The sequence below is a fragment of the Triticum aestivum genome, chromosome 5D (assembly GCF_018294505.1).
Source record: "Triticum aestivum cultivar Chinese Spring chromosome 5D, IWGSC CS RefSeq v2.1, whole genome shotgun sequence".
In the NCBI taxonomy this organism is placed as follows: domain Eukaryota; kingdom Viridiplantae; phylum Streptophyta; class Magnoliopsida; order Poales; family Poaceae; genus Triticum; species Triticum aestivum.
Window position 1 is genome coordinate 49,453,033 of NC_057808.1, and position 72,089 is coordinate 49,525,121.

Genomic DNA, 72,089 nt, shown 5'->3' on the forward strand with positions numbered 1-72,089 from the left:
CAGTGCCGTGCCGTGCAGGAGACCTTCGGCTGGTACGGCGCACTATAGCCACGACTCGCCCTGGATTCGGGGGTGGCGGGCCCTGCTGTAGCCACGCCCCGCCTTATCGTCTTTATGGGGGTGCGGACTTTGAGGGCGTCTGGGGCCGCCTGCTAGGAGCCGGCGTCTCTGGAGGCCGCCTGCTAGAAGGCGGCTCGCTTCTTGGCCGTCTCTTGGGGTCCTCCGCCTTCCGGCAGCCGGACGCTTGGGCCAGCCGGCCACGAGAAGGCGGCAACCTAGCTTTGAGGCTTGAGGGGTGCAGTTGGCCTTGATGTCTTGAAATGCCATGGGGGGCAGATGAGGCCACCCATGGCCAATAACTCCGACAGTAGTCCCCGAAGCTGGTGGGTCGCTGCGGCTGAAGAGGCGGGGTGCCCCAGATGCTTCCAACTCTGTATAGTCTTGTTTGCTCGTCTTGGTCATCTTCTGATATGCCGATTGCTAGGAGTCGGACGCGGCAGACAGCCGCCTGATGAATTTTGAACTGCCAAGGCGGGATCCAGGTGGTGCGCTAGCTAGGCCCCTAGGCCTGCCGCCCGCCGCTTGTTCGCCACGCGGTGTCAACCGGCCAAGCCGGCCTGCCAGCCCACGAGCGTGACAAGACATGCCGCAGGCCGGGCCCGCCACTACCAAGCCTCGGCACGCGCGCAGATCCGCTGCGGCCGAGGCGGGGTGGTTGGGAGCCCACGCGCCATCACTATGCACTTTAACCGCACAGTAAATGCGGGATCGTGGGATGTGGGCATAGTTAATCCCACGCCCCCCACGCCCCGCCCCCTCGGCTTCGCAGCCAGGGGCTATAAATTGGGCGAGGAGGGGAGCGACAAAGGCACGTGCACTATCCTCTCCCTCGCCCCCTCGCTTCTTCTTCTTCCTCGCTGCCGCTGCCCTCGAGCTCCGTCGAAGTGCTGCCGCGGCTTGCCGTTGCTCTCGAGCCTCTTTTCTCTGCTCCGTCGCGGGTTCAGGTGCCCGTCGCTGCTTTTCGCTTCTTCCTCGATCTCGAGCCTCCATGGAGCACGCCGGCGATTGGGACGGCTCCATCATCCATGAGGACCATCTCATCTTCCTTCGCGACACGTGGCGGCTGCCCGGCGTCGGCTATGTCAAGACGCGCGTGCCGCCCACCGACGATATCTCGCCGGCGCCGGAGGAAGGCGAGCGCGTCATCTTCCGCTCACACTTCCTTCGTGGCTTCGGCCTGTCGGCGAGCGGCTTCCTTCGCTCGTTCCTGGCCTTCTACCGACTCCAGCCGCACCACCTCACACTGAACACCGTGGTGCTGATGTCGGCCTTCGTCACCCTCTGGGAGGGGTACCTCGTCATCCTCCCCACCGTCGAGCTTTGGGGAGCTTTCTTCTACACCAAGCTTGGCACCTTTGTGAGGGAGGAAGCGGCCCAGTGCGGAGCCTTCATCGCTGTGCGCCGCCCGGGTGCCTAAAACGCCTTCCCGGCCATCAAGCTAATCCAGTCGGTGAAGCTGTGGTAGAAGTTGTACTTCTATGCGAAGAACGTCAACTCGGCGATTGACTTCATCAACCTGCCTGAGTACATAGCCGGTCCGCCTGCCGAGCCCCGCACCAACTAGGGCTTCAAGCCGAAGCCGCTGTCGCCCGATGCCTCCGCCGCCATCGCCCGCCTCAAGGTTATGAAGGAGTCGGAGGGCCTCAAGGCGGCCGACTTGCTGCTCGCCTTCGTGGTGCGCCGAGTCCTCCCGTTCCAAGGCCGGCCTCACATCATCAGCCAGATGAGTGGGCACCGCGACCCATGTCGGATGTGCACCAAGGAGATGCCGACTGCTGAGGTGGCCTATCTGGTGAACGAGATTGTCAACCTCAAGCTCGAACCGGAGGGGGTGGCAGTTCGGCAAGCGTCCGTACTCCCGCGCAGATCCGCCGCCTATGGTAAGCTCTTGACTCTTTTCTTTTCCTTTTACCGAGTTCTCCCTTGCCGAGTTCTCTCTTACCGGCTTCTCTCTTGCCAGCTTCTGTCTTGCCGGCTTCTCTCCTCCCGAGTTCTCTCTTGCGGCCTCTCTCTTGCCGAGTTCTCACTTGCCGGCTTCTCTCTTGCCGGCCTCTCTCTTGCCGTCCTCTCTCTTGCCGGCCTCTCTCTTGCCGTCCTCTCTCTTGCCGGCTGACCAGCTCAACAATGATGCAGGTCCTCCTCCTCCAGCTGGAGGGCAACGTCGACTTCATGCCGGACCGGGACGCGAGTGACGTGGCGGACCCCGACTTGGGGGCGGCGGCCCTGGAAGACGACGCCACAGGCAGTGGTGGTGGAGCAGGCGGCTCCGGAGGAGGCGTGGAGGACTGGTCGGATGACGACGACGAGGAGGAGGTGCCGCGTTGTCCGCCGCCTGCCGACAGGGCAGGCACAAGCTCCTCAACCGCGCCGACCGCACCAAGCGGTGGGCCGAAACGCCGAGGCGTGCTGCTTTTTGGCAGCTACCCCAAGAAGCCGAAGCACTCAGCTGCCGCGGCCAAGAGCACGGCCGCTGCGACCAAGCAGCGCGAGGCCACCGCGAAGGCGGCCAAGTTCTAGAAGGCCCCCAAGCAGCCTCCGATGGTGTCGGCGTAAGTCCTCAGCCTTTCTTGTGTCTTCTTTTTACTCTTTATCTTGTCGATTCCTTCTGAATTTCCTTCTCATCCTTCTCTTGAGCAGGGCCCCGCTCTCTCCAGCGGTCAACCTCCGCCTCCATCGTCAGGGCGGCGGAGGGCTCCACCAACAACCGCCGCATAGACCCGGCCGCCCATCTCTGGGAGGCACAGGAGAGGAACGCACGGGAGGTGCGGGAGGAGAAAGAGGCCGCCGCCAAGAAGGCAGAGGCCGACAAGGCAGCCGCAGCCAAGGCAGCGCAAGAGGACGCGGACGCCGCGGCCAAGGCCCAAGCCGTCGTCACGTCGAAGAAGTAGGCCGAGGGCGCATCGCGTCGCGGAACCCCCGCTGCTTGTCACCCCCTATGCTCGGCGCCACCAGTGCCAGAGTTCTCGACGCCGGCTGGGGGAGCCGGCGATGAGCAGCCGATCAGGGAGAGGGAAGGCGGCGACGCCGTCCTGTCGGAGATGGAGGCGCCTCCGCAACTACCGACTGCGGACGCACAGGGCAGCCAGTCGGCTGTTCCATTGGGGCCGTCAGCCAGAGGTGAACTGGTGGTGGGGTCGGTTCCCACGACCCGCACTCTAGTGCGCCGCCGCGTGGAGAAAGCGGCGTCAGCGCCGAGGCCGGTGGAGGTTGGGAGCGCCAGCTCGTCGCCTCCAGAAGCCGAAGCCACCAGCGTTGCGCCGACGGAATGGGTGCATGGAGGCGGGATGAGCGCCTTGATCAAGGCGGCACAAGACGTTCAGGCCGGCTTCAAGGCCAAAGCCGCCGCCCTCTCGCAGTGCATGAAGGACGCGGGCCACCGTCCGGGTACGCAATTCGCCTCTTGTTTTTTATTCTTGTGATCTTCGGTGGGGGCGCCTCAGCGCACCCACTGGGTGTAGTCCCCGAGTTCTGGGCCAGCTGCTGAGCAGGCGGCCTAGAACTTCATACTGGGTTCTGAGATTCTGACTTACTTCTCTTTATGTTGCTTTGTTGTAGGATTACCACAACATCCACGCGGCTTCCTTCAACGCCAACGTCCGGGTGCTAGACTGAAGAACCGCTGACTTGACGGAAAGCCGGAGTAAGCACTCCATCTTCTTTCCTCCGCGGGGGCGCGTTTCAGCGCTCCCGCGGGCTGTAGTCCCCGAGATGCGAGCCAACTGCTGTGCAGTCGGGTCGGATCTTCCGGTAATCACTTTTCTTCTTTCCTGGTTGTTGATATCTTTTCTCTCTTGTCTTTGCAGAAGCCAACGCCGGCTTGCAGCAGCAGCTGGGCGAAGCCAACACCGCACTGTGTGCTAAGGAAATTGAGTGCAACAAGGTGGTCCAGGAGTGCGACCGCCTAAAAAAGGAGCTGAAGGACCAGGCGGAACTTCACAAGACGGCCCTGAAGCAGGCAGAAGACAACGAAGCCAAGCTCCTGGCTGAGTTTGAGACTGAGCGCTCGGGTTGGGCTAAAACAGAGGCGGCGCTGACTGCCGGCTATGGCAAGATTGAAGACATAGTCGACGGTGAGCCTTCTTCTCTTTTTCTCAGCTGCCGACTATTAAATGAGCCGGCTTCTAGCTTCTGGTTCCTGACTTAATTGTTTTGCCTGTGCAGACTTCTTCCCTGGCAACTCCGTCATCGCAAGGAACGAAGGGCGGGAGGTGCGCAGATTGCCGCCGATGCCCCTCGTACCCTTGGTGAGCAGCTCCTTAGCATCCAGGCTCGTCTCCAGCCGGCCCACCGGATGCTCCGCCGGCTGCAGCGTGCTGGGGCTCAGGCGATCTCCGCCCTCTGGCCAGACAGACAAGCCCCATGCACCCCCAGTCGGACTGCCTACTGGTTGGAAGTAGCTGCCGACCGTCTTGAGGCGTGGAAGGGCTCCGCGGCGCGAGCAGGAGCAAAGCGGGCCCTGGAGTTCGCCAAGGCGTGGTATCCTGGGCTGGATCTAGCCCAGTTGACCATGTTTCAGCAAGAAGCCGGTGCTGAGTTGGTGGCGGTGGAGCGCGACCTCCAAATTCATGCATCAGCGATCGCCGAGTACACCAACACCGGTATCTTCGTCCCTGAGCTGAACGAAAAATGGCGTCGAGGCGCCGCCTGAATGGTTCGTACTGAACCCGGACGACGGCGAAGACTCGGCAGAGGACATCGCTTCCAGCGACGAAGGGGAGGACGAGGAAGGCGAGGATGATGAAGACGGCGCGCCGGAGGTAGGAGCGGACGGCCATCCTCAACTCAACCGCGCCTCCAGCACCGAGCCGCGTGCAAGTACTCCGACTGTTACTGAGGGCGACCAAGCCGAGACTCGCTAGCCGGCCACTCCACCAGCCAGCGCCCCTGACTCCACCAACCTGCCGGACCCGCCTACTGCTCCTTTGTTCTAGGCCGCCAATTTATCATAGCTTTTCCTACTTAGTAGTTGCTTCAACAAACTTTTGTTAAATTTGCACAATTCCACCCGCGGGGTGTATTCAAACTATGTCGAATGTTGGCCGAGGGCCTTTTGTTATGTAAATTATTTCCCACACAATCTGTGCTCTTGCCGAGTTCCGACTTTTCTTGCTTTTTGTTCCTTGGCTTTTCCTTTGCCGCCCTCCCTTGGTTGGCTTCTTGCCAGCCGGGCAGCCGCTCTGCAGACTGCGGCCTGGTCAAGTACTTCACCGTTTTGGGAGGGCAAGTACTTTAGCCAACTGGAGCATTGTAAGCTTAAGTAGGAAGCCGGCCGGCTGGCTGCTCAACAGCCGGTCGGTGAGGCGAGAGGCCGGCTTGTTCTATGTCAGCGTTTTTTGGTCCTTACCATTTCTCATGTGAACACTGTTTCTTGCCCTTAACTCCTACCAGGCGAACAGCCGCTCTGCGAGCTGCAGCTTGTGGCAAGAGAAGGCTTCGGTGTTGCACATTACTTGTCCGATTGCAGGAAACACCGACATAGTACAAGGCAGCAAGCCCCTGGGCCGACTGGTCGAACCCGGTCTCAGACGGAAGAATGAAATAAAACAATTCATAGGCATAATGCTTATCATATAGATAAAAAGGGGTAGCCCTCAATTGCTCCTCGAGGGACCTGAAGTTTTCGTACTTAATACAAAAGGTAGCATGGTACACACTGCGTTAACTGTAAAATCTTCGAAGGAGATTTGCGTTCCATGGTCGCTCTGTTTCCTTGCCGGAGCCGTCCCTCTTGCGCGCCCTGGGCTTCTGGGTATCGACCAGGTAGTAGGAGTCGTTGCCCAGGGCTTTGCTGATGATGAAAGGGCCTTCCCAAGGGGTCGAGAGCTTGTGCTGGCCGGCTGTTCGCTGGATCAGCCGGAGCACAAGGTCTCCCTCTTGGAACGATCTTGGCTTGACCTTCCGACTGTGGTAGCGGGGTAGACTCTGCTGGTAGATGGCGGACCGGCTGAGTGCCAACAGCCGGCCCTCTTCCAGCAGGTCGACGCCGTCTTCTCGTGCTTCCTTTGCCTCTGCCTCAGTGTACATGGTGACGCGAGGCGAGTCGAACTCGATGTCAGTTGGGATGACAGCCTCGACACCGTATACGAGGAAGAAGGGTGTGAAGCCGGTTGACTTGTTTGGAGTGGTGTGCAGACTCTAGAGGACGGCCGGCAGCTCATCGCCCAGCAGCCGGCTGAACGCTCCAGAGGTTCGACCAGTCGGGGCTTGATTCCGGACAAAATGAGGCCGTTTGCTCGCTCAACCTGGCCGTTTGACTGTGGGTGGGCAACGGACGCTAAGTCCAGTCGGATGCCCTGTGTCGCACAAAAACGGGCCAAGGCGCCCTTGGCAAAATTTGTGCCATTGTCGGTGATGATGCTGTGAGGTACTCCGTACCGAGTGGTGATGTCTGCGATGAAAGTCACAGCGGCCAGACCGTTCAGCTTCTTGATTGGCTTTGCTTCTTTCCACTTGGTGAATTTGTCCACGGCAACGAGCAGATGAGTCATGCCGCCGCGTGCTGTCTTGAACGGTCCCACCATGTCCAATCCCTAGACGGCAAAGGGCCAGGTAAGGGGAATGGTCTTGAGTGCAGAAGCCGGCAAATGTTGCTTGGAACTGAACTTCTGGCACCCTTTGCATTTCTTGACCAAGTCTTTGGCGTCTTCTTGAGCAGTCGGCCAGAAAAAACCATGGCGAAAAGCTTTGGCCACAAGTGATCTTGAGGCCGCGTGGTGGACACACTCGCCTTGATGGATATCCTTGAGGATTGCTTGGCCCTTCTCCGGCTCTACCCAGCGCTATTACACACCAGTAACGTTGTGCCTCACGAGCTCTTTGTTGACGATGGTGTATGCTGCTGCCCGACATTGCACCTGTCAGGCCGAGATTTCATCGGCTGGCAGCTCTTTGTTCACGAGAAAGTTGAGGATAGGCTGGGCCCATACTGGTGCTGTGATTTCTTCTACTGTCCGCACTGCTACTTGTATTGGGGTGGCTAGGTTGGGAGGTGGCAGGGTGGAATCGGCCACTTCTTGCTGTGTTGTTGAAGTCCCCGAGCCGCTTGCTGAAGTCCCCGGGCCAACTGCTGAAGTCCCCGGGCCAGGCTCGACTGCAGCAGTCCCCGAGCCGCCTGCCGAAGTCCCCGGGCCGGCTGCTACGGCCTTTGAGTCAGATCCGACTGTTTCAGGAGCTGCCGGCACGAAGATAGAGTCTGACTCTGGCGAAGGCTTGATTGACGGCTTGAGGAGGCGCTGGAGGGATATGCCGGCTGGTATGGCTTGTCGGGTGGAACCGATCTGTGCCAAGGCATCTGCTTGCTCGTTGTCGTTCCTTGGCACGTGAAGGAACTCGCACCCTTCAAAGTGTCCGCTGATTTGCTGGATGAGGAAGCGGTAGCTTGCCATTTTTGCATCCTTGGCATCCCAGTCACCAAACGATTGCTGGACCACCAAGTCGGAGTCACCATAGCACAAAATCCGGCGAATGCCGAGCTCTTTGGCAAGCCGGAGTCCGTGTACTAGTGCTTCGTACTCGGCCACATTATTGGAGGCGGCGAAATGGATTTGCAATGTGTATCTGAGCTTGTCGCCTTTGGGAGAGGTGAGGACGATGCCAGCTCCCAAACCAGTGTGCATCTTTGAACCATCAAAGTGCATCCGCCAATGGGTGGAGTCCGGCGCTGGCGGCAGGTACTGGGTCTCGCCCCAGTCGACGAGGAAGTCGGCTAGCGCTTGGGACTTGATGGTGGTGCGAGGCTGGTAGAAGATGGTGTAGGGGGCCAAATCTATGGCCCATTTGGCCACTCGGCCTGAAGCATCTCGGCTGCCTATGATCTCAGCAAGCGGAGCTGTGCAAACAACTGTGATGGGGTGCTCTTGAAAATATGGCTTCAACTTCTTGGCGGTAAAATGCATGCCATAGCACATCTTCTGGTAGTGAGGGTAGTTCTGCTTGGAAGCTGATAGTACTTCGCTCAAGTAATATACAGGTCTCTGGACCGGCAAAACCTTGCCGTCTTCCTTGCGCTCTACCACCATGACCGTGCTGACCACCCGGCTAGTGGCGGCGATGTAGAGGAGCATGGGCTCCTTAGCAGTCGGCGCGGGCAAGACAGGCGGTGTGGTCAACATCTTCTTGAGCTGAAGAAAAGCCTCATTCGCCTTGTCATTCCACTCGAAATGAGTGGTTTTCTTCAAGAGTTGGTACAGGGGAAGGGCCTTCTCGCCTAGTCGGCTGATGAAGCGGCTGATGGATGCCATGCAGCCGGTGAACTTCTAGATGTCTCTTAGTCGGGTAGGCTTCTTCATTGTCTCGATGGCCTTGATCTTCACAGGGTTGCACTCAATGCCGCGCTCTGAAACCAGGAAGCCAAGGAGCAGGCCGACTGGTACTCCGAACACACACTTCTCTGGGTTGAGCTTGATCTGAAATCGGCGCAGATTTTCAAAAGTATCCTTGAGATCTTCTAGGAGGGTGCCATGCTTCTCCGTCTTCACCACAACATCATCCACATAGACATGGGCATTTCTGCCGAGTTGCTTGAGGAGCCACTTCTGCATGCAACGCTGAAACGTGGCGCCGGCATTCCTCAAGCCGAACGCCATCGTCAGGTAGCAGAAGGCTCCGAAGGGAGTGATGAAAGAGGTCTTCAACCTATCGGCCGGGTTCAACTTGATCTGGTGGTATCCTGAATATGCATCCAGAAAACTCAACAGCTCGCATCCGGCTGTGGAGTCTATCACTTGGTCAATCCTTGGCAAGGCAAATGGATCTTTGGGGCAAGCTTTGTTGAAGCTGGTATAATCAATACACATGCGCCACTTGTTGTTCTTCTACAGTACAAGGACCGGGTTGGCCAGCCAATCCGGATAGAATACTTCCATAATGAAGCCAGCTACTAGGACCCGGGCTATCTCTTCACCAACAATTCTTCTCTTCTCTTCTGACAGGCGGCGGAGGGGTTGCTTGACTGGTTTGGCCTTAGGTCGGACGTGTAGCTTGTGCTCGGCGAGATCCGTCGGAACACCCGGCATGTCCTTAGGAGACCATGCAAAGATGTCCCGATTCTCATGGAGGAAATCGACGAGCTCGCTTTCCTATTTGCTGTCAAGGTTTGCACCTATGACAGCGTACCTCTCCGGGTGCTCTGGGTCTAATGGTATCTTCTTGGTCTCCTTGGCCGGCTAGAAGGAACCTTCAGCTTCCGACTCCTTGGGATCAGGGGCAAGGCTAGCTCTCTCCTCTCTCTATATGCGCCATTAGTGGCCATTCCATCTATAGCCCTTTTCCTAGTAGTGGAAGAAGGGCAAGGCTAGCTCTCTCCTCTCTCTATATGCGTGTCGTGTGTTTAAGGATCTGAACCCTTTGCATGGGTGCCCTGGGGGGTTTATATAGGCCTACGCCCCAGGGGTACAGTGGTAAACTGGCCGGGTGTAGGTCCAGGCCGTCAGTGTCTCTTGGGGCAGGCTTCTCCGCTGGCTGCTGGGGCCCGCCGACTGGTGGGCCCCGCCGGCTGTCTTGTACTTGGCCGACAGGCCGCGCTCGCCGCTTGCGGGTCCTGCCGGCTGCTTGTTACTGTAGTCATGCCTCTAATGACGCTTGCTTTGTCAGGGAAGGTGTGGCTACAGTCCTGCCACCTGACGGGCGTTCACTGTAGCCATTCCCCATCTCTTCTGGTTAATGGTGCACAAACTCCTAGGAAGGGGGAGGGCTGCCTGCTAGAGGGTGGCCTCCCTCCGAGCCAATTGGTCGAGCTTGCCGCCTTCTGACTTCTCGCTCGCAGGTAGGGCCCGCCGCCTGCGGGCCGTACTGACAGCCCATCGTGGGGGCATGGCCCTTCTTACTTGGGTGATGTCACTGGAGGAGGGGCTACAATGCCGCGCCGTGCAGGAGACCTTCGGCTGGTATGGCGCACTATAGCCACGACTCGCCCTGGATTCGGGGGGTGGCAAGCTCTGCTGTAGCCACGCCCCGTCTCATCGTCTTTATGGGGGTGCGGACTTTGAGGGCGCCTGGGGCCACCTGCTAGGAGCTGGCCTCTCTGGAGGCCGCCTGCTAGAAGGCGGCTCGCTTCTTGGCCATCTTCTAGGGTCCTCTGCCTTCCGGCAGCCGGCCGCTTGGACCAGCCGGCCACGAGAAGGCGACAACCTAGCTTTGAGGCTTGAGGGGCGCAGTTGGCCCCGATGTCTTGAAATGCCATGGGGGGCAGATGAGGCTACCCATGGCCAATAACTCCGACAGGATGACATGCAAGTCACTTGCCTGGCCAGGAGCTTGGTTGCCTCCGGTAAAGGCGCCAACAAACTCGTGGCACATATCCGACCAGGAAGAGATGGAATCCACTAGCAGGTGCATCAACCACGACATGACGTTGGGCTTAAGCGCCAACGGAAGATAGTTGGCGAGCACCTTGTCGTCGCGAGCCCCGGTGGCTTGCATCGCGATGGTGTAGATGCTGAGGAACTCCGACGGGTGAGTCTTGTCGTTGTACTTTTCCCCAACATCAGGCTTGAACGTGCGGTGGGTGGGCCACTGGAACTGCCACAACTCTCGGGTAAAGGCCGGACAACCCACCTCGTAAGGCAGGTCACCAGAGCCCCCGGTGTTGGGTGGTCAATAGCAGGCCCCGCACACCGATCCGACTGATGGCGTGCCTCCCACCATCGCTTGATGGTAGTTCAAGCGTCTTCCTGAGCTCGCTCTCGAAGAACTCGACGTTGGTCGCAGCGGGTTCGCGGGTCGGATGACGCTATGGAAACATTGTCACAGGCGTCGGCCCGACGAGCTGGTGGCTGCTCTCGCGGCCGTGGAGGAGGAGAGTGCACCGTGGTCGCAGTATCCCCGGTCCTCCCACCGCTGGCATGCATCGGCTCGACAGAACACCGGCATGAGGGTCTTGCTAGGAGCGTCTCGTCTTTGTTGGCAAAGCTGATGAGGCTTCGGATGGTGGCCCTCCACTCGTCGAGCTTCTTCGCAGTAGGGGGAAGTCGAGGAGTAGTTGCACGCGCGCCAACGGTTCTGCTAGCATGGGCGGCAGTGAAAGCTGCGTGGACCGTGACGCGCTCCGACTTCTAACCAAGTTAGAAGGAGCTTTGTCACGGTATCGCGGTCGCACGCCGCTTCCGCCGGCGTCCAGGTGTGCACGCCGGCCTGGTGCGTCTTGAGAGTGGCGCACAGGGCTCTACCCGCGGCGGTGCCTGGGAGCTCTGACGTCGCGGTGTTGCTCGTCACGCGCGGCTTGGGAAGGCCACGACACGGGTGCCAGCTGGGGTGCCATAGAGGTTGCCGCGCCGCCCGTGGGCAGCACGGCCCCGCCCCCGGACCCAGCGATGTGTGGCTCGTTGTCTTGGACTCGAACGACGCCGCTCGCCTGGCTCCGATTGCCAGAGTGTCGTGGATGCTCACGGGCCACGTCTCCTGTACCATCCGTGGCCACCCGGTCGCCTGCTCGCACTGGCGCGGACGGGCCGGCTCCGTACGACCCGATCGCTGTGATCCCCTTTTTCTTTGGGGCCATGGTGATGATGAAGTCGATGCGCTAACTTCCAAACCGGATTTTCACAGCTTGCGCTCCCCTACCTGGCGCGCCAAAGATGTCGGGGAAAATGACACCTATGGGATCACAGGGAATCCCTTCTACGGTTGCCGGGCGCGGGGCTGTGGAAAGAGTGGGTTTAGAAGATCAACACGGGGGAATTTTATCCAGGTTCGGGCCGCAAGTGATGCGTAATACCCTACTCCTGCTGGTTTGTGTTTATCTGGTGTTCTTGGACTAGCTACAAAGCGTGCAGGGTCTAAAAAGTCTGAATCCTTCCTCGGTACGCCTCGGGCCTCCTTTTATAGTTCAAAGGGGTCGCCACAGTGGCACACAGGAGGTGGAAAGTTTGTACTATATACAAGTTTATCCCTGGCACCGTAGGAGAAAACGCATTTAATGCGCTGCTGATGTGCCCTCTTACTTTATCAGGGACGGCAAGGAAGCTCATCCCGTCCGTCGCCGCTTCGCCTCGCTCCGACGCGCGTCCAGGCTGACGAGGCGTGCAGCGCCACGCTGGCTGGCTGGCTGCTGGGTTGGTGCGGTGACAGAGTCTTCATGAAGATCTGCATGCCACCACGCAGATGCTTGCTGAGTTAGCCTGGAAGTTGCACGTCGCCACGCAGGTGCCTGCCTTGTTGGCGGCCTGACTGCTGTGTTGGAACGGGGTGGAGCCTTGGCAGGTGTGGGCCTGGCCGTGGCCCCGCAGATGTCTCCGGCAAGGGTCTTGCCGGGGCCCCGGCAAGGGCCTTGCCAAGGTCTCGCATGTGTCCCCGGCAAGGGTCTTGCCGGGGATCTTGTGAGCGTCCCTGGCAAGGATCTTGCTGGGGGTTTCCGTCTTCTGGTTCTCATCTAGTCTTGTATGTTCTTGGTCTTCACAAAGATCTGCATGCCACCATGCAGGCGCCTCCCGAGCCTTGGTCCCAATATTGTTGACGGTGTTGGAACTTTTAGTCTCAAGGGTGGCGGCCTCGCTGGTGTTGGGCAAGTTGCCCCGGCAAGGTTCTTGCCGGGGCTACGTAGGCTGCCTCGGCAAGGCTCTTGCTGGGGGAAAGACCACCTTGTCACTTTGCTCCTCGCGCCTCTGTCTTGGCGTTGCTCTAGTTGTCTTGTGTCTTCGCTTCCTCTGCCCCGCCAAGCGTGGCCACAGGCGTGCAGCTGCGACTGCCCACGCACAATTAAAGGGGTACAAAAAGGACCCCTACTTTTGTACACCGACAGTCCCATTGCGGTGGACGAGAAGGTCGTGTGAGCAGCCCCGACAAAGAGGACGACGGTGTCGATGAAGCGAGAGGACGTGATGCAAGGCTCTTGGTCCATCGCCGTGGATGAGAAACGTCCATCTCTAGCAGTTGACGACGCGGTCTTGGTAGGCGCTCCAACATGGTGGAGGACGGTGGCGATGGATGGGGTGGAGGACGGCGGCGATGGATGGGGTGGCGGACGGAGGAGGCTGGTGTGGGGATGGTGTTCTAGCGCCGACAGTGTATGAATGGGAAATGGAGGGAGAGGTACGGGGAACCATGTTTTTGGGACGCGCCTATCTGAAATATGGGAAAGTTACGAACTTAGCCCCCGTTTAAAATTTGGACGTCTCGTCGGTTGGGGATAGGACGGCTATCTCGCATCTCGCTAATATTTGCCTAAAGCGATTTCGGGCGAGGAGAGGGTGTTTTGGCGCCCACAGTTGGCGCCCACGGTGTATGAACGGGGATGATAGGTAGGGCGGTTGTGGCACGTCTGAGTGAAGTTACAAACCTGTCCCTATTGAAAATATTTGCCTACATCAATTTTGGTCGAGTCGAGTTTGTTTTGCCGCCCACCGTGTATGAATGGGGAAATGGAGGGAGAGACAGAGGTCTTTCGGATGAGCTTGAATCAAATGTGTTTTGCCGCCCATGTTTGGCGCCCACCGTGTCGGAATGGGCTCAGAGGCGGTCGTGTCACGTCTAATTGAAGTTACTAACCTACCCCTATTCAGAGCAGTGGAAATCGGGCCGATGGATTGTCCGTGTAAGGGGTAGACAGTAATTTCCATCGCCCAAACACTTGGCTTCGGGCAGCCGACGTGGTAGTGGACATTTTGCCACTTTTTCGAATTTTGGGACAATAAGCATCCACGTTTACCCTGGCAACTAAATTCGAATACATTTTGTATTCCTATACGAATCTTTATAAATCATTCTATGTGTTTTTATATATCTTCAAAAGCACGACAAAGATGTATTCCACTCTCATATATGAATATGATTTATAAATGCCGATACTCGAATTCAGAAGCTAGAATCCAGTTGAAGGTGAATTCGAATATTTGAAACCACTTTATGTCCAACTCAAGTGTCACACGCAACATAATGTGTACTCCCATTTAGATATGTACACAAGCGATGTATCAAGATTCAAATACTGAGTCAATCAACCAATAATGTACAAAACTAAGAGACATATAAACACTTATAGAGTATATGGATCAATAATATCAACTAACATACATAACCCAGGCCGCTGTACTTTTTTTTGCTAGAAGATCATCCTTTTTTAGTGAAGCTAGTACAACATCTTGGCCCTTTCCGATGCGTGCCACTTAAAGTCCATCTATACTACTATTATTGCTGAATGCACATTCAGCCCGATTGGCATATTTGTAGGTCTGGCACAACAATCAAAATGAAATGTCTCAGAGTCTTATCAATTAATAGACTTGTGCTCAAAATAAATTACAAACTAAAAAACAAAAAACAATTATTACATGAACTCTAAAACAAATGGTTTGATCGATTACATGAACAAAGAACACAAAGGTTATTCAACAATGGAAAGAACATTTCACGTATGATTTATCAAGTGGGAATTTAATTTCCTTAACAATGCGATCAGTCTCAGCTTGCTTCGTTTTGAAATCCACCAAATATTTAATGGTTGTCTTGAGTACTGCTTGTGATTGTGTTGTTTGCTTCCTCAACATGCCAACTTCATCTCTAAGTGCAGAAGCATAATCTGTTTCTACCAATAGTTTAGCCTCTAGAGCATCAACAGTTGGCAATTCATGATGCACGATTGGGCCGGTGCCACTGCTGTGGGATGATACAACGTCCATGGGGACCTCGCTCTTTGATCTTGGGCTAACCTGTTTTGCCATTAAAGTTTCGATTGGATTCCAAAAAGTTGAATTTAGAAAAACATCTAAACTGGGAGTTATAACATCAAACCAGTTAAACAAACAAGGAATTAAAGAGTTTCAATTGGATGCTGAAAAGTAGTTATTAACATCATTGTAACCGGTTGCAGCAGCAAAGCAGTTAAACAAACAAGTTTTGCAAAAGGCACCTGTTGTGGCATTGGAGTTTCTCTTGGATCCTGAAAAGTAGAGTAGCCACTGGTGCGCGTCGGTCCTAAACAAACGTTTTTTTACCCCTTTCTGCGACGGCATTTGGAACCATCACCAAGTGAGTGTGGGCGATAGGGGGGGTCCTTCCCACATCACCCAGAAACCGTCGGAGATAGGGAGCCTTGACGCATATAGTTGTCCCTATATAACCGTTTCCGATATCTCGAATATCTCGAACGCTTCATCCTTGCTACTCGTTTGTGCTCGCATTGCCATCGCAGTCGAAGTTTTGTGGTTCTGCCTAAAACCAGGCAGATTCTAGGCACGGGAGTTTTCCAGGTAGATTCTAGGCATGGGAGTTTTACGATGCCTGGCACATCACAAACAGTTCATGATTATAAACCGTGTACGATGGGTAGACAATCACACACATTTATTTTTCCCGCACCGTATGTGATAGTGTCTGACATCACACACGCTTAGCAAACGACAACTGTGTGCATGCTTGCACACGTTTCCTCTCTGTGAACCGTCTCGGATTATGGTGTATATCACAAACGTTTGTGTTTTACCAACCGTGTGTGCCATAATGACCTGCACAACGTAATTTCGCCCTAATTTAATTGCTGATATTTAAAATTGTACCTAATTTAAACTTGAAAGTAGGCTATAGCTTTATTCATATCCATCAGGTTCAAACAACCAATGCATTATTCGATTCACATGTACATATGTTTAAGAATTACATAAGCACCAAATAAAGAATGATGTACCAGGGTTCTATGCTTGTACTATTACATATGGTAAAGAAAGAGGCGACAGACATTCCAGTTGCTCAACAAGGTGAAGCGGAATGGCCCTATTGTGCTCTCCTGGATTCAGAAGGCATGCAGGACTCTAGTCCAACCCCTTGTGATGGCCGGCCGCCAATCATGTAGTTTGAGAGGTAATCTTGAGTAAACTGCTTCAGGATCCACTGCAAAAGAAAAAAAGATTCAGATATTGTCATCTAACACAACTCATTACAGGCAGTAAAAGAAGGCTACAGGGTTCTTACTTACCATCCTGGAATTCACTGTTGTCTGGCATAAAGTGTAAACAAATTGTTCGATTGACATCTTTTGACCCATTTTAATAACAATCTTTATCAGTTTCCTCACTTGATGCTGGTTCATGAATATCTCATTGCCCCATACGCAGAAAGGGTCGAAGTGTGGATCTTTGGCAATGATATATGTACCTAAAAGCACCAAGTTAATATTAGAAGCTAAACAACAATTGAAAAATGATGTAGTACAACACTCCATCCATCCCATTATATAAGATTTTATTACATGTATATCTAGACATCATCAGAACATTAAGGTAACACTCTTCCTTGTTGCTATGTAGCCTGGGATTGCATATTTAGTCATTCAGTACAATGCATGTTGCTAAACAAAAATTGAAAAACGAAAAGGCATGTTAACTGCAATATCCTTAACAGCAACCAAATATCGTAATTCATAGTGGTATTATTGAAACTGTTATTGATGAAATTGAAGTGCACGACAAATAGTTGCACATATAGAGCATCACATTGTGAAGAACTGAAATAAACAAGTCATAAGGACATCTCTAGGCGATCCTTAAAAATTTAAAGGACTAAAACCCTTAGTGGATATATATATATATACTCCAGCAATTTTTGGCCTTTTCTAGTCGATCCCCTAAACTTAAGGTTTAAACTTCAGTTTAATCAAGTTCAAAGCAGGTTCAACCAAAAGTAGCATGCATTCAAACATAAACATAGATAGTTTTGCATAACTGAACATAAAACATAAATTTAAACTAAGCTAAACTACTTTCGGTCGAAGTAGAGGTCGAGCTAATCCTTCCTCGTCATGTACGGTGTGCCGCGAGCCGGGTCCGGGCCAGTACCGTTGTCGGGGTCGTTGGGGAAGGCACTCCTCCACTCGTAGACGTCAATCTCCTTGTCCTTAGGGCCCACCTCGATGCCCTTCGCGCCGCCGCCGCCGCCTCCTTCGACCTCGTCATCAGAGGAGAGCACGATAACCTCGCCGCCCTCGGCGCCCTTGTCCTCGCCGCCTTCGACCTCGTCATTGGAGGAGAGCACGATAACCTCGCTGCCCTCCGCGCCGGCAAAGATCGCCCGCTCCGCCTCCACGAGCTCCGGGTGCTACTGGCAGAGCTCTTGCATGTAGGCCTCGTCGGGGGCCTCGGCCTCGAGGCGCTCCCACGCCTCGCAGTCCTCCCACGCCATAGACGAGCTCACCACCCCTAGCTCCAGCAGAAATAGGTGGACCGGACGTGTGCCGAAGGGGAAATTGAGCCTAGCCGCCGCGCCGTGGTAGCGGGCCTGCCAGCGGTCGTAGTCCATGGCCGCGAGCTCGGCCATGTGGAAGCTACCGAGCCACCGGCGGGTGTGGGTCTCTCGATCTGTAATCTCAGTGACCCACGTCCCCCACCGCCACTGCCGGACCCCGAGGTAGGACTTCGTCGGCTGCCGGATCCGAGGGAGGACAGGGAAGTCCTCGAAGCGGCGTAGGGGCACGGCGGCGGGCGGATCAAGGGACCGGCGATGGCGGATCGGGCCCGCGGAGGACGACGGGGACACCTCGGCGGCCACCTCGCTGGCGTCGGGCGAAAAGGCCGCGATAAACCTCTTTTTGGCTATTGGCTCCTCGAGCTCCCCGGCACACGGGCAGAGGTTGAGGATGGAGGCGCCGACGATGGTGGCAACCTACCAATGGTTTCGAGGGTTATGTGTGTCTGTGTGAGCGGAGGTTTTGGGTTGTGTGTGGAGGGGGAGCAAGGTTGTGTTTGAGGAAATACTACGACAACTAAAAAATTTACTAGGCGGGAGTAACAAGGTGGGGCTACTGAAAATTTGGATCAAGGGCGAGCAGATACTTTTGAGATTGCGAGGGATGCAGAGGCGGGAGTAAAATGCCGGGGCTACTAAAAATTTGAATCAAGGGACTGAAGCAGAGCGGGAGTAACAGACATCGCACACAGTCCACACATACTAATCGTGTGCTATCAAACATTAAAACCTTCCAGGCGGTAGATATTTTCGAGATTGCGAGGGATGCAGAGGCGGGAGTTTCTGGGGAGTGAGCTAGTGTGCTTGACACGCCGGCTGTGGACTGTAGCTGACGCACCTTCTCGCGTAAGCCATAGGCGTACTATACACCGACGGTGCTCCAAGATATTTTGTACTACATCTCACACGGTTGGTGATAATAAACTGTGTGGGATCTACTTGATTTGAATTACAAAATGGGGTCACAGCGGCAATGGACGCTATTTGAATTGCTAGACCTTTTATCCGCAGTGAACATGCAACTATATGTGTGTCGTAAAAGAATTGGAATTATTCAGGGTTCCTTTGGACATTTTATACAATAAACTGGTTTTCTAGCCATTTCAAGTGCACAATTCAAAATTAAACTACATGCACATGCTCTGGTGCATAAAAATTGGTTGAAAAATCAAATATGTGTCCTTCAGTGCATGCTTAGGTCCCATGGAAGAAATGGGAATGAATTTTTCGGGGTTCGTTTGGCCTTTTTTATACATTAACTAGGTTTTGTAGGCATTTTATGTGAATGTTTCAAATTTGAACTACAAGCACATGCTCCAATGCACTAAAGTTGGTTGAAAAATCACATGTGTGTCCTTTGGTGAATTTCTAGGTCCCATGCAAGAGTTTGGAATGAAATTCAAACACCAGGGCACTGTTGATTGCCGGCAAAACGTTGAGATGCCTGGTTTTTAAATTCTAGTAAATCCATAACTAGTCTGAAATTCATGAAACTTGGCATGCTATCATGGAGCGGCATCAACATGTCGTGGTAAAAAATTTGTCCCATTTGGGGCAGATTCGGGTATATGCTTCTCACAAACCAGAGCTTCTCACAACAAGCATGATGGTTTCGGTAGGGAACGTCCTGCCTTTGGGGACGAAACGATATCCATTGCCTCTTATTGCTTTCAATTTTTTCTCGTGTCAACATAGAACAACATGAGTGTTGTGTCAAATTTTGGGATTTTCGGGGTTCGTTTGGACATTTTTATGCATTAACTGAGTTTTCAATGCATTTATGTGCATAATACAAATTTGAACTACATGCACATGCTCCAGTGCATATAAATTGGTTGAAAAATCAAATATGTGTCCTTGGGTGCATGCTTAGGTCCCATGCAAGAAATGGGAATGAATTTCAAACACCAGGGCACCGTTGATTGCCGACAAAACATTGAGATGCCTGGTTTTTAAATTCTAGTAAATCTAAAACTCGTCTGAAATTCATGAAACTTGGCATGCTATCATGGAGCGGCATAAACATGCCCTGGTAAAAAAATTGTCCCATTTGGCGCAGGGTTGGGTATATGCTTCTCAACAACAAGAGCTTCCCACAACAAGCAGTCTGATGGTTTAGGTAAGGAACGTACGTCCCACCTTTGGGCACGAAATGATATCCATTGCCTCTTATTGCTTTCAAAAAATTTCTCGTGTCAACATAGAACAACAGGAGTGTTGTGTGAATTTTTGGGATTTTTTGGGGTTCTTTGGACATTTTTATGCATTAACTAAGTTTTCTAGGCATTTTATGTGCATAATTCAAAATTGAACTACATGCACATGCTCGAGTGCATATAAATTGGTTGAAAAATCACATGTGTGTCCTTGGGTGCATGCTTAGGTCCCATGCAAGAGACGGGAATGAATTTCAAACACCAGGGCACTGTTGATTTCCGGCAAAACGTTGAGATACCTGGTTTTTAAATTCTGGTAAATCCAAAACTCGTCTGAAATTCATGAAACTTGGCATGCTATCATGGAGCGGCATCAACATGCCGTGGTGAAAATTTTGTCCCATTTGGGACAGGTTTGGGTACAAGCTTCTCACAACAAGCATGATGGTTTCGATAGGGAACGTACCACCTTTGGGGACGGGACGATATCCATTGCCTCTTATTGCTTTAAAAAAAATTCTAGTGTCAACATAGAACAACAGGAGTGTTGTGTTTAATCTTGGAATTTTTCGGGGTTCGTTTGTCCTTTTTTATACATTAACTGGGTTTTGTAGGCATTTTATGTGCATATTTCAAATTTGAACTACAAGCACATGCTCCAATGCACCAAAGTTGGTTGAAAAATCACATGTGTGTCCTAGGGTGAATTTCTAGGTCCCATGCAAGAGATTGGAATGAAATTCAAACACTAGGGCACTGTTGATTGCTGGCAAAATGTTGAGATGCCTGGTTTTTAAATTCTAGTAAATCCATAACTCGTATGAAATTCATGAAACTTGTCATGCTATCATGGAGCGGCATCAACATGCCGTGGTAAAAAAATTGTCCCATTTGGGGCAGGTTCGGGTGTAAGCTTCTCACAAACCAGAGCTTCTCACAACAAGCATGATGGTTTCGATAGGGAACGTCCCACCTTTGGGGACGAAATGATATCCATTGGTTCTTATTGCTTTCAAAAAATTTCTAGTGTCAACATAGAACAACAGGAGTGTTGTGTCAATTTTTGTGATTTTTCGGCGTTTGTTTGGACAGTTTTATGCATTAACTTGATTTTCTAGGCATTTTATGTGCATAATTCAAATTTGAACTACAAGCACATGCTCCAATGCACTAAAGTTGGTTGAAAAATCGAATCGGTGTCCTTGGGTAAATTTCTAGGTCCCATGCAAGAGATGAGAATGAAATTCAAACACCAGGGCACTGTCGATTGCCAGGAAAACGTTGAGATGCCTGGTTTTTAAATTCTAGTAAATCCATAACTCGTCTGAAATTCATGAAACTTGGCATGCTGTCATGGAGAGGCATCAACATGCCGTGGTAAAAAAATTGTCCCATTCGGGGCAGGTTCTGGTATACGCTTCTCACAAACCAGAGCTTCTCACAACTAGCATGATGGTTTCGGTAGGGAAAATCCCACCTTTGAGTACGAAACTATATCCATTGCCTCTTATTGCTTTCATAAATTTTCTCGTGTCAAGATAGAACAACACGAGTGTTGTGTCAATGTTTTGGGATTTTTCGCGCTCGTTTGGATGTTTTTATGCATTAACTGAGTTTTCAATGCATTTATGTGCATAATTCAAATTTGAACTACATCCACATGCTCCAGTGCATATAAATTGGTTGAAAAATCAAATATGTGTCCTTGGGTGCATGCTTAGGTCTCATGCAAGAAATGTGAATGAATTTCAAACACCAGGGCACCGTTGATTGCCGGCAAAACATTGAGATGCCTGGTTTTTAAATTCTAGTAAATCCAAAACTCGTCTGAAATTCATGAAACTTGGCATGCTATCATGGAATGGCACCCGACATGCTGTGGCATTTTTCGTGTACATTTTGAGAGAAGGCGCACTCGAATAATGACAGCCAACAAAGCCATTTTGAAAAAATAGCTGCCACTTTAATATCTCAAACGTTTGTAGAATTCAAACCGTGTGCGTTCTTTTAACCATTCACGTGATGCCACATGTCTTGGTTTTAATGGCTGTAGGAGGTGCCGTGCGGACAGCTGCTTGACCTTGACTGAACGGGAGGTGTGCGAGCGCAGTCCGGTGCGCAGGCTGACCGAGAGGCGTGCAAGCTGTCCTGCAATGCGCAGGCTCACCGGGAAGCGTGCGAGCTGTACGCTGTGCAGGCTCACTGGGAAGCGAGCCCTTTGACTTCCATGGCCGCCCGCCTTCCTATCCATTAATGGCGGCCGAGCCCCTGTTTAATACGGGCGGTCTTATTGTTCACCTCCCATTCCCCTCCCCCCGCAGCCGCAGACCTCCACCAACGCCATGCCGCAGAACGATCATCTGCCACTAGTCTTCAAGTTTGGTAAAGTCGACTCCGAGCCGGAGGATATAGAAAATAAGGAGGAATGGGGCCTCATGGACATGGCCCAGAACGAGCTGGTCGCGGCGGTTGCTGCCCCCGCTCCCGTCCCCGCTCCCATCCCCGTGCCCGCGCTAGCGACCATCCCCGTAGCATTGTCGGGCTGGTCGTCGAGCACTATCGCAGAGCTAGAAGCCGCGGGCGTCAGCGAGGTCTTCACGGACCCGCGCGAGCTCGTGTACATGCCAGCGCCAGCGCCCGTGCCCGTGCGCGCCCCTCCACCCACCGTGGCGCCGGCCCTCGTGCGTTTGGATGCACCCACCGCGCCCGTGACCGTGCCCGTGAGCGCGCCCCCCTCAGCGGCATGGGATGCTGTCGTCGACCGCTACCCCTGAGCGGTGCCAGTTGCCGTCCTCCCGCGCCCCGCCCGTCGATCGCGCGACGACATGATGTTTGATTTACAAGTGAATAACATTTTGTGCTGCCTTGAAGACTTCAACAACGGCATCCCGGAGGATGACAACGACAATGACGGCGCGGCACGCCGCCTCCGCCGCCGGGGAAATTGTTTTTTGGGGTTTAATACTGTATCTCGAATTCTCGATCATATGAATATAAATTCGCAGTGTGACTGAATGAAAGATATGGTTTCAACAAACTTGCGTTTTTCTCTCTGAATGAACAGACTTATCAAACGATTTTCTTTTGAAAAAAACGTCAATGGTTTTTAAATATAAAACACTCATCGCAAACGTTTCAGTTAGAACACCCGGATGCAAACCGACAGCTTCCCCAAGAAGCCAAGGGAAAATGTGCCGAGCAGGATTTCTGCATCCCTTCAACACAAACGGTTGTTTTGCATGACCCGTGTGCAGCCACGTACAAACAATTGGGTAAGATTTACATATCTGACATTTTGGGTATGTTGCCATTTGTCAAACTGGAAAGATTGACATTTGTTTATCTAGTAACATTGCCATTTGTCAACCTTGTAACACTGCGATTTGTCAAAATATGCAGCTAAAAATCACTAGCACTATCTAATTTTTGCAACTAAAATCACTAGCACTGTTCATATGGACACCACTAGCAGGCGTGAGTTGATGGACGCATATGCAAATGTACCATTGATTACATACAACAAGTCATCAGTCCCCAAAGACAACGAGGATACACGTTGGATTATAGATCATTTCCAACAAAACATTATAGTAAGTTTTTCTCACACAACAAATAACAAAGCGATGAAATGAACTTCAGCTCAACCACTCGTCGGCGTTGGAAACGCTTGCTTTGAACCAGAAGTGATTCTCTGGGAAGGGCCAGCTACTGTCAATCTCGAGACCAACGCAGGACTGATCATCTAGGCTGAAGCGGCCTATGTCAGGACCCATATTGGGATGGTAGGGAAGCATAGCAATGTCCAAGGTATAGATACAATTGCTTCTCACAAATGGTAGTAACGTTGTGTCAACAGCAGCTGGATCGCCTTGCACCATCATTGGATAGTTTTGTCCAAGGAAGAACGAGTTTCCTCCAAGACTTTCAATACTGAACCAGGGAGAAGGTGTTGGCGCTAGTACACTAGTATCCATCCCGGATACCCTACAATGGATGTTGGAATAGGTTCGGAGAGTGCGACCATGCGAGACAACACCTGCTTCCTTAGTAACATCAGCAGTGCCCTGTATATAGACAAGAAGAAGAGGTGATCCATTGGAATAAGTTGCCAGGCGCCACTGAGTATATGGGTCCAGCTTGTCCTCATGCCCGTGATCATCAGCATCGTCATCTCCCCCTTGGTTATAAAAATTTAAAAGTATAGGTGGTGGAATGTTCACAGGACCTTGGAAACACAAGAAGGTTAATTAATTAGTAAAGGGACACTAGCTAACCCACATGCATGTCGCTGAAACAATTATAATTACGATGGAAGGCAAACGTACCGAAAGCATGATGATTCCATGCAAAAACAGTGCCACAAGTGGTGGCAGCAAACACAGGACCCTCGTATTGAATTGCATCACAGTACTCATCCGTGTACAGAAATTAATTTCTGAGCAATATCCATCGAGGCGTGGAAGTAAGGAAGGCAACAAGCTTGTCGAAGATAGCAATAACTTCCTAGTTCGAGTAATCCCAATAGCGGATGGGAACTCGACAAATTGCTATCTTCCGTAGGCGACAGTCAGCATGATCGTATTTGAACTCACGTAGAATACCAGTGTACTCAACCTCTGGGCAGTCGTCTAAGATTTTTGGAAGTGGAACCCGGTGACGACTGTACAGATTCACAAGTTCCCACTCGCAGTTGTACCCAATGTAAACAACCCAATCTCCATTTGCGCCTGCCCAAGCCTTGCCCTCAAGCGATGGCATCTTAACATCATACGTATCATTATCAAGCGGCATCAACTTACACAAGGTGAGGCTTCCCTCGTCCCCGCGCCAATCAGCATGGTCACGGCAAAGAAGATAGGGGAGATCAAACCACTCCTGGACCCTTGGGTTCCTTGTAATGATGTTATTAGTTGAGTCGAGAATGGTCTTGAACGAACCCGCCATGCTAGCTGAGGTGATGACATCGCACCGATCAATGAGTTCCTCCACCGCGTCATCATTCAGATCAGGGCAAGAATAACGGGGTCGTTTCCGACCTGTTCCCTCCATGGAGAAGATGATCGAACAATGGCAGAAGGAAGGGTGAGGGCGAATGGAGGAGGGAGGAAGAGCGTGCGACAGCAGTTCCAAATTGAGAGGGAAAGGCGAAGAGGCGGTGGACGGTTGCCACGGTACATGAAGAGGCTCCTGGGGAGCGAACGGTTGCCACAGAGGTCACACACTGATGACAAGGGCCGAGTGAACCGCATGCGTATATCGCACACACCTTGATTTGGTTGACCGTTTCTTTTGTGTTGCCTAATCACAAACAGTTCATCCGAGTGAACCGTATGTTGTATATCGCACACACCTTCATCTGGCTGACCGTTTCTTTTGTGTTGCCTAATCACAAATAGTTCATCCGAGTGAACCGTATGCTGTGTATCGCACACGCCTTCATCTGGCTTCCCGTTTCTTTTGTTCCTCCTCATCGCAAGTAGTTAATTGAACTGAACCGTATGCCCTTCATCGCACACGCAACTAAAACCTGAACCGTTTTTGATGCATCCGTCATCGCAAACGTTTTATACATTTCTGACGGTTTTCATACAGCACCGTTTGCGATTATTTCATCGCACACAATTTCTCGAAGGGTCTTTGATCGTAGTGTCGCGTTAGTAGCATCCTGCAGTAGTGAGCTAGTAATGTGATTAGAGCAACCGGTTGCAGCAGCAAAGCAGTTAAACACACAAGTTTTGCAAAAGGAACCTGTTGTGGCATTGGAGTTTTTCTTGGATCCTGAAAAGTTGAGTAGTCAGTAACTTGATTAGAGCAACAAGTTACATCAGCAAACTTGTTACACAAATATATTTTTGAAAATGTACCTGCTATACAATTGGACTTCCAATTGGATCCTGAAAACTTGAAGTTGGTAAGATGATTACAGCAACAAGTTACAACAGCAAACCAGGTAAACAAGGAAGTTTCTGAAAACATACCTGTTGTGCCAACGGAGTTTCAGTTGGATCCTGCAAACTTGAATGTTAGCAATCATAAATAAAGTGTTGCAAGAGCCATAAGAAACTAACATCAAACTAGTAAAACTAACCAGTTTTGGTAACGTATTTAATTACACATGAACTAGTAAAACTAACAAGTTCTTGGCAACGAATTAAAGTAACAAGTCAGTACCGTTTACCAGCAACACAGACATCTATACATTTCTTTGATGTAAGCAAAATGATTCAAACACATATATAGGTTAAAAAGACGGTGTCCCTCATATAAACGTGACAGTTGTCTATCCATGAACATGCAAACATTACTAGTGCTACAAGTGATAATAGCAAACTATTTAAACAAACAGGGTATCAGAACGTAAATTACACTTGAATTCTGCTGCACCCTAGAAGCACATATGACCTGCTATCTACGTGCTTAAGTAGCTATTTAAGTTCAGGCAAACAGGTAATTCTTAACTGTAAGTATCAAACACATAGATAGGCGCAGTCTATAATAGGATTAACAGGCTATGGTAATCAGTAGCAAACTAAACTAAGCCAAGCAACGCAATTGAACAATTTTGCAATAAGTGGCTAACTAAAATTCCGAGAAGCAGGTAACTGAACTTATGCTAGCTCTTTGTCCAGGCACACTGCAACTTCTTTTTCGCTTACAAGATTCTACGAAGGAGTCCATGTAATCAATTGCTTGAATACGCGGTCCCAATACTTCTTTCTTCCCACACTGCATTGGTAAGTCGAATGGTTAATCTGGTAAGATGGTGCGTCCTTGATATGTTATATGAGGACGGGTTGTCAGACTAGTTGTAGCCATACACATCACACTGGTTTTTACTATATATTTCATGCGATTACATTTGGCATATCGAGATCTAAGCAATCTACAATAGGATGAAAAGACTGGCATCCTTCACATTATTGGCGAACTCAGTTCATAGAAACAAGCAATTCAACCATTCTGTGGGTAAATCAAAAGCGTCACTGGAATATTTTTCACTGCCCCAATCATACACGCAAAAAGGGGCGACGCCACCGTAGGGGCTGGTATGGGCGACCGCCTCGGGTGACTGGAAAGTGTGCACCTAGTTTGAGTCGTCCAGGTTGGCCCAGGCTAGTTTTGTTCATCCCAACGCATGAGCAGGCAATGCACAAAAATGAAGAAAAACGATTCAATTTGGATGGGCCAATAACGTATGTGCAAGGCAGGCCCTATAGCAGGCTCGCAGCCTAAACGAGCGCCTCCCATATCGATCGACAGTAGGAAAAATCCCAATTCGTTCGCTCCAGCCTCCAGTCTGGTTTGCTCCTAACCTAGCCGCCGCTGGACAGACCGACATATCACTTCCTCGCGCCCTCGTTGGAGGGCAGTCGCCGGGCTTCAAGCGAATGGAAGGACAAGAAGATAAAGATCCAACCCTGGGTGTAGCCTGCATGGGAGGCAGCGGCGTCAGCACGGGCATGGCATCGAGCTTGCGCAAACGGACAGTCGCAGCTTGCAAGAGCGGCATGCACTAGCTACAAGAAGGTACATCATATCTCTGATTATATCTAATTCAACCGTTCAATTTCTGGCCAATAGTTAAACCTGACGGTGTTGTAAAACTACTTGTATGTAGGGAATCTATGAGAAAATGAAACCAATTTCTTCTTATTTTATAACTCTCCCAATCAATACTGAACTGATTGAACCTGATGTATCTAATCAAGTTTCCGGTGCAAACATACAAGCTCATGTTGTTCTTGAGCCTAAAGTCTCTAATGAACAGACTACTAATGAAGGATTTGATGTAAACATTTTACATGCTCCTACTGATGAACATATAGTGTCTAATGAGGGATCTAATGCAAGCATTTTGCAAGCTCCCATTGAAGGATTTAGTGTCTAATGACGATCTGCTATGTTGAGAGAGACATAGAGATTTCCAGGCATTGATGACAAGCAAATTATAGCACATTTTCATGGCTTGAGGAAATGTCGAGGCCATCTACCGCACGTTGTCTATCTAGGTCACTCCCTCGAGACTGTCTCACTCTTTCTTCCGCACGGCGGGTCACACTCGCTAAATCTCGCTCTCTTTATCTGAGCCTCGATTAACCTTGCTTTCTTTCACACACAAATGATATATCTCCCTGTTCGGGCCTCGATCGACACACTCTATACTCTCTCACGCAGATTGTCTATCTAGGTCAGTCCATCCAAGCCGCCCCCACTCTTTCGACCTCATGGCGGGCCACGCTCACTCAATCTCTCTCTCTCTCTCTCTGTCTCTCTGTATGTCTCAATTGACCTTGCTCTTTCTCGGACACAAATGATATATCTCCATGTTTGAGCCCAATTCGACATATTCATATTGTATACTCTCTCACGCACATTGTCTATCTAGGTCACTCTCTCCAACCCGTCTCACTCTTTCGATTGCACGACGACCCACACTCGCTCAATCTCTCTCCCTTTATATATGTAATCAATTGACCTTGCTTCCTCCCACGCACAAAATATATCTACATGTCTGTGACTGGATCAACTCTCAAGCTCTATCTTACAGCCCTCACCCTTCCCAAAAGCTCAATCAGACAATATCTCTCCAGAGCATATATATCTTTTCAACGAATATCGGACCACACTCACTTTGTCTCTCTATCTATATGTGTCTCGATTGACCTCGCTTTCTCACGCCGTATCTTCCACACATTATAGCTACCTCTCCATCCCTTGCAAAGCCGGAGCTATTTACATTGCGAGGGGGGCTCCAACCTTGGATTAATTTGTGTAGGCATTTATTCCGGTGGGTTTAGATTATATTTTCGTAGCATTCGGCCCACAACTACTCCAAACACCGTTGCAACCCCCGCACCTCCCCCAACTGATTTCCCTCTGGCTCGGTCATCGCTCTCTCGCACGTCCTTTCTCGGCTTCAACCTTGCACCATGGTATTATTGCAAAAAACTCGGTTGTTCTCTTTAATTATTACAAATAAGCTACAAAACTACACACCGATAGTCCACCTGTAATGGAACAAATTCCGACCCACAAATTAAAGTGCTACAAACTACACACCGAGGGGGCCAGCTGTCATGAAACAAATTTGGACCCATATATAAATTAAAAATTGAAAATGACGAGGATCGAACATGCGACCAGGGCCTTCAAGCCGCACGTCAATAGGCAACATACATAGTACAACAATGTTTGTTGTACCCCCCTTTGTTCATATAATGTTTTTATATTACCACAGCCTATTTAATGGATAACATGTAATTATTTTTAGTACATTAATGGGACCGGCCCGTTAGCACATACTATTCGCCTTCACTTACTAGTGGGTTCCATGTCTGCTCTCTCTCTCTCTCCTCACCTTCTACGTTTAGATGCACGGGCAAACACGAAGAACTCGCGGGCGATGTTGCCATTGACCATATCTAGACGCGTTCACAAGTTACGACACCAGTTTCACATACTAGTAGTACTAGTCAATGTGTACATGCAATGCACGTTAATTTGGAAGTATATTAAGTGCATGCGGATATTAAGTAGGATATTATTTGCGTGTTATTATGTGATTAGCACTATTTTTGGCATGAAATTAATTGCACGCTAAACGTGTTGAGCGTTCGACATTGAAGCAGTCTAGGTCGTTGGATGAGAAGGAATACATGTGGCTTGATGATGTTTTATATTTAATTTGATACGGCTCTAGCAGAAAATTCAATTGATCAAACCATAGATGTCATTCAGTCTGACTCCAACTTTACATTCATACGACGATCGATCTAAAATAAACGGAAATGATAAACATTCGGATTTTAAGCATGGCAATCCGAATGTTTTTCATGCAAATTTAGATTACGCAGCGGCGGCGTGGGCGTCTTGCAGTGGGAAGCAGCTCCTCTGCCATGCTCCGTATGTTGTCGGGCCACTGACCGACGACGATGGTGACGGCGACGGTGGCGTCTTGCGCCGTTGTTGGCGTACTCCTGGACGTTGTCCCTAGCTTCAAGGAAAGCCACAATGTTCTGGACTTCGGTCTCCAGGAGCGAGTCAACTCGTGGGAGGAGGCGACTGGCGTTAGTGCAAGGAAGCAGTCGACGGCGGCCATTCATGCCGCTGAGGGGGGCACTGGCAACCGCGCGGGGACGGGCGCTGGCAACGGTGCGGCGGAGACATTCGTGTGCACGGGCACAGGCATGGGCGCGTGCGTCAGTGCACGCGCAGGCACATGCGCTGGCAGGTGCACGGGTACCGGCACGGGCGTGCGTGTTAGTGCACGCGCAGGCGCATGCGCTGGCAGGTGCACGGGTACCGGCACGGGCGTGCGCGTTAGTGCACGCGCAGGTGCATGCGCTGGCAGGTGCACGGGCGCGTGAAAGTCGGCAGGGACCTTTTGGAACCCCGTGGCATGAAGCTCGGCGACACTGTGCGGCTCCCAGCCCATCAATGCCACGGGGATGGGCGCTGGCGCAGTCGGGGCGACGGGAGCCGGAATGGGAGCGGGGACAGGCACAACGTCTTCCTGCAAGGCCGGTTCAAGCTCGTCCCAAAGCGCCTTATGTTCTTAAGACTCCAGTTGGGTGTCTTCCTCAGGAAGCTGGAAGACTAAGGGCAGACCATCGTGATGCGGCATTCCTTACGGTTAGGTCAGGCTTGTTGGAGGTAGACGACAGGAGAATCGGAGAGGAAGAGAGAAGATTGTAGCGATAACGGGTAGTGCAGGGTTGATTTTAAACTACGGCACCGGCGCCATTAAAAGTGGGGGAAGTTGGGACGAAGTTAGGCGGCGGAGCCTGGTCAAAGGGCTCGCCTCCCGATTAGCCCGCGCAGCGGTCTTCTCGCACGCCTCCCGGTTAGCCGGCGCAACGGTCTGCTCGCACGCCTCCCGTCGAATCACACACTTGCTCGAACGGCACCTGCCGATGAGAAGCTGGACTCGTGGCGGCACGTAAACGCCCATGGTTTCAATAGTGAAAGCGTTCACCTTAACGTGACAGGTCTTTGTTCGAAAATACCTTGGCTCTTCATTTGTGCAACTTCTCATAAGCAGTTTGTCTCAAATTGAAGAAAAAAATTACATAGGAATATTTGTGCCATATCACGAGACCATGCTCAGTTTCATGAATTTCCGGTCACTTTTGGATTTTCTGAAATTTAAAATCCAGGATTCGAAACAATATCATAACCTGCATCATGCACTAAATTTTCAAGCAATACATCTTTCCTTTTGTATTTCTTAAGAAAGGATTTGGTCAAACATTTTGCTTAGTTAGACTTCAGACAAGTTATATATGCAGAGTAAAAGGATAACCCCTTCGTACCAGTGCATTGCCTGATATATTAACTCAAGTACTAGGCACGAACAAACGGGCTCAATTATGTGCTCATCCTGGTGTAGTACTCCTATTAGTACTAGGCAATGGAGTTGACGGGTGACCTTGGGTAGCGGCGATCGAGGGAATTGAACCATGCTCGTCATGGTAGGTAACGTTGCCTAGTTACTAAAGCATCCCTCCATTGTTCATCAGTTGTCATTATGGACCGAGGACGTGAGGGGAATTTCCTAGGGCTAGAATTCTGGACTCGAAACGTGGAGGCTCGACTGGTTGGGGTTGGCTAATGTGCATACCACGCACGCCATCAGAAGGACATGAGCCCGGTTTTTTTGAGGATCAACACGAGCCAGGGTCTGGCTGGTACGCCGTTGGCTCCTACCATTCGAGAATACGAAAGGAATCTTTTAAATTGCCGAAGGAATCTATGTGTATTACAATGCCTGTATTTTCCTTGCAAAGAGTAATCTCAACGTGGTAATTGATTTATGATGAGTTCTTGAATTAGAGTGAGTTTGTGATATAGTGATCTCAATGTGGATTTCACATTTCATGGTATCCCTAGTAAGTTTTTCATTGCAAATTCAAATTTAAAAGATGAACGGTATGGTGGTGAGAAAACTTTGTATGAATCAAGCATATGACCACACACACACACACACACACGAATACAACAACAATCCAGTAAGTATAGTGCATCTATTTTTCCAAACCATGCATGTATGACACGAATTCAAAAAGACTCCTTCTGTTCCTAAATATTTGTCTTTTAGAGATTTCAACAAGTGACTACATACAGAGCAAAATGAGTGAATCTACACTCTAAAATATGTCTATATACATCCGTATGTGGCAGTCCATTTGAAATCTCTAAAAAGACTAATATTTAGGAACGACGGGAGTATAATGTAAGACATGCATGGTCCTCAATTGAATATTTAAAATGAACAGGAAACTGAAACATGAATATTAAGTCTAGTACTACATACTCCCTCCGGTCCTTTTTACTCCGCGTATAAGAATTGTCTGAAGTCAAGCTTCATAAAGTTTGACCATATTTCGATGAAAAAATATTAATATCTACAATACTAAATTTATATAGTATGAAAACTAAAGTCATGACGCATCTAATGTTGTTGATTTTCACATTCCGAATGTTGGTATTTTTCTCTATAAATTCGGTCAAAGTTTACGAGGTTTGACTTCAGACAAACCTTATATGCGAACTAAAAAAGGACCGGAGGGAGTACATGCAAATGTTGTGTTTAGGCGGAGCTATGTAGATTGTCAGGGTTTAACCCCTCGACCTTAGATAAAATTGTGAAGCTCTGTTTAGGATTGTTTAGATTGTATTATTTGAACATTATATTTGTCCCCACCCTCCCAAATACTTATTGGTTGTGCACCCCCCTCCTCCTCCCCAGGAGAATATCATGTGCCCCCACACCTTAGATGCTATATGTTGATACGAGTAGCTTGTAGCTTGTAGATCTGAGATATAGCAGCTCACAGGATGTCTTAATATTTTTACAGGAAACCTTAATGAGTTTGAGAATTGCACACAATTTGTACAAAAACTACTTAGATGCCCTTGGATCCCATATCCAACGACCTCGAAGCTTGTATCACCGTAGCATCTAAGAAGAAGGAGGACCTCATATTCTCCTGTATGTAAGAAGATCATGTGCTACCACACCTTAGATGCTTTGGTGATACAAGCTCTTCGGAGCCGTTGGATTTGTGATCCAACAACTCCTCGGTGGTTCGAATGTTTTTTTGCAGAAAAGCCCCCAAAGAGTTCGGCCACTACTTACAAGCACAAAGACTGCTCAGATGCCATTTGATCTCAGATCGAACGACCTCGAAGCTCGTATCACCGTAGCATCCAAGCTGCGAGAGCACCTGATGTTTTCTCACACGAGAGAGTATGAGGTGCTCCCGCACCGTAGATTCTATGGTGATACGATTTCCCGGAGATCTAATGGCTCACAGTAGGAGGTTTGAATTTTTTTTTGCAATATACGCCTGAGAGAGTTTGGGAATTGCGCAGAAAGTACAAATACTACGCATGTGGCATCTGATCACAGATCATACGACCTAGATGCTCATATCACTGTAGCGGCTAATTAAGCTACGGGGAGCCGTTGGATCCAAGATGCAGCAGCACACACGAGGCCTGGATGTTTTATTTGCAAAAAAAACCTTGGAGAGTTTGGAAATTGCGTATAATTACAAAGACTAGTCCCAAGCCATTGGACCTCAGTTCCAACAACGTAAAAAATCATATCACCATAGCATATAAGCTGCAGGGTGGATATGATATTCTAGGCCGCTGTCATTTTTGTTCCTAAACTTGCAAAATACGTGTAACTCGTGCCGTTACTTGTCTAACAGCGCAAAGTGTTTGTTCAAAAAAACCATCCTACACTAAAATATCGGAACAACACACCAGGGTCCCACTTGTCATTGATCAAATTTGGACCTAAAACTAACAAATCTGAAAGACGAGATTCGAACTGGCAACCTGGACTAAAAAGTGTAAGTTGATAGCCTGAAACAACAACGGTTGTTGGCTTTGTTCCCATAACTTGATTTTATACAGTATTACGTTGAGTAGAGTAGAGGGAGTGGCTCGTCAACACGTGCATGACCGTTGACTCACTTGCTGGTGGGTCCCAGGTCTGCTATCTCTCTCTCCTCTCCATCATCTAACCTTTAGGCGCACGGGCACACACGAAGAGCGGCGCTAGCTTGCCATGGTGTTATTATAACTAAAAAAGCTTGGAAAATAGAAGAATCGCCTAGAACAAGAGACGTTGTGGCTGGTCGAGATGGAGCTAACTACACATATCCTCCGTGCCACGTTAGCATGATGAAGCTGTGTGGCTAGTGGGGTGTTTTCGATCGACTGGTTGGGTCCCGAGGTCGAACCATAGGTAGTATGTCTGATACAGTATGTTTTTACACGCACATTTTTCCTCCGTGCCAAGATGTGGCACACCCTACCGCATGGTTTCGGGGCCCTCCCGGGTGGTGCAGGCATATATTCTTCCTTGTCGAGACGTGGGACGCCCTACCCGCGTTTTCTGGGTCCTCCTCGGTCGTAGCGTCGAAGCAAGTAAATGAGTCATCAAATCATGAAAGACCACCTTTCCTGCCGAGTACATCAGTGAAGCACGGTGGCTAGCTAGTTGGGCTAGTGCGACCGATTAGCTAGGCCGCCGCCACATTTGTTTTTTCACCCCTTTTTTATCTCCTTGCCAGCAGGTAAATTTAAATATCCACCGCGGCGTTGCTCTGGTCTTCGGGTGCGGCAGGCGCGACAGGATTTTTAATTTTTGATAGACGGGAGCTTAATTTTTGATTGATGGGAGCAGGCACGGCAACAATTAGTCACGATGACTTTGCTGTAAAACCCACTACTCCCTGATGTGAAAAGTCATTGACTGGTGTTTTCCCATGGTGAAAACCAAAAGATTCACCCCGCTCCTCGGCTGGCTTCCGCCGCCTTCCCGTAGATTGCATTGCCTTTCAGCCGTTTCGCCCCCATTGCTTCTACCTGGTGCCATGGCGGCGCAGCAGATCACGGAGTATGAGGTGAGGCGCCTGACATAGGAGCTCCGGGCCAAGGATGTGGAGCTCAGGGCCAAGGACGTGGAGCTCCGTGAGCTCAAGGAGGAGAGGAATGCCATGCTCCTCCATTATGTGCGGGAGTTCACGGAGCTTCAAAAGCGGCAGGCATCCACCACAAAGATGCTCGAGGCGTCGGCGGCGTTGCTGCAGAAAGCGGGAGATACGATAGGCCATTAGGGGAGCCAGCTGGAGCGCGAGCGGGCCGATCGTGACGAGGTCCAGGATCGCCTCAGCCACTTGGTGGACCAAGTTGCCACGCACGTGTTGCGGCTGCGTGATGCCTACCATCGTGCCAGCGCGACTATGCCGGCCGTCGGGCTAAACCCGTTCGACCACCCCGTCGACTTCAACGAGCTGCGGCTTCCTGACATGGTTTCCTTCTTCACCTATATCTCCGAGGAGTTGAGCCGTCTCTGCGTGATGGTGGGGGCGGAGCTGGACAAGGAGAAGTTGCGAGCTGTTGTCGCCATTGCCGGGCGAATCCTCTCAGGGCTCTGTCACCGGAATCCATTCGTGCCATTGGACGCCGTCTTTGACGAGCTGGCTCCCATCGACCGGGAGCGGGCTCTGCGGGCGGTTGCACCCAGCATTACCAACGTCGTGCGCCTCGAGAAGCAGAGGGACTTCGGTGGTGTTTAGGCATCCTTTGTATGGGCATGTCCATGTCTCGGCGCAACATGACCGTTGGATCAAACTTAGACGGTGCAGATCAGTCACTGTAGCACAAAGCGTGTGGGTGTGTTTGCTTGCATTCTCATCTCAATATAGTTGTTCCCTCTTCGTGCATGCTCATCCCAGCACCCCTCTTCATGCATGCTCCTAGTGTATATGTGTTAACCTACTAGTGTGGACTCATGCACCCTTCATGCACTCTGCCAAACACCCAAAAGTGGGTCGAGAAGGGAACTTTTGCTCCCATCCCGTGCACCCTTCATACACTCTGCCTAACACTAATTCTTGCTTCATATGGTTCATGTTCCATGGAGTACTATAGCACTGTACTCTCCGTGCGCTGTAGACCTAGTTCTGTTAACATTGATCTCACCGTTCATTCTCGACCGGATAGTCAAAAAAGGGGTACTATGTTACATTACTGTTCATATAGTTGACATGCGCACAACATCATTTGTTATCATCATATCTTACTACACTAGCAACAAGATTATGTAGTACTGACGTATGAACCACTGCACATGCCTAGTAGTAGGAGCACTATGTAAGTTCAAGTGGCTGCCGTGTTTCGCACTCCTCCGTCGAAAGAGTGGAAATGCTTGCTGTAATCATTTTTTTCTTCAGAAAAACAGTGGACACGCTCTACCGTGCGGATCCTCCTCGACGGTCGTCGGGAACCTTGCTACTCACTTTCGTCGGCGTGTGGGACAACCAGCATCGGGGTCCACTAGCCATGCACTAAATTACTGCAGTTGAATATAGATAGCATGAGTTATTATTGTTGACATCACCCGTGAGGTGAATATGTTTGGAGGCGATTCTATAAGCCCCTATCTTTCTATGTGTCCGATTGAAACGTTTTGCTCATGTGTATGTGGTGAGTGTTAGCAATCATAGAAGGCTATATGATGGTTGAGTATGTGGACTTGCCTAAAGGCTCCGATACATGACCCTTCCTGAAAAGATGATGAATCGTAGTTGCAAAGTTGACTGAGAACATAGTTTGTTGGTTTCTAATAGAGTTTTTGCTTTATATTTTGATTGTGTGATGAACTATTACTTATTCATGAGAAATATATGATAACAGCTCTATGACAAAAGTCTTATGTTTAAATTTGTAGCTGTTATAATATTTTACATGATGCTTCTATGTCCGTATTTTGTTTTTATCGCACCTCTCTCTCAAAGCATGTGGACATGTTTTTTGATTTCGGTTTTCGCTTGAGGACAAGCGAGGTCTAAGCTTGGGGGAGTTGATACGTCCATTTTGCATCATGTTTTCTTACTGTTATTTATGATGTTTTCATCCATAATAATGCTTTTTGGACTAATTCTAATGCCTTTTCTCTCATAATATACAAGGTATACACAAAGAGGGAGAATTCCGGCAGCTGGAAATCTGGACCTGGAAAAGCTACGTCAGGCTACCTATTATGCACAACTCCAAACAAGCTAAAACTTCACAGAGATTTTTTATGGAATATTTGAGGAATATTGGAGCAAATAACTACCAGAGGGGGCGTGCCATGGAGCCCAGGCGCGCCCTGGTGGGTTGTGCTCACCCAGGCCCACCTCCGGTGCCCATCTTCTGGTATATAGGTCATTGTGACCTAGAAGAAATAAGGAGAGGACTTTCGGGATGGAGCGCCGCCGTCTCGAGGCGGAACTTGGGCAAGAGCACTTTTGCCCTCCGGCGGAGCGATTCCGCCAGGGGAACTTCCCTCCTGGAGGGGGAAATCATCGTCATCATCATCACCAACAACTCCCCCATCTTGGGGACTGCAATCTCCATCAACATCTTCAACAACACCATCTCATCTCAAACCGTAGTTCATTTCTTGTGTTCAATCTTGTTACCGGAACTATAGATTGGTGCTTGTGGGTGACTAGTAGTGTTGATTACATCTTGTAGTTGATTACTATATGGTTTATTTGGTGGAAGATTATATGTTCAGATCCAATATGCTATTTAATACCCCTCTGATCATGAGCATGATTATTATTTGTGAGTAGTTACTTTTGCTCTTGAGGTCACGGGAGAAATCATGTTGCAAGTAATCATGTGAACGTCGAGGGAGTCCCTTAGTGGTGTCATGTGAATGTCGAGGGAGTCCAGGATTATGGGGTCCTCGGGCATCCGGCCTATGTGACATGGGCCGAACTGATGGGCTGTGAAGATACAAGATGGAAGGCCTTCCCCCGTGTCCGGATGGGACTCTCCTTTGCGTGGATGGCAAGCTTGGTGTCCAGATGTGTAGTTTCCTTTCTCTGTGAACTGACTCTGTACAACCCTAGGTCCCTCCGGTGTCTATATAAACTGGAGGGTTTAGTCCACAGAGGCTAACACAAGTCATATAGGCTATAAATCTAGGGTTTAGCCATAACGATCTCGACGTAGATCAACTCTTGTAACCCCTATACTCATGAAAGTCAATCAAGCAGGAAGTAGGGTATTACCTCCATTAAGAGGGCCTGAACCTGGGTAAACATCGTGTCCCCTCTCTCCTGTTACCTGATACGTCTCCAACGTATCTATAATTTTTGATTGTTCCATGCTATTATATTATCTGTTTTGGATGTTTAATGGGCTTTAATATACCTTTTTATATTATTTTTGGGACTAACCTATTAACCGAAGGCCCAGTGCAAATTGCTGTTTTTTTTGCCTATTTCAGTGTTTCGCAGAAAAGGAATATCAAACAGAATCCAAACGGAATGAAACCTTCCTGAGGATCATTTTTGGAACAAACGCAATCCAGTAGACTTGGAGTGGACGTCAAGAAAGCAACGAGGCGGCCACGAGGCAGGGAGGCGCGCCCCCCACCCTCGTGGGCCCCTCGTAGCTCCACCGACCTACTTCTTTCGCCTATATATACTCTAATACCCTGGAAACATCCAGGAGAGCCACAAAACACTTTTTCCACCGCCGCAACCTTCTTTTCCCATGAGATCCCATCTTGGGGCCTTTTCCGGCGCTCCGCCAGAGGGGGAATCGATCACAGAGGGCTTCTACATCAACACCATAGCTTCTCCGATGATGTGTGAGTAGTTTACCACAGACCTTCGGGTCCATAGTTATTAGCTAGATGGCTTCTTCTCTCTCTTTGGATCTCAATACAAAGTTCTCCTCGATTCTAGTGGAGATCTATTCGATGTAATACTTTTTGCGGTGTGTTTGTCGAGATCCGATGAATTGTGGGTTTATGATCAAGATTATCTATGAACAATATTTGATTCTTCTCTGAATTCTTATATGCATGATTTGATATCTTTGCAAGTCTCTTCAAATTATCGGTTTAGTTTGGCCTACTAGATTGATCTTTCTTGCGGTGCTGATCCCAGTGACAGAAAGGGAAACGACACGTATTGTATTGTTGCCATCGAGGATAAAAATATGGGGTTTATATCATATTGCTTGAGTTTATCCCTCTACATCATGTCATCTTGCCTAATGCGTTACTCTGTTCTTATGAACTTAATACTCTAGATGCATGCTGGATAGCGGTCAATGTGTGGAGTAATAGTAGTAGATGCAGAATCGTTTCGGTCTACTTGTTGCGGACGTGATGCCTATATACATGAGCATGCCTAGATATTCTCATAACTATGCGCTTTTCTATCAATTGCTCGACAGTAATTTGTTCACCCACCGTAAAATATGATATCTTGAGAGAAGCCACTAGTGAAACCTATGGCCCCGGGGTCTATCTTACATCATATTAATCTTCCATCAACTAGCTATTTTTGTCGCCGTTTATTTTGCAATCTTTACTTTTCAATCTATACAACAAAAGTACCAAAAATATTTATCTTATTATCTCTATCAGATCTCACTTTTGCAAGTGGCCGTGAAGGGATTGACAACCCCTTTATCGCGTTGATTGCAAGGTTCGTAATTGTTTGTGCAGGTACTAGGATTTGCGTGTAGTCTCCTACTGGATTGATACCTTGGTTCTCAAAAACTGAGGGAAATACTTACGCTACTTTGCTGCATCACCCTTTCCTCTTCAAGGGAAAACCAACGCATGCTCAAGAGGTAGCAAGAAGGATTTCTGGCGCCGTTGCCGGGGAGATCTACGCACAAGTCAAGAGATACCAAGTACCCATCACAAACTCTTATCCCTCGCATTACATTATTTGCCATTTGCCTCTCGTTTTCCTCTCCCCCACTTCACCCTTGCTGTTTTATTTTCCCTTTTCCGTTCGCCTCTTTTCGCCTGCTTCTTGTTTGCTTGTGTGTTGGATTGATTTCTTGTCACAATGGCTCAAGACACTACTAAATTGTGTGACTTTTCCAATACCAACAACAATGATTTTATTAGCACTCCGATTACTCCTATTACCGATGTTGAATCTTGTGAAATTAATGCTACTTTGTTGAATCTTGTCATGAAAGATCAATTTTTTGTCCTTCCTAGTGAAGATGCCGCTACTCATCTAAACAACTTTGTTGATTTGTGTGCTATGCGAAAGAACAAAGATGTGGATAATGATATTGTTAAATTGAAGTTATTTCCATTTTCGCTTAGAGATCGTGCTAAAACTTGGTTCTCTTCTTTCCCTAAAAATAGTATTGATTCATGGAATAAGTGCAAAGATGCTTTATCTCTAAGTATTTTCCTCCCGCTAAGATCATCTCTCTTAGAAACGATATTATTAATTTTAAGCAACTTGATCATGAGCATGTTGCACAAGCTTGGGAGAGGATGAAATTAATGATACGTAATTGCCCTACACATGGTTTGAATTTATGGATGATTATACAAAAAAATTTATGCTGGATTGAATTTTGCTTCTAGGAACAAGGAGTGGATGCCCAAGGCACCCCAAGGTAAAATTCAAGGACAAGCAAAAGCCTAAGCTTGGGGATGCCCCGGAAGGCATCCCCTCTTTCGTCTTCGTCTATCGGTAACTTTACTCGATGCTATATTTTTATTCACCACATGATATGTGTTTTGCTTGGAGCGTCTTGTATGAGTTGAGTCTTTGCTTTTTAGTTTACCACAATCATCCTTGCTGTACACACCTTTTGGGAGACACACACATGAATCGGAATTTATTAGAATACTCTATGTGCTTCACTTATATCTTTTGAGCTAGATTTTGTTCTAGTGCTTCACTTATACCTTTTTAGAGCACGGTGGTGGTTTTATTTTATAGAAATTATTGATATCTCATGCTTCACTCAAATTATTTTGAGAGTCCATTAGAACAACATGGTAATTTGCTTTGTCTATAAAATTAGTCCTAATATGATAGGCATCCAAGATGGGTATAATAAAAACTTTCATATAGAGTGCATTAAATACTATGATAAATTTGATACTTGATAATTGTTTTGAGATATAAAGGTGGTAATGTTAGAGTCATGCTAGTTGGGTAATTATGAAATTGAGAAATACTTGTGTTAAGGTTGTCAAGTCCCGTAGCATGCACGTATGGTAAACGTTGTGTGACAAATTTGAAGCATGGGGTGTTCTTTGATTGCTTTCCTTATGAGTGGCGGTCGGGGACGAGCGATGGTCTTTTCCTACCAATCCCCTAGGGGCATGCATAGTAGTACTTTGCTTCGAGGGCTAATAAACTTTTGCAATAAGTATATGCGTTCTTTATGACTAATGTGAGTCCATGGATTATACGCACTCTTACCTTTCCGCAATTTGCTAGCCTCTACGGTACCGTGCATTGCCCTTTCTCACCTTGAGAGTTGGTGCAAACTTCGCCGGTGCATCCAAACCCCATGATATGATACGCTCTATCACACATAAGCCTCCTTATATCTTCCTCAAAACAGCCACCATACCTACCTATTATGGCATTTTCATAGCCATTCCGAGATATATTGCCATGCAACTTTCCACCGTTCCATTTATTATGACACGCTCCATCATTGTCATATTTCTTGCATGGTCATGTAGTGGACATCATATTTGTGGCAAAGCCACCTCTATAATTCTTTCATACATGTCACTCTTGACTCATTGCATATCCCGGTACATCACCGGAGGCATTCACATAGAGTCATATTTTGTTCTAAGTATTGAGTTGTAAGTAAATAGAAGTGTGATTTTTTTCATTATTAGATCATTGTCCCATGTGAGGAAAGGATGATGGAGACTATGATTTCCCCAAAAGTCGGGATGAGACTCTGGATGAAAGAAAAAAAAGGCCAAAGATGCCCAAATAAAAAAAGAGGCCAAAGAAGCCCACACACAAAAAATGAGAGAAAAAGAGAGAAGGGACAATGTTACTATCCTTTTTCCCCACTTGTGCTTCAAAATAGCACCATGATCTTCATGATAGAGAGTTTCTTATTTTGTCACTTTCATTTACTAGTGGGAATTTTTCAATATAGAACTTGGCTTGTATATTCCAATGATGGGCTTCCTCAAAATGCCCTAGGTCTTCGTGAGCAAGCAAGTTGGATGCACACCCACTTAGTTTCTTTTTGATGAGCTTTCATACACTTATAGCTCTAGTGCATCCGTTGCATGGCAATCCCTACTCCTCGCATTGACATCAATTGATGGGCATCTCCATAGCCCGTTGATTAGCCGCATCAATGTGAGACTTTCTCCTTTTTTGTCTTCTCACATAACCCCTATCATCATACTCTACTCCACCCATAGTGCTATATCCATGGCTTGCGCTCATGTATAGCGTGAGGGTTGAAAAGGCTGAAGCGCATTAAAAAGTATGAACCAACTGCTCGGCTTGTCATCGGGGTTGTGCATGATGGGAGCATTTTGTGTGACAAAAATGAAGCATGGCCAAACTATATGATTTTGTAGGGATAAGCTTTCTTTGGCTATGTTATTTTGGTAAGACATAATTGCTTGGTTAGTATGCTTGAAGTATTACTATTTTTATGTCAATATTAAACTTTTATCTAGAATCTTTTGGATCTAAACATTCATGCCACAATAAAGAGAATTACATTGAAAATTATGTTGGGTAGCATTCCACATCAAAAATTCTGTTTTTATCATTTACCTACTCGAGGACGAGCAGGAATTAAGTTTGGGGATGCTTGATACGTCTCCAACGTATCTATAATTTTTGATTGTTCCATGCTATTATATTATCTGTTTTTGATGTTAAATGGGCTTTAATATACCTTTTTTATATTATTTTTGGGACTAACCTATTAACCGAAGGCCCAGTGCAAATTGTTGTTTTTTTGCCCATTTTAGTGTTTCACAGAAAAGGAATATCAAACGGAATCCAAACGAAATGAAACCTTCGCGAGGATCATTTTTGGAAAAAAATGCAATCTAGGAGACTTGGAGTAGACGTCAAGGAAGCAACGAGGCGGCCATGAGGCAGGGAAGCGCCCCCAGGGGGTAGGCACGCCCCCACCCTTGTGGGCCCCTCGTAGCTCCACCGACCTACTTCCTTCACCTATATATACTCTTATACCCTGAAAACATCCAGGGGAGCCACACAACACTTTTTCCACCACTGCAACCTTCTGTACCCGTGAGATCCCATCTTGGGGACTTTTCCGGCGCTCCACGAGAGGGGGAATCGATCACGGAGGGCTTCTACATCAACACCATAGCCTCTCCGATGATGTGTGAGTAGTTTACCACAGACCTTCGAGTCCATAGTTATTAGCTGGATGGCTTCTTCTCTCTCTTTGGATCTCAATACAAAGTTCTCCTCGATTCTCTTGGAGATCTATTCGATGTAATACTTTTTGCGGTGTGTTTGTCGAGATCCGATGAATTGTGGGTTTATGATCAAGATTATCTATGAACAATATTTGATTCTTCTCTGAATATATGCATGATTTAATATCTTTGCAAGTCTCTTCGAATTATCGGTTTAGTTTGGCCTACTAGATTAATCTTTCTTGCAATGGGAGAAGTGTTTAGCTTTGGGTTCAATCTTGCAGTGCTCGATCCCAGTGATAGAAAGGGAAATGACACGTATTGTATTGTTGCCATCGAGGATAAAAAGATGGGGTTTATATCATATTGCTTGAGTTTATCCCTCTACATCATGTCATCTTGCCTAATGCGTTACTCTGTTCTTATGAACTTAATACTCTAGATGCATGCTGGATAGGGGTTGATGTGTGGAGTAATAGTAGTAGATGCTGAATCGTTTTGGTCTACTTGTCGCGGACGTGATGCCTATATACATGATCATGCCTAGATATTCTCATAACTATGCACTTTTCTATCAATTGCTCGACAGTAATTTGTTCACCCACCGTAAAATATGCCATCTTGAGAGAATCCACTAGTGAAACCTATGGCCCCCGGGTCTATCTTCCATCATATTAATCTTCCGTCAACTAGCTATTTTTGTCACCGTTTATTTTGCAATCTTTACTTTTCAATCTATACAACAAAAATACCAAAAATATTTATCTTATTATCTCTATCAGATCTCACTTTTGCAAGTGGCCGTGAATGGATTGACAACCCCTTTATCGTGTTGGTTGCAAGGTTCTTAATTGTTTGTGCAGGTACTAGGGGTTTGCGTGTAGTCTCCTACTGGATTGATACCTTGGTTCTCAAAACTGAGGGAAATACTTACGCTACTTTGCTGCATCACCCTTTCCTCTTCAAGGGAAAACCAACGCATGCTCAAGAGGTAGCATTACCTTCGATCCTCAGACGCACAGTTCGGGACCCCCTACCCGAGATCAGCCGGTTTTGACACTGACATTGGTGCTTTCATTGAGAGTTCCACTGTGCCGTCGACAGAAGGTTCGATGGCTTGTTTTATCATCTACAACGACACCGTTTTAGGGGAAACTTTTCTCCCCGGTCAAATTTTTGTGTTCGGTGCCTTCGCGTTGCGTGCCAACTCGATTGGCCACCTTGAACAGATCGACAGCTACGCCCCTGGTCATCAGATCTGTTTTGGAAATCTGAATTATGTCGCCGATATCCGAGGAGACTTGATCTTCGAAGGGTTCGTGGCCCCGACCATCGCTATGGCCTTAGATCCAGAGCAAACTACTAGGTCCGTAGATGGGAGTTTAGAGCCCACTGTACTCTCTGCAATTATGGAGCTTGCTACCGGAGATCCAGAGGGGACTGCGTCATCGGCAAGCCCGGAGTCGAACCGGGCTCACCCTGTCATTGAAGAGCCGGACTCGCCCCCGGATACCAGCTCCGAACTCTCGAGGTCCACGTCACGTGAGCATGGCCAGGAGGCTCCTTCCCTGCCTAGCTCCACAGACTCTCGCTTCCCCGTCCAAATCTCGCTCTTAAACGAAGCTCTGGACCTAATGTGATCCCTCTCCATTACAGAGGAATCACCTCCGAACTACGCCCAGCCCGGACTAGGGGCTGAAAGCGGGGAATTTTACGTCCCACCCACCACCCACTTCATAACCACTGTCGAGGAGTTAACCGACATGCTGGACTACGCCTCCGAAGACATCGACGGCATGAACAACGATGCCGGAGACGAACAAGGCCAAGACCCGCCATTTACCGGACGTTGGATGACCACTTCCACATATGACGTGTATATGGTGGACACATCCAAAGAGGATGACGGCGACGACAGGAAGGACCCGGTTGAGGACAAGCCTGCCGAGGCACCACCAAAGCACCGACGTCAGCGGCGCCGCGAAAAAGACAGCAATACCGGCACTAGAGACAATAACACTCTGGAGAACGCCGAAGACCCCGAAGCCCCCGTCAAGCCAACATCCGAACAAGATGATTGGGAGGAGGGGCAAGCTAACCCTAACGATCCGGTCGGGAACGAGGCCTCAGAGGATAGTAACTATCTACCAATCTCCGAGGATGATGTGAGCCTCGACGACGAAGACTTCATCATGCCAGAGGAACCACTTGAGCAGGAGCGCTTTAAGCGCCAGCTAATCTCCAGTGCGAGAAGCCTAAAAAGAAGTAGTAACAACTTCAAGTCAAACATGATACGCTCAACGACAGATGGACTAAAGTCCTAGCAGCCGAAGAATACGACCTCGAACGCCCAGCAAAGAGCTACCCAAAGCGCAAGCTATTACCATAATTTTACGATGAGGCCCTTGAGCCCATACCGCCAAAGTATAAAGCTACTGACGAACCTGACCGACCACCATGTGGGCAGGACAGAGCGGCCGCTTACGCCGAACACCAGCCGCACCTCCCCGCCGTAGAGGCAAGGAGGTAGTAGCTCCGGGCTACACCTATGACCTATGCAAGGACCGGGACAACAGAGCCGGTCAGACCAGATCAATTTATGGATCAAGGGGGCGTGCCCCAAGACGAGAGGACGACCATCAGGCCCGGTGTGGCCAGCATAACCTCACCCGGGCTGAAAACCGAACACGGATGCCGTCCGAACTCCGTCGTGACGTCGCCCGATATAGAGGTGCCGCACACCCCTTATGCTTCACCGATGAAGTAATGGAGCACTAGTTCCCAGAAGGGTTTAAACTCGTTAACATTGAATCATACGATGGAACGACAAATCCCGCACTATGGATTGAAGATTTTCTTCTCCATATCCACATGGCTTGCGGTGACGATCTCCATGCCATCAAGTACCTCCCGCTGAAACTAAAGGTACCAGCTCGGCACTCGCTAAACAGCCTCCCAGAGAACTCCATTGGCAGCTGGGAAGATTTGGAGGATGCCTTTCGAGACAACTTCCAAGGTACCTATGTCTGGCCTCCGGATGCCGATGACCTAAGTCACATAGTCCAGCAACCCGGAGAGTCAGCCCGGAAGCTCTGCACCAGGTTCTTAATTAAAAAGAACCAAATTGTGGATTGTCCGGACGCCGAAGCCCTCGCGGCCTTTAAACACAGTGTCCGGGACGAGTGGCTTTCCCGACACCTCAACCAAGAAAAGCTGAAGTCCATGGCAGCCCTTACTGCACTCATGACCCGCTTTTGCGCGGGGGAGGATAGCTGGTTAGCTCGTAAAAGCAACAGTACCAGCGACCCTGGCACCTCCGAAGCCAGAGATGGCAACGGTAGGCCACGACACAACAAACATAAGCGTCGAAACAACAATGACGATACTGAAGACATGACGGCCAACGCCGGATTCAACGGCTCCAAATCCGGACAGCGGAAGAAGCCATTCAAAGGAAACAAAGATGGTCCATCCAGTTTGGACAGAATACTCGATCGGCCTTGCCAGATTCATGGCACCCCTGACAAGCCTGCCAATCATACCAACAGAAATTATTGGATCTTTAAACAGGCCGGTAAGTTAAACACCAAACACAAGGGGAAAGGGCCGCCAAGTGAGGACGATGAAGAGCCTCGCCCACCAAACACAGGGGGACAGAAGAAATTTCCCCCTGGGGTAATAACAGTGAATATGATATATGTTACACATATCCCCAAGAGGGAGCGCAAGCGCGTGCTTAGAGACGTCTACGCCGTAGAGCCGGTCGCCCCAAAATTCAACCCCTGGTTGGCCTGTCCGATCACCTTCGATCGTAAGGATCACCCAACCAGTATCCGTCATGGAGGTTCGGCAGCCTTGGTCCTTGATCCAATCATCGACGGATTCCATCTGACCCGAGTCCTTATGGACAGCGGCAGCAGTCTTAACTTGATTTATCAAGACACGATCCGCAAAATGGGTATTGACCCGTCAAGAATCAAGCCTAATAATACTACCTTTAAAGGAGTAATACCGGGTGTAGAGGCCCGCTGCACGGGCTCAATCACATTGGAAGTAGTCTTCGGCTCACCGGATAATTTCCAAAGTGAAGACTTGATCTTCGACATTGCTCCCTTCCGCAGTGGCTATCATGCACTGCTCGGACGAACCGCTTTCGCATGTTTCGATGCAGTCCTACACTATGCTTATCTAAAGCTTAAGATGCCCGAACCACGCGGCGTCATAACAGTTAATGGAAGCATGGAGCACTCCCTCTGTACTGAGGAGCATACCGCGGCCCTCGCAGTCGAGGTATAGGGTGGCCTTATCAAGCCGAATACTTCTTCGGCCATCAAACCTCCGGACACTGTGAAACGAGTCCGATCTACCCCTCAAAATGACAGTTTGGTTCATCCAGGACTTGATTAGCAATTCAGCCTCCGTCAAAACCCCCACCTAATCGCGGCATACGTACCGCGCGTACATAACTACGCACTAAAAATACCATGGGCAGGGACGGAGGCACATTAAGGACAAAGTCCACAATATGGCTCGACCCTATTCGGACCTTAATCTCCTTCTTCTTTTTTCTCTTTTCTCTCGTATTTCAGGTTCTTTAAAACCCAAATCACTTGTCGGTGGTACAAAGGGCCTCTTACCAAGCCCCTTCTATATACTCGATTGTTGATCCTCTTAAAGGATCCTAAACCAAAGGTGAAAAGTGGCGTAGATGTGCGGCAGGGTGTCCAAAGGATCTTCAAGACCACCTTTTTTAGGACCTGTATGGAGCTTTTCCCTTGTTCTCAAATTCTTGGCATGTAAAATAGCCTTGATGATTGTGGCATTCCCTGTAAGAGCATGTTTTGACGTATCAGTCAGACTATAATGGAAACAGTTTTGTACAACCTTATTCGGTATTGGTTTACCTGATAATCTGTATTCCCCTCTTTACGTCAGATTGACAGACACATCTCGGCACGATTTAAAATCGCCAGGGGCTCTATTCAGCCATATATATTTTCGAAAACAGAAAGTCCGAACACTCTCAGAGTAGACTTCGGCATCCCGAATACTGCATTATATGCATCGGCTCCGAATCATGTCTATGGTCAATAGTTGGGTTGCCCGGCTCCTGTGGTTACTACCTTACATTCCGTTTGTTTGGCTAAGGTAGTAAAGGGAGAACTACTGCGATTGTGTTTCTGGTTCGCCCGGTCAAGCACCTCAGTAGAGAAAGCCGAAAACTGACTATCATGATGCGGTGAGAGCTGGTCAGCAATTCGGCGACTTACTAAATCTCTAGCGATTTTTTCCGTATTACACGAAGGACTGGCTCTCTTCCAGTCACGCGCATAAGGCATCCAAGTTCGGATAGCCGCATACGCACCAGGGGCTATCTCGCAGTCCCATTGTCAAACTCCTATGGCTAAGTGAGAGTGATAAAGCCGCATTGTCCGATTGCCTGGTTCGCCGCGCTGACACCTCCTTTATGGACCAAGACGTTGGGTCAAGTGTGGTCATGTGCTATTCCGAACACCCCCGTAGTATCTACGTGGGGGCTGAAGCATACGACTGGTAAACTCTCAGGGATAAAAACGGCCGCACAGGAGGAAAAATACTTTAAGATAAAAGGCACAAATATATTACAAAGCTTCAGTTCATGGCACAACGCCTGGTCAGCCCCGATTTGTTCATTCAAACATAATATCCTTCGAGCATTGACCCTCTATCAAATGGGCACCCTCCAGGACGTCATCGAAGTATCGCTCCGGCTTGCGGTAACCCTTGCCTTTGGGCGGACCCTCAACTGCCACGTTGGCGGCCTTCATCTTCGCCCACCGCATCTTGACACGGGCAAAGGCCATCCGCGCACCCTCTATGCACGTTGAGCACTTCACAGCCTCAACTCGGGGCAAGGCGTCGCCGAGCCGCTTGGCCAGGCCGAAGTAGCTGCTAGGAATGGGTCCGGCTGGCCATAGCCAGACTATGATGTCCTTCATGGACAAACCAGACATCCTATATAGCTCCGCCAGCTGCATCATCTGGTTGTTTAGCAGCGCTGGCCGCTCCAGCGCCAGGTACTGCGACCAGAAGAGCTTCTCCGTCGTGTTCCCTTCTTGGGCCCAAAAATGTTGTGCGGCGTCGGCAGCACTCCTTGGGAGATCCGCAATGGCGTCTGAAGCACTCCATAGTCGATTTAGCAAAACATATCTCTGACCACCAAATATACTCTGTAAAAGAAAAGGCTTACCAACAGCTATTTGTTCGGCTTGCTTGATCTCCTCGCGAGCCGCCCGGGACTCGGTCCGCACCTCCTTGGCCTCCTGCAGGGCCTTGGCGAGTTCGGCTGCCTGGGCCTTACTCTGCTCCTCCAAGGACTCGCACTTGCTGGCGGCGTCCTTAAGCTCTTGCTCTACCTCGGTCACCCTCTCCTCATACTGGCGGCGGGCGACCTGTTCGGACTTTAAATCCGCAACCGCTTTGTCTGCGGCCGCTTTGCTCGCCTTCGCCTCCTCCTTGGCTTCGTCAAGGGCACTCTTGAGGGCCTCGACCTCGGTCATGCTGCCTACAATCATACACATAGCAGCACATGAGCTTAAACTCTGAGTTTGCATTTCAATTTAGGCTTGTAAGGGATCTTTTAAAACATACCTTGCGCCTCATCGGACCGCTTGTTAATACGGTTGATCTCATCATCAGCCAGCTTTAGCTTCCGCTTGAGCTCGGATACTTCAGCGGCCTGGGCGGTCGCCGCTAACAGTGAAGCCTGTTTATAAAAATAGACAATATGTTATCTCTGGCGAATATTTGATCCTCTATTCGGCCCTTTTCCAAGAACCGAACAGAGTCTCAGGGGCTACTATCTATATACAGGCATATTTTTTTCATATGAAAAGCGGCCAAGAATATTACGCCACATAGCTCAAAGCCTGTTAGCAGGCTAGTGAAGGCTTCGTTCAGCCCGCTCTTGGCGGACTGAACCTTCTCAACCACCACACCCATCAGGGTGCGGTGCTCCTCCATGATGGAAGCACGTTGAAGTGCCTCCATCAGTGTGTTCGGCGCCTCCGGATTAGTGGAGGTCGCCGCTGGAGTTGGCATTCCCCCCTCCCTTGAAGGGGGTCGCTCATTCGGTTCCAGAGCCACTTGGGTTTCGGGAATGGTATTTGGCTGGGGGCCAGACTGGTTAGGGCTCCCGCCGTCAGTCTCCATGGGGATTGCGCCCCCCCCCCCATGTTCTCGGCAGCCGAGGCATTACCCTCTGGCGCCGTCTTGGCGGCCTCCCGCACCTCTCCGTGGCCCGGAGAGGCCCTTCGGGACAACGCTTCGATGTCGTCCGTGGCGGTTGGCGGGGAGGCTCATGGAGGCGTCTCGCTCTCCATCATCCCCGGCTCCAGAGAATTCCCTTCCGATGATGATTGTTGGGGAAGATCGCAGGCCAGACTACACCATACAATGTGTTAGACTACAATCATAAAGACTGGACATATGTAAAGCATCCTCGGATACTTATGATGCAGCTAGGGGCTTCGACCTGGGGCGCCACCCGGGGATGGCTTCGGCATCCAAATCCAAGCCGTCCGAGAGGGATATTTTCCCCCTCTTGGACGCCTCCGCCTCTGGGTCTACGGAGGCCGCCCTTTTCTTCTTCCTCCCCTTAGGGGGAGAATTGCTTTCTTCTTCCTCCTCCTCCTCGTCTTCATCTCCTTCATGGGAGGAGTGAGCCTTGGTCTCTTCGGACATAGCATCTGAAGTACCATTACGGCGGAGGCCACTTTTGGCCTCCTTGCCCTTCTTCTTGGCCTTCTTCTCCGACGCCTGGTACGGCGCCGGGACTAGCATCCTCGTTAGCAGAGGATCAACTGGGTTCTCTGGCAGCGGAGCCTGACACTTGATCTGCTCCGCTTTGTTTGTCCAGCCCTGATTACAGGATGAAAGTTTCAAGCATACCCCTTTGATTTGTGAACTGAGTTATGTTCGGAAATTGAATACTTACCTGGGTGGTTGGATGATCGCAGTCGAGGCCGATGTCGTCGGTCATCTCTGGACACAACTTCTGGGCCTTGAAGAGCAGCTTCCAGATCTCTCTGTGTGTCGTGCCAAAGAATCACTGCAGGGTCCGCAGTCCTTCCGGATTGAACTCCCACATATGGAGAGGTCGGCGCTGGCAGGGAAGGATCCGGCGGAATAGCATCACCTGGATCACGCCGGTGAGGCCGGTGCCCTTTTCAATAATATTATTAATGCACTTTTGCAGCATCATTACTTCGTCAGTTGGTCCACAACGCTAGCCGCATTGGGGGTCCGGACCTAAATTCAGGAGGCGCCGAAACAGCCGATCGAAACGAGGCCTGGCGTACGGCAGAATGGAGGAAACGGCCTTCTGTTCGACCGGCCACGGTCGAAATGGGATCCTATTCATCGGGAGGGGTCTGGCATACCGCAAAACGGAGGAAACAGACTTCTCTTTGACCTCCTACGGTCATAATGGGGTCCTGTTGATCGGGAGGGGTGTGGCTTACCGCAAAACGGAGGAAACGGACTTGTGTTGGAGCGCTACGATCGAAACGGGGGTCTTGTTCATCGGGAGGGGTGTGGCGTACCGCAAAATGGGACTCCACGGGCTACTGTTCATCTCCACCGTCGACCTCCTCCAGCCTCCACGGGCTATTGTTCATCCACCGTCGACCTCCTCCAGCCTCCACCTCCGACTGTTCATCCACGGGCTCCTGTTCATCCAGCCTCCACCGCTCCTCCACCGGCTACTGTTCAACCAGCCCTCTCCACGGGGTCCTGTTCAACCACCCCTCCATGGGCTACTGTTCATATAGCCCTCCACCGGCTACTATTCAACCAGCCCTCCACGGGGTCCTGTTCATCCACCCCCAACCGGCTCAATCGGGGTCCTGTTCATCCAGCGGCAACGGCCTCTACTACCACGGGGTCCTGTTCATCCACCCCCCACCGGGAACTGTTCATTCAACCCTCCAACAACGCTCACTTTTCATCAAGAGGCATCAGGTTCGATCGGCTTCAGTTAGCAGCAGTAGCGAAGGAATCGCTCGATCAGGTTCAGTTAACAGCCAGATCGACCGATCGCTCGGGTTCAGTAACGCGTAGCCTACAGTGCAATTGCTCGGGTTCAGTAGGCGAACGCCTCGCTCGGGTTCAGTCAGAGCCCAACGCCTCACACCCATGCGCGTACGTGTACGAGAGAAACGCGCATCACTCGGCCCCCGACCACCCACCGTAACCGGAAACTCCCCGATATTTTCCTCGCCCTCGCTTCTACCACGGTTTTTTCCGTCATGGACGGCCCAAAGAATGTCATGCAACTGCGTCTCCGGCCCACCCAGGATGAAAAGCCCATTTTCTGTCATGATTTTTTGTCATAGAAGTAGGAGCTCACCACATCTATGATGATACCGGGTTTTGTCACAATTATCATCATACAAGTGTCATAAGCATGACAGGAAAAAAAATTCGTTCCGCCCAAAATGTCACGGATGTGTCTTTTTTTTTAGTGCTAGTGAAACCTATGGCCCCTGAGTCTATTTTCCATCATATAAGTTTCCGATCTACAATTTTCAGTTTCCTATTTACTTTCTTTGCAATCTTTTACTTTCCGTTCCATAAACCAAAAATACAAAAAATATTACTTTACCGTTTATCCATCTCTATCAGATCTCACGTTGCAAATAACCGTGAAGGGATTGACAACCCCTTTATCATGTTGGGTGCAAGTTGGTGTTTGTTTGTGCAGGTATTCGGTGGCTTGCGCGTTGTCTCCTACTGGATTGATACCTTGGTTCTCAAAAACTGAGGGAAATACTTACTCTACTTTGCTGCATCACCCTTTCCTCTTCAAGGGAAAAACCAACGCAAGCTCAAGAGGTAGCAGTATGCATGCGGCAGTTGGAGTGAATACTCTCCACGACATAGGAATCGATGCATATGGGGTGAAGGAAGACCAGTATATCTTAATGTTATGGTGGGTTTTACCTTAATGAACTTTTTAGTATTCACAGACGCTTGCTAATAGTTCCAATCATATGTATGTATGATTCCAAGTATGGATAGTACGCTAGCAGAGGGATCTCCCACGTATAAAACTACAATGATGACGATCGGTCTAGTAATTTAGCCAATTGCCTAGGGACAATTTCGCAACACATACCACCGCTTTTTCGCACTCGCTATCTTTATTTTATTGTACTTTTACTTAAAGAACAACTAACTTTTATTTATAAGATCTTTGTTATCTTGCAAATCTATCCTTTTATAAACTCTAAGTACTTGTAGTTCTATTTTTTAGGTAAAGCAAACACTTAGTGGACGTAGGATTGTATTAGTGGAAGATAGGACCTGAGAGAATACTACTCATACATTTAGCTCCATGTGGGTTCAGCACACCATACTTACCACCTCCATCTTTAGAAAGTGCTATGACAATTCCTTTCACTTGGATTATCAGTAGGTTTTGTCACCGCAATACCTCATCATCTTTGCTTCCCTCAGATAGTAAAATCCGACCATAAAGGCAAATGTTGTGAGGTCGACTTCACACGACATCATGAATAATAATTAACAAAAAAAAGAATCATGTATCTTGTTAGTGTTCAGATCATAAACATACTAGGGTTCCTCCATATCCACGAGAACCAGGTGGTTTACTAGACATAGAGACAACAAGCATCATCAAGGTATTCATGGCAATAAATGATGAATGATTAAATAAACACACGTGTGAATCCACACTACAGTTTGGTATTATGAAGCGATGGATGAAGGGATTGATGTTGAGGATGTGGAGGACGATGATGAAGATCAATGCCATATTCTCCTTGATGAAGGTGACGACGTACTAGTGTTCTTGGGAGCATCCCTAATTCTTTGGAATGTATCGGAAGATTCCAGAAGGTTTCAGGAACTTCCAAAATATACCAAGGGGGTTGCCCCTTGGCTAGCCCAAGGGGTGGCATACACATGGAACCTAAATGCCCATTAGTGGTGCGCCCCCCTTTAGGGTTTGGGGCAAGCCGCATGGTGGGGGTGGCGGGGGGGGGGTCCGTGTCCTTCCACGTCACCCGACTAGGGCAAGGAAGGTGCCACATGCATGCATGAGCAGGAAGGCTGCTCCTTCCACGCCCCATTGCCCGTAAGTCACCTTCCATGGCTAGCTAAGGGAAGAACCCCTTCCAGAACTGTCGATATGAGATCGAAACAATGCTAGACCCTAGATCCCTAACCCTCACATCAACCAGAGCGCCCGAGGTGGAAGAGGCAACACATAGGGTGTCGACGGTGGGTGAGACACTAGGAACGAAGGAACCAGTCACACAGGGGTGTAGCAGCTCGAGGGAGAGAGGGAAGGGGAGAGACCAAGGCCAGACACCCACACGCTGAGGGATCCGCGTCATGCATGACTGCCAAAGCCACACCACCTAGATGACATTCGCCGCACCACACGAGGAACCGCCCAACCGCCACCATCCCCGAAGCCAACACGAATACGTTGTTTCCAACGGCGCCAATGCAGGAAGGAGGAGGGTTAGGTTTCCCTCGTGTCGCCAGGGAAAGGAGGTGCGAGGATGATAAAAAAATCAACTATCCTCACCAACATTGTTTGGTGGCCATCTATCGTCACATTTGGCTCCACCGGTAGTTATATCCCTCTCTTGCCAAAAGGTGTTGACAAACTATCATAGAGTTTAAAATAGAAAAGTTTTTCCGTGAAAATAGTGTGGCTTGATAGTTTTAGCTAGTTAAACCTTGATTGGTTAAAATTGTGCCTAGTAAAAAAGAATAATTATAAATTCCTAGTAAAAGGGAAGAATTATAAATTTCTAAAATGATATAAATATAGAAGCCACTCAAGCCCTTCATGAAAGGAGTAATCCCGCCATTGCAAAGATTTCACGCAACTTGATTTCTTGGTGATTTGGGGCATCTCCAACGTGGACCGCTAAACTGCCCGCAACTGTATGGACCGAGTAGTCACGACATGATTTGCCACCCAATGTGGTACCCAATCAGTCTGTGGACCAGTCCAGACGTCTGTTTTCCCGCAAACTAGAGGCAAACCAGGGGCATTGCTGGCGTCCGGACCGCTTCCATGCATGCTTCCGACATGCTGGTCCCACCCACCAGAAAATCTCTCTCCGCGCGAAGAGGTTGCCGCACATTCATGCCGGCTAGCATCGCTCCAGAATGGACGTGACCCCGTTGCACTGATGTCGGTCAAAGCGACGCGATCAGGCGAGCGCATGGCGTCGCTTCAATGCAGGCGTGGCGACCGAGAGGTCTACTCTGCTTGCTGCGTCGAGTTGAAGTCAGCTTCCCGTCCCTTCGGCTGGCCGCCATGCGCTGGCGTCATCCACATCGCATCTCTAAACTCTTCCAGTCGGCTCCCAGCCGCCTACTCGCTCCAAGCGCCTCTCTGACAACCATGCCCAAGTCATGGTTCTCCGCGCCGGCGGCGACGGCTCCTAATTTCCCTCTAGGTCTGGCACTGCCACCGTTGCTCTCCGAGGCCCTCTTCCTCAAAGGATGTCGTCTCCACCGACAAGGAGGAGATTGTCAACTGTGATGAGGAGGACTAAACGCCGCCACATCTATCGCGCCTCCACTCGAAGGCCGGGACCATGGACGAAAAGTTCCTCCTGCAGATCGAGCTCATGATGGAGCGGTCGCTCCGGGACTGTGGTCCAGCATCGCCCTCGCCGTTTGCGAGCACACGTGAATGACGAGCCGCCCTCACCGCTGTGCTACCGCATCAACCACCCTCCCCCACCCACGCAACCAGGGCGTCCAAATTAAGCGTCACGTGAAGGAGGATATGTTCTCGTCGCCGCACATCCGTCACACCCCGGTCAATGGGTCGGCATTGCAGCCGCGTCGTGCCTGGCGTGACAAGGTATACAAGGAGGAGGTGTCATCGGCTATCGTGAAGGCACGCGGGCGCCTCATCCACTACCTCAGTGGTCGCAGCGGTGGCGAATCCTTGTCGACGCGGGCCACCGTGTCGATCGAGGATAGGGCGGCGCAACACGACGCGCCGCTCTGCATTCGCCAAGTCGGACGAGGCGCTGGCGTGGGTCCATGGGGACCCCAACCTGGTGGAGCCTCGGCTCGCAACCGGCCAGTCACCACTGTGGAGATGGCCGCGTGGCACCGCTGCCGCCTTAATGGGGAGATTGACAAGATCAACAAGGAGTGGTTACTAAGCGACACCTTCGACGCCGTCGGCAGGGGCAATGTCGATGCCAGTGCACCATGACCGGGGTCGGTGTCGTGGAATTGTCACGGCAGATGTCCTCGTGCAGGGACTTAGTCGTGGAGCCATTGCCGCTAGGAAGCTTGAAGGGGTTAAACGGGACAAGGAACAAGAGGGTTATACTGGTTCGGCCCCTTACGGTGAAGGTAAAAGCCTACGTCCAGTTGAGGTGGTATTACTTAGGGTTTCGATGACCAGGGAGCTTAATCGCTATGCCCGGCTCTCGATCTGTTGTCACTCTTCCTGAACCGCCGCCGGGTCGTCCCTTTATATAGAGAGGTTGACGCCCCGCGGCTCTCAGAGTCCCGGCCGGCTTATAACAGTATCCGGCTCGGACTCTTAACTACTCTTGCCTTACATTACAAGTCTTGCCATAACGGTGGGTTATCACTACGGTCCTTAAGCCGCCTCCGGGTCTTAAGCCAATTATGGATCCGCCATCCTCAAGCTTGGTACTGGGCTTCACGTGACGATCATTATGACGTAACCTGGCCCCTCCTGGGCGGGTGACTCTAATGGTTATATCCTCAACATTAGGCCCCAGATTGATTTGAACCGGTTCATGTCAATCTTCATCCCTTTGAAAGAAAATCTTCCGGCTTCTGCTTGTGCGAAAGTTATAACCCGCCGTGACGGCATCTTCTGGATTCTTGGTAACCCGCCGTGACGTCATCTTCCATTAAATTCATTTTTTTAGTCTGTCATATCCCAACGGATCTTATCCTTAATGACCATCCCGAAAATCGAGGCGCGTCTGTAGCGAGATAATCACGTCTTGGCCTCCTCGTTTCTCGCGCCCATTTATCAGTCACCCTTATAAATAGGCCCGGCCCATAAGCCTTCATTCACTCCTCTCTTCCATCGTCTTCCTCCTCTGACGCCCGAGAGCTCGAGCTCCGCCGCCGCCGCCGCGCCCCTGGTCTTCCTCAACCTTGGCCGTTGCATCACCCTGAACTGGTCTAGAGAAACGGCGGCGACCTCCGCATCTCATCAGCGCCAGTAAGTCCTTGCACCTCCCTACAGCAGATCCGCATTAGGGTTCTGTCGTTCTTCCGCTGTTCTTTGCCGTTCATCTCAAGTTCTTCACAGTTCCGCCACCGAGGTTCCCTTTGATCTAAAAACGGTATAGACCCCCTGCGGTAGTAGTTTCTCACTCATTTTTATGCTGGTAGATCCCCTTTGTCTGCAAAAAGACCTCGTTCTGAGCTTACGAACTTCTCTGTATCAGCTTTCTAGGTCTAGAAATTTTTCCTTTCTAGACGATCGTTTGATCCAAAATAATTACTGCGATCTGTGAAACTTGTTTGTGCCACACTTAGTCAAAAATTGCATCTGTTAGCTATGGCGGCTCATATCTCCGGCTTAAAAGAGGCCATGCGCTATGAAATTTCTGGCTTATGCATGATAGAGTTTTAAACCTCTTGAATTACTTATGATATCCACAGCGGCTTAAATAACCCGACACACTTGCCATATATCATTAGGCCCCTTCATAAGCCGCCATCTTGAATACTGAATTGAAACCTTCCTCCGGCTTATATTTGAACCGGACATTTTCTTTTGTCATAGGCTTTCGTCTTTCACCATGCCGCCCAAAGCTCCCAAGGCACCCATTACGTGCAACTGGATGAGATCCAATGTTACTGACGATACTTTAGATGATTTCGTGAAGACGGGTTACCTGCCTAAGAAGGAGGTTATGTCTTATCGTTCCCCTGACCCGTCCGAAGAAACACCTCAACCAAGAGATGGAGAGGTTGTGATATTTGCTGATCACATGAGCCGGGGCTTTGCTCCTCCCGGCTCAAAATTCTTCAGAGACGTTTTGAACTTTTTCGATCTGCGACCTCAAGACATTGGACCCAATTCTGTGTCGAACATTTGTAACTTTCAAGTGTTTTGTGAGGTATACCTTGGAGAGGAACCCAGCCTGCTACTCTTTAGGGAGTTATTTTACTTGAACCGCCAGAATGAATGCGCCAACGGGCCTAGCTTGGAACTTGGCGGAATTTCAATCCAACGACGGAGAGACTACCTCTTCCCTGATGCTGAGACGCCAAGCCACCCAAAGGACTGGAATCAAACATGGTTCTACTGCCAGGATACTTCTCCGGCTGATGAGAACCCTCTGCCCGGCTTTCGTGCCCTGCGTCTGGAGCCAAATCACCCCCTGCCAGACAAACTATCTCAAGCTAAGCGTCAACCACTGATCCCCACCATCAACAAGATCAAGGCTCTTCTGGGAAATGGCCTTAATGGCGTTGATCTGGTCTGGGTCTGGATTTCTTGGCGGGTGATTCCCTTGAGCCGCCGCCCCGGCTTAATGTGTGATTACACGGGCCGGAAGGATGATCCTCTGCGGCACAGCCCCAACGACCTACCTGAGGATGTCGTTGACGACATGACCAAGTCCCTCTTGAACGAGAGCTTAGCAGACTGCGGGAGGACCGGCTTAAGCCCCTTCTGCCAAGCTAACCCGGCTCCGGCGGTAAGCTACCGATCTGAGCACTTTACTTTCCATTTTAACAATTTTTTTTAACTTCAAGGAAACCCTTGTTGCATTTTTCAGGCTAATGACAAGTTCTGGAAGGTCAGGTATAACCATGAGGCTGCTAAAAAAGCCAGGAAGGCTAAAAAAGCCGCCAGGAGAGCCGCTCCCCGCAAGAAGGGGAGTAAGCCTAGCGCCTCAGAGCTGCTTCAGTTGGATGATAGCTCCGAGTCAGAGGTAGCCCTTGATTCTTTAGGCTCTTCTTTTGTTCTTCGTCTGTTTTTAACCACCTTATTGACACTGATTAACAGCAGGATGATACCGGAGCGAGTAACCCGGTGATTGAAGAGGTAACTATACTTTCCTCCAACCCGGAGCCCTTGCCAAGGCTGAAAGTCCGAAGAGTAACCCGGAAAGTAAGATTTTCACATCCTTTAGCTTATCAAGATCCTCAATTTCTTTTGAAGGAACAGATTCATGAGAGCCGGAGGCAAACCCGGGCCAGCAAGGATGCAGAACTCTCCTCCGGCTTACCCGAAGCATCAAGAAAGCGCCGGACCGAGGTTATCTCCAACTTATATCCTTTTCATCCTTTGGAGGGCATCACTCGCCAACCACTCAATTCTTCTGATTCAAACTATCAGGAAACTTCACCTTCCTCCGGTGACTCCATGCAATCTAACTTGCCGGCTTTCAAGACCGCACCCGGGTAATGATGACCATCCCATTTTGTGCTTATCTTATTTATGTTTTTTGTACTAACCTTTTGACTTTCAGTGCCCAAGCCAAGCTCAGCAAGAGGGCAAAGAAAAATAAACCGGTCGAAGAGCCGGACTTAACTGAACCCAACGCCTCTGCCTTTGAGCCGCCATCTGCACCAGCTCCGGAAACCGCCGCTTCAACTGAAGAACAAACCATGGCGGGTTCTGACAACCCGGAGATTCCCAGCTCAGCTCAACCGGCCGATGACCCGGATGTGGTGATTACCCGGACCGAATATGTTGAGCCGGGAAGACCCACTGTGCTGGCCAGATGCACTGCCAAAGAAGAACTGCTGGAGCGCCGCAGGGCCAGACTGGAGATCACTGACTATGCTAACTTGAGCATTGGAGACATTGTTTCTGGTTACATTGGTCAAGTGCACAACAGCCGGGACCTGGAGATTGACATGGTAAAGCAGATACAGCAAAAATCTAAGGTACCACTCTCTTGCTTACTCCGTAGTCATCTTACTCCATAGTCATCCTTACCATGCTAGCCCCCAAGTCTATTACTTATGATAGAATACGTTGTAGACTTAACTTCCGGCTTACCTTCATGAACCGGCAATTATAAAAAGAATCTTTCAGCATACATTAGCCCCCAAGTGCCAAGTGTCTTTGCTTGCAAAGTTCTTGGGACTTTAATGTTCCATGATAATCACTCACACTGTAACTCGGAATTTGTACAGGCTGCCTGCAAGAAATTTGAATCTGAAATCTCTGAGCTGAAGAACCGCCTGAAGACTCAGGAAACTGAGACCTGGAAGGCCAATGCCAAATTTGAGTTCAGTGTTGCTGCACAAGAAAAACTGAAGAAGAAATTTGAAACAGAAAGAAAGACTTGGGCCGAGGAGAAGACTGCCTTGCTCAGCTGGGCCGATCAGGCGGAGGCTGCTCTGACTGAGAGAACCGCCGAACTCTCCGGCTTAAAACGCCATGTGTCACAGATGGTCTCCGCAATCTTCGGTAAATCATTCTGCAAGCTTTTAACAAGTTTACATTCTTTATGTCTCATAAGTCCCACCATTGCCATCAGCTCACCTGACTTTGTTATACAGGTCCCAGAAGCTCCAACCTTAATCAGAATGTTCTGACCAAGCTGAAGGCTGTTTACACCTTGGTGGAGCAACTCTACACCGGGTCACAGCGTGCTTTAGCCGTTGTGGCTCTGTCCAATGAGGTTCCGACTCACCTGGCGGACATACTCAGGCGGCTTGCCATTCTTCCTCAGCGCTTCCAAGAGCTAAGAAGGGCCTCTGCAAGAGCCGGAGCTATAGCTGCTCTGAGCCGGGCCAAGGCTTTTCTCCCGGAGCTAGACCCGGCCGACATCGCTCTTGGATACCCCAGCCTGAAGGAAGACGGGACCCCCTTCGACCAGAAGGACTTCGCCGCCTGTGTGAAAAGCGTGCGCCCGGTGGCTACCATGATTGGGAATGATACAGATCTTACCAAGTATCAGCCGGGCTATGACGCAGAGAATCAGAGGATCCCAACTCCACGCTATGAAGCAGTCAGCCTGATCCCGCCGACTCGTAAGCACACCTTCGCCCCAGAAGTTGACCCGGCCGGGTTAATTGATGATGAGGCTCAATTTGAAGCTTTGAGCGGCATTGACTGGAAATCATCAACCTTCCAGGTCATGGAAACAGCCGGAGGAGCGGAGAGGGATGAGCCGGAAGCTTTGACCCAACAAGCACCTTGATTTTTTAGGCGGCTCATGATTACACCTGAAAAACAATGCCTCACCTTTTGGACTCGTGGAGTCTTGTAATAGAGTAGGACAAACACTTAATGTTGCCGTGCCATCGTACACGTGTTGAATGCTTAACTCCATTGAAGCTGCTTCTTTATATTCCTCCGAGTTATGTTCGACCATCTACTTTCCTTAAGTTAAAGAGCCATCTTTGATCATCCTGTATAGAAAACAAATCACAAGTCTCTGGGCGGCTTACCGCACTGAGAGTCAGATACTTTATATATAACCCGGAATATGAACCAAAGTCACCAAAGGCCGGCCCTCAATTATATCCTTGGTGTAACCATAATAGCATGCTTTCAAGCCTTCAAGTATACTTCCGGTTTATGTAACCCGAATAATGAGGTTGAGATCTCAACTCCGGTTCACCAGCATCGATAATGCTTATTGTGTGCTATCAACATGGTTAATCAAAGTTAAGCCGGCGGAGTAAGAACCGCCCTTGCACACTGTTGATATGACCAGAAGAACTTGTTGCAAATCAGGAGATCAAAACTTAGGGGCTTCCGGTTCGAATACGACCAGAGAACCATCCCAAAGGGGTTAAGCTAAGATTCGAATGCGATCATATAGCCCCCGGTGGCTTTGGCGTTGCCGATCAAGAGGGTACCGACAGCTATGTTCTCTTTGGTTCGAATACGACCCATGTTTGAACAGGAAGCCCCCAAATGACCTTGAGAGTTGTTTAACAACGCTGATTCGAATATGATCCATGTCGGTTCCCAAAGGGGGTTGAGCCATCATTCAAATATGATCAAGAAAAACTCCCCAATGAGCTCGGCAATTTGCCAATCAAGTGGGTATCGACAGCTATGTTCTCTTTGGTTCGAATACGACCTATGTTTGAACAGGAAGCCCCCAGGTGATCATATTGGTAACGGCCAGATTCGGATACGATCGTAAGCCGGACCCACCTCCAAGTGACCATGTAATGCTGTAATGGAAATAACACGTTTACCTTTGGAGGAGAAAAGGACAGAGGTCCTGCTTTACTATTTATCATAATATATACATGGCTATAGAAATATGTACATTATGAGAGCCGGTGGCTCAAGTGTAATAAGGCCGAAGCTGAGCTATGTTCCACGGCCGACGGGTCTCTTCCTCCGACTTACGTGAATCTTTGTGCTCCCGTACATCGATAAGGTAGTATGACCCGTTGTGTAAGTTCTTGTTGACCACAAAGGGCCCCTCCCAAGGCGGGGATAACTTGTGTGCGTCTGTTTGATCTTGGATGAGCCGGAGCACCAGATCACCTTCCTGGAAGACCCTAGACTTAACCCGGCGGCTGTGATAGCGGCGCAGGTCTTGTTGGTAAATCGCCGAGCGAGCCGCTGCCACATCACGCTGTTCATCCAACAAGTCAAGAGCATCCTGGCGCGCCCGCTCATTATCCGCCTCAACATAAGCCGCCACTCGAGGCGAGTCATGACGAATGTCGCTAGGGAGAACCACCTCCGCTCCATAAACCATGAAGAAAGGCGTGTAACCCGTAGATCTGTTAGGAGTAGTATTGATGCTCCATAACACGGAGGGTAACTCCTCCACCCAACAACCCGGCGTCCGTTGCAAAGGGACCAAAAGCCGGGGCTTGATGCCCTTCAAAATCTCCTGATTAGCTCTCTCAGCTTGACCATTGGATTGAGGGTGAGCCACTGATGAAACATCAAGTCGAATATGCTCTCGTTGACAAAACTCCTCCATGGCGCCCTTAGACAGATTGGTACCATTGTCAGTTATAATGCTGTGTGGAAAACCAAAGCGAAATATCACCCTTTTCATGAACTGAACCACTATGGTCGCGTCACACTTGCTAACTGGCTCTGCCTCAACCCACTTTGTGAACTTGTCGACTGCCACCAAGAGGTGGGTCTTCTTATCCTTGGACCTTTTAAAAGGCCCAACCATGTCAAGCCCCCAGACCGCAAATGGCCAAGTAATTGGAATCATCCTTAGTTCTTGAGCCGGCACATGAGCCCGTCGCGAGAACCTCTGACAACCGTCACATTTATTGACCAAGTCCTCCGCATCAGCATGAGCCGTCAGCCAATAAAAACCATGACGAAAAGCCTTGGCCACAAGGGATTTTGAGCCGGCATGATGGCCACAATCCCCCTCGTGAATCTCACGCAAAATTTCTTGACCTTCCTCAGGGGAGACACAACGCTGGAAAGTTCCAGTGACACTGCGATGATGCAGCTCGCCATTGATAATTATCATTGACTTAGACCGCCGGGTTATTTGTCTGGCCAAAGTTTCATCCTCAGGCAATTCTCCCCGGGTCATGTAAGCCAAGTATGGTACTATCCAGTCTGGGGTAATATGGAGAGCTGCCACTAACTGTGCCTCCGGGTCAGGGACAGCCAAGTCTTCCTCTGTAGGCAACTTAACAGAAGGGTTATGCAAAATGTCCAAGAAAGTATTAGGCGGCACCGGCTTTCGCTGAGAGCCCAGCCGGCTTAATGCATCAGCCGCCTCATTCTTCCTGCGATCAATGTGCTCTACTTGGTAACCCTGAAAGTGTCCAGCAATGGCATCAACTTCACGGCGATAAGCCGCCATGAGAGGGTCCTTGGAATCCCACTTGCCTGACACTTGTTGAGCCACTAAATCTGAGTCGCCAAAGCACCTTACCCGGCTCAAACTCATCTCCTTAGCCATCCGAAGACCATGGAGCGAGGCCTCATACTCAGCCGCGTTGTTAGTACAGGGAAACATCAACCGTAGCTCATAGCAAAACTTATCACCCCGAGGGGAAGTTAATACAACTCCAGCCCCCGAGCCCTCCAATTGCCTAGACCCGTCGAAGTGAATAGACCAGTATGTATTATCCGGTTTCTCCTCAGGCACCTGCAGCTCTGTCCAATCGTTGATGAAATCCACCAATGCTTGAGATTTGATAGCAGTGCGTGGCACGTATTTCAGACCATGAGGCCCAAGCTCTATAGCCCACTTAGCCACTCTTCCTGTGGCTTCTCTGTTTTGGATGATATCTCCTAGGGGAGCAGAACTAACCACAATGATAGGGTGACCCTGGAAATAATGCTTAAGCTTCCGGCTTGCCATGAATACCCCGTACACAAGCTTCTGCCAATGTGGATACCGTTGTTTGGACTCAATGAGCACTTCACTGACATAGTAAACCGGCCGCTGAACCGGATACTCCTTACCCTCTTCCTTGCGCTCCACCACCACAGCGACACTGACGGCTCGTGTGTTAGCGGCTACATACAGCAACAAGGGCTCCTGGTCAACAGGAGCAGCAAGAACTGGGGGCTCAGCCAGCTGTCTCTTCAAATCCTCAAAAGCAGCATTAGCAGCATCATTCCAGATAAAGTTATCTGTTTTCTTCATCAACTGGTACAGTGGCATGGCCTTTTCACCCAAACGGCTTATAAACCGGCTCAAAGCAGCGATGCGGCCCGCCAGACGCTGGACGTCGTTTATGCACGCCGGCTTAGCCAGAGAGGTGATTGCTTTGATCTTTTCCGGGTTAGCTTCAATGCCTCTGTGAGAAACCAGGAAACCCAAAAGCTTGCCTGCGGGAACACCAAAAACACACTTGGTCGGGTTAAGCATCATCTTGTAAACCCGGAGATTATCAAAGGTTTCTCTAAGATCATCTACCAGGGTCTCCTTCTCCCTGGATTTAACTACGATATCATCCACATAGGCATGAACATTGCGCCCAATCTGGTTATGAAGACAATTCTGCACGCAACGCTGATAAGTCGCCTGTGCACTCTTGAGTCCAAAAGGCATAGACACATAACAGAAGGCTCCAAAGGGAGTGATGAACGCCGTCTTCTCCTGGTCCTTAACTGCCATTTTAATCTGATGGTATCCAGAATAAGCATCCAGAAAACTTAAGCGCTCACAACCCGCCGTAGCATCAATGATTTGATCAATACGGGGGAGAGCAAAAGGATCAGCCGGACAAGCCTTGTTTAAGTCCGTGTAGTCCACACACATCCGCCAAGTGCCATTCTTCTTGAGCACGAGTACCGGGTTAGCTAACCATTCTGGATGAAAAACTTCAACAATAAACCCGGCCGCCAAGAGCCGGGCCACCTCCTCACCAATGGCTTTCCGCCTCTCCTCATTAAACCGCCGAAGGAATTGCCTGACCGGCTTAAATTTCGGATCAATATTGAGAGTGTGCTCAGCGAGTTCTCTAGGTACACCTGGCATGTCAGAAGGTTTCCATGCAAAAATGTCCCTGTTCTCACGGATGAACTCGATGAGCGCGCCTTCCTATTTCGGATCCAGATTGGCACTGATGCTAAACTGCTGAGATGAGTCACCTGGAACGAAGTCAACAAGTTTAGTCTCATCAGCTGACTTAAATTTCATTGCCAGCTCATGCTCCGTGGTCGGCTTTTTCAAAGACGTTATATCTGCCGGGTCAACATTATCCTTGTAGAACTTTAACTCCTCTGCTGCACAAACAGATTCCGCATAAGCCGCGTCACCTTCCTCACACTCCAAGGCTATCTTTCGGCTGCCATGAACCGTAATGGTCCCATTGTGACCCGGCATCTTGAGTTGCAAATATACATAACACGGCCGTGCCATGAACTTGGCGTAAGCCGGCCGCCCAAATAAAGCATGATACAGACTTCTTATCTTAACCACCTCAAAGTTTAATTTTTCCGCCCTGTAGTTGTACTCATCTCCAAAAGCCACTTCCAGCTCGATCTTACCAACTGGATATGCCAACTTACCAGGCACCACACCATGGAAAACAATATTGGACTGGCTGAGGTTCTTATCAATCAACCCCATACGACGGAAGGTCTCATAATAGAGGATGTTGATGCTGCTGCCTCCGTCCATGAGCACTTTAGTGAATTTATATCCCCCCACCTGCGGAGCCACCACCAGGGCCAGGTGACCCGGATTATCAACCCGGGGAGGGTGATCTTCCCTACTCCACACAATAGGCTGCTCAGACCATCTTAAATAGCGTGGAACCACCGGCTCAACAGCATTCACAGCCCTCTTATGAAGCTTCTGATCTCACTTGCACAGACTGGTGGTAAACACATGATACTGTCCATCATTGAGCTGCTTTGGATTAGTCTGGTATCCCCCCTGCTGCTGCTGCTGATGACCCTGGCCGGGCTGTTGATTAAAGCCCCCTTGAACATTCTGAGAATTGGAATTTGAACCGCCGCCCGGGCCATGAAAGCCGCCGGCGCCTGAGCCGCCGCCCGGGCCACCGTTGCCTTTGAAAGCATTGGAATTTTTAAAGGCCTTCATGATCGCGCAGTCCTTCCACAGATGAGTGGCCGGCTTTTCCCTAGAGCCATGCCTTGGACAAGGCTCATTCAACAGCTGCTCAAGCGTCGGGCCTGACCCGCCGGCGCGGGGAGGTGGTCTCCCCTTGCGCCGGTGGCTGTTACCCTGTGAACTGGCGTTGGCCACAAACTCCATACTGCCATCAGTCTTACGCTTGTTACCTCCCTGGTTCGCCGGGTTATGCTGGGGGCCCTTGCCATTGCCATACCGTTTTCCCTTCCCTGTCCTTTCATCATCCGATGCGGGATCCTTGGTACTATCAGAGTCGGCGTACTTAACCAGAGCCGCCATCAGCGTACCCATATCATTGCAATCGCGCTTGAGCCGCCCAAGCTTCATCTTCAGGGGCGCAAAGCGACAATTCTGCTCTAGCATTAAGACTGCAGAGCCGGCATCCATCTTATCAGATGAATGTATTATCTCTTTGACCCGGCGAACCCAATGGATTGTAGATTCACCCTCCTGCTGCTTACAGTTAGTCAAATCCACAATTGACATAGACTGCCTACAGGTATCTTTGAAGTTTTGGATGAACCGGGCTTTTAGTTCAGCCCAAGACCCAATAGAGTTTGGTGGCAGTCCCTTCAACTAGGTGCGGGCAGTTCCATCCAACATCATGGTGAAGTACTTGGCCATTACTGCTTCACTAACCTCCAGCAACTCCATGGCCATCTCATAACTCTCGATCCAGGCTCCGGGTTGTAAATCAGCCGTGTAATTAGGCACCTTCCTAGGCCCTTTGAAATCCTTGGGCAGACGTTCATTGCGGAGAGCCGGCACCAGACAAGGGACACCTCCAGTCCTCGTAGGTATACCCGCATCAATAGAAGCCATCAGATAAGCCGGGGGTGGCTGGTAAACCGTCAACTGAGGCGCCTGCTCCGCCTCTTGCCGTGCTCTGTCTTGGTCTACCGCGTGAAAGGCACCGTTATGAGCCGGGCCGTGGCCAGGAGGCAAGTCATGGCGTCGGACGTTGCTTGAGCCGGTCGCTGAGACCATGTGTCTGCTATAACTCGGGCTCCGGCCTGGACGAGGGGTTGAATGGATCCTGTCCCGGCTATAAGAATACGCCTCCTGCTGCGCTAGAGCCGTCTGAAGGAGTTCTCTAACCCGGCGGGTTTCAACCACCGTTGGAGAGTCGCCATCGATTGGGAGAGCCGCCAGTCGTGCCGCCGCGGCGACCATGTTTTCCAACGGGTTGGCATAATGACCCGGTGGTATTGGCACGTACTGAGGCGGGGTAGCGTTCGCCCGAGGAGGCCCCATTACTTGGGGCTGAATTGGCGTTCCAACCCCGAGCATCGTGATCTCTGGCGGGTTACTGGGCCCTGCCCCAGGCGTGTTGAAGAGGTTTCGAGGATCGTAAACCGGAGGGAGTCGAGATTGGGCCTTTTGATGCCAACTTCTCATGACCTCATTGGATGCATTCTGATCCATCGTGAGCCGGAAAGACTGTGCCTGAATCAGCTGAGTCTGGGCGTCGAGAGCCGCCCTCTCCGCAGCCATCCTGATCCCTTCCGCTGCCAGATCCTCCTTGGCTTTTGCTAGATCCAACTTTAACTGTGCCACCTCCGCGTCATGCTGAGCTTGATCCACTGGGGCGACCGTAGCGGTTAACAGGGCCGTCATCTTGTCTGTGAGATCCATCAGCACCTGAGCCGGCGAGGGCACAGGGCTTCCTGCCCCGGCGGTGGGGTTTTGAACAGGTTATGCGCCAGCCATGAAGATTCCAACCCGGCTCGGCGGCTCAAAGGGGTCCGGAATACTGTCGCCATCGGAACAACCCCTGAGCCTGCCATCTTGAAGTTGGTATAACGAATCGGTCTCCTCTGTGGATGACTCGCCGTCAGAGCGAGCGGCCGTCTCATCACCAGATCCGGATCCTTCAGAGAGCTCTCCATGGACGCATCCCATGAAAGCACGCCTCAAGGCAGGTAAAGTCCGGGCGGGTTGTGCACGTTGAGCCGTCTCGATGAGATCGGCGCAGAGGTCCGGCTCAGGGCCCGGCTCACCAATCTTACCAATAAAGACATGAATTCCGCCGAAGGGGACCCGGTACCCGTACTCAATTGAGCCGGCGTCGGGGCCCCAGTTTGCATCGTCGATGTAGAGCTTGCCGCGACAACTCTTGGTCATCCGGCCCACAGCGTATCCCTTGAGCCCTTCGAAGCTGCCCTTCAAGAACTCAAATCCACCATGCGCCAGCCCCACGGTGGGCGCCAACTGTCGTGGAATTGTCACGGCAGATGTCCTCGTGCAGGGACTTAGTCGTGGAGCCATCGCCGCTAGGAAGCTTAAAGGGGTTAAACGGGACAAGGAACACGATGGTTATACTGGTTCGGCCCCTTACGGTGAAGGTAAAAGCCTACGTCCAGTTGAGGTGGTATTACTTAGGGTTTCGATGACCAGGGAGCTTAATCGCTATGCCCGGCTCTCGATCTGTTGTCCCTCTTCCTGAACCACCGCCGGGTCGTCCCTTTATATAGAGAGGTTGATGCCCCGCGGCTCTCAGAGTCCCGGCCGGCTTATAACAGTATCCGGCTCGGACTCTTAACTACTCTTGCCTTACATTACAAGTCTTGCCATAACGGCGGGTTATCACTACGGTCCTTAAGCCGCCTCCGGGTCTTAAGCCCATTATGGATCCGCCATCCTCAAGCTTGGTACTGGGCTTCACGTGACGATCATTATGACGTAACCCGGCCCCTCCTGGGCGGGTGACTCTAATGGTTATATCCTCAACAGTCGGCATTGGCCACGGCGGCGCTCCGCACCCCCGTGCCCTTCCGCCGCTAGAAGGACAACGATGACGACGACGGTGCGGCCAGCCAAAGCAACCACACCTACGAGGTCACTGTCCGCTACAATTTTTTTAGGGTAAATGTCGCCGCTATTATTAACTCAAAAGAAAGTTTGCAATCTCGTCTGCGATCACGCTCAGAATGCAATCTGGAGGTGATCCAAGCCACACCTTACAAAGTTCTTCTCCTACTCCTACTTTAGCTAGCTTATGCGCGGCAACATTTGCAGAATGCCTTACCCATGAAACACGGAAATCCTCAAAGGTTCAAAGCATAGTATTGATCTCCTCCACCCAAGATCCAGACGCAGCCAAGTTCCTCTCGGGCCTATTGATCATTTGCACTAGAGCTTGGCTTTTCAGATCAAGGTGAATTCTTTGAATGTTATTCTCCATAGCCACCAAAAAATCTCTCTTGCATGCTTTAAGCTCGGCAGCCTCGGCCTCGTCGACATGAGGGAAGAAGTGACACGCTCCTGCGAGAAAAGCATCGTTATAGTCTCGAAGCACCACTCCTCCTCCACTCTTGCCTCCAAACATTGATGTCACGCCGTTAGTGTTTGCCTTGACCCACCCCTCCTCCGGCGTCGTCCATCACAGCAGTACGGTGGGTTTGGCCGCCTGGACCGGCTTCTCATGAACCTCCCGCCATTCTCTCATAAAAGAGCAAACCATCTCTATTATTTCATGTGGTTCATCAATTCTCTTACCATTCCTTGTCTCATTCCGTGCCAGCCATAGAGCATAGACTGTGTGGATCATCGCCTCCCGCTCATCCGCCTGAGCCTTAGCGAACCATCCGAGCAACCAATTAGCCAGTTTGCTCTGGGAGCCTGTGAAACTCGATGGGGCTGCCATCGTGACTCCCTTTTCCGACCGTAACTGGTTCCAAAAGTGTACTGAATGTTGGCAAGACCAGAATCTATGCATGATAGTCTCCTCCCGTCCACAGACGACACAGAACACTCCTGGTTTGATCCTTCAACACAGCAACTCCGCACCAACAGCTAAACCATTCCTAATAACTCTCCACATATGAATCTTGGCTTTATTTGGTGCGCTAGTATCCCATAGGCCGAGCTACCCTTGATGTTTATTGACTGCTTGCTGATTCCGGCCGTCCGGTTTTCAACTTGTTCATGGTCATCCTCAGATGGTAAGCCGAGCGCACCATGAACCCCATTCTTCGTGTAATTCCATGCAAGACAGTCCTCCATCGCTGGCCCTCCTACCGCAATCTGCCTAATGTCAAAAGCATCAACCGGAGAGAACATGTCATCAATTCTATTGTTGTCCCATGCATCGCCAGCACTCACCAAGAGATCGGCCACCTTGGTAACCCCCTGTACAAAAACAGCTCCTAGTGGCCGCATGCTTCCGCTTCTCAGAATCCAATTGTCGTGGTGTATATTGATCCTAGTTACATCGCCAACTCGCCACACAAGGCCCTCTCTCAACAGATCGCGCCCATGAAGTATACTCTGGAAAGTGAACGATCCTCCCGATGGGCAAGTGGCTGACATAATTGTCGTATCCGAGAAGTATCTTGCCTTGAGAACTCGAGCACACAATGACATTGGGCACTGCAGAATCCTCCATGCCTGTTTAGCCAAGAGAGCTTGGTTGAAAGCTTCTGGGTCTTGAAACCCTAGGCCTCCATCCCGCTTGGCATCGCACATCTTCTCCCAAGAGATCCAATGCACCATCTTATCACCATTTCTTGCCCCCCACCAGAATTTTGACGAGATAGAAGTCAGGTTCCGGCACATTTTCTTTGTGAGGTGAAAGCAACTCATAGTATAAGTTGGTGTGGCTTGGAGTACAGATTTGACAAGTACCTCCCTCGCGGCCTTTGATAAACCCTGGCCTTTGAATCCATTGACCTTACCCTTTGAGCACTCCGTTACATATCTGAATGTACCATCTTTTGATCTCCCAACCAGTGTGGGGAGACCCAAGTATCGCTCACCCAGTGCCTCATTATGAACACCCAAAATATTTTGCAATCGACCTTCACTCCATCTTGAGTGCCCTTGTCGAAGAAAATAGACAATTTCTGCAAATTTATCCGCTGCCCCGAGGCCTCCCCATACTGCCTAAGGATTTCCTTCAGCGCCAGCATGTTATCTGATGATCCCTCAAGGAAAACAATACTGTCATCCGCGAACAGTAAGTGAGTAACATTGGGGCCAGTGCTCCCAAAAGAAACTCCTTTGATACGATTCCCCTCTTGCACTCTCTTAAGGAGTGCCGAAAAACCCTCCACACAGAACAAGAACAGGTAGGGCGATAAAGGATCACCCTGCCTGAGTCCATGGGAAGGGATGAAGCCCCTAGATAAACCACCATTAAGCCGCACAGAAAACCTCACTGATGTCACACATCGCATGATCATAGCAATCCATCGAGGATCAAAACCCACCCGGTTCAGTACCTATTCAAGGAAGATCCACTCGACCCTATCGTAGGCCTTCATCATGTCTAGTTTAACCGCACACAAAGGTTTCTTCCTCTTTCTGTTCCGAATGGCATGCACACACTCATATGCCACGATTACATTATCTGTGATCAAATGCCCCGGAACAAAAGCACTTTATTGTTCTGAAATCAACAAGGGGAGCAAGCTCTTTAACCTGTTTGCCAGCATCTTTGTTGCTATCTTGTAAAGCACATTGCACAGGCTAATCGGTCTTAACTGAGAAAGCAGCTCCGGTGAGTTGACTTTGGGAATCATGACAATGACTGTATCATTAAAACCGTTTGGCGTTGATGCACCCATCAGAAAGTCTTTCACCCCCCTGCACACATCATCCTTAACCAAAGACCGGTGTCTTTGGTAGAAAAGAGCTGGAAGTCCATCTGGACCGGGCGCCTTTGAAGGCCCGATTTGGAATAACGCTCGCTCTATTTCATCATCTGAGAAAGCTGCCATCAAGCCTTGATTCATCTCCGCCGTGACCAAAGGCATAATATTTTGTAAAAGCACATTAGCTCCTGCCGACCCATCGGATGTGAACAGGCGCTCATAAAATGACACAGTCAATTCCCTCATATCCTCATCAACTGTACACCGAGATCCGTCATCACGGCGCAACGCCCTG